General features: G+C 42.1%; 1 protein-coding gene across 1 annotated transcript; it reads right to left on the bottom strand.

The window, feature by feature from the left end:
- Positions 1–23,264: 23,264 nt before the first annotated feature.
- NR1D2 (nuclear receptor subfamily 1 group D member 2) lies at positions 23,265–58,632 on the bottom strand. Its single transcript, XM_004033727.5, has 8 exons — positions 58,293–58,632; positions 49,099–49,365; positions 47,796–47,884; positions 44,104–44,248; positions 41,312–41,940; positions 38,764–38,949; positions 35,911–36,121; positions 23,265–26,664 (listed from the first exon to the last, which is right to left on the bottom strand). The coding sequence occupies exons 1-8, from the start codon at positions 58,306–58,308 to the stop codon at positions 26,468–26,470; spliced, it is 1,740 nt and encodes a 579-aa protein (XP_004033775.1). The 5' UTR covers positions 58,309–58,632; the 3' UTR covers positions 23,265–26,467.
- Between the last annotated feature and the right edge of the window lie 13,457 nt (positions 58,633–72,089).

Below are 72,089 nucleotides of genomic sequence, written 5' to 3'. Positions count from 1 at the left end.
GTTTTAATATAAGAATGTCCCCCATATTGTATTTGAAGTTCAAATTTCACTGGGTATCTTGTTTTTCAAGTTTGTTTGCTAAATCTGGCAACCCTATCCCAGGGACAATCCTATCTATGGCAGGGGGTCACATATTTTGATGGATAGTTAGTCATGTCTGCCGCATGATACAAATAACTTAGAGAAAATGTGGTACAAATGCATCATGGAATACTATGCAGTCATAAAAAAGGAATGATATCATGTCCTTTGCAGCAACATGGATGTAGCTGGAGGCCATAATCCTAAATGAACTAACCCAGGAACAGAAAACCAATACCGCATGTTCTCACTTATAAGTGGGAGCTAAACACTGGGTACTCATAGACATAAAGATGGCAACAATAGAAACTAGAGGCTGCTAGAGTGGGCAGGGAGACAGGCAAGGGTTCAAAAACTAACTACTGGATACTATGTTCAGTACTTGGGTGATAGGATAATTCATATCCCAAACCTCAGCATCACACAATACAGCCAGGTAACAAGTACCTGCACATGTAGCCCCTGAATCTAAAATAAGAGTTTTTTTAAACATGACTTAGAGCAAGCAGACTTCCTCCATATTTCCTGTACAAGCCACGGGTAGGGTTGTAGGGAGGGTATGCAGTAACTTTTTCTTATGTTTGAGAGACCAGGAAAGAGGACTTGTAAGTAGAGGATGAATGAGGAGCACCCCTGATAGATCTTAAAGTCAAAAAATTAGAATCTGGCACCATTCCACGTACTTTATCCATTTAGTCAATGAGCATTTACTGAGCACCTACTATGCTCTAAGTGCCACACTAGAGGCTGAAGATACTGAGAAACTACAATCTATATCCTCAAGAAGCTTACAGTTCTGTGGAGTCAGGGGGAAAAGGAAGAAGCATAACTCAGCAGATGAAGGAGCCCTTAAGTCAAACTGGTGGAAACCCAGAAAGTGTCCCAAGGGAGATGGTGGCTGAATTGCACCTTAAAAGTCAGGCAAGTAGGAATTAACCAAATGAAGGTATACAGATTGCTACATTCACTCATGGAGTAGTAACTGGTACAGGACATACCCTCCCACTATAAACATCTAGAAAACTGGGCAAAATATATGACATAGTTGGCCCCAGGCAGAGCGGGACTGTGATACCTGAGAGAAGAGAGACAAACAAGGGGAACCCTCTCTACAATTGCCCTAGGTTTCTGCTTGGAGGCCATTCATGGACCTTGGCAGAGGGAAAGGAACCCAGATAGAACCTGGAAGACTCACTGAGTTGAGTAGACAAAGATAGGCATTTGGGGAGTTTGATGGTTAAGTGTTTATGTGTCAACTTTACTGAATTAAGGGATACCCGGGGAGCTGGTAAAAACATTTCTGGCTGTTCCTGTGAGGATGATTCCAGAAGAGACAAGCATTAGAATCAGTAGAATGAGTAAAGAAGAGCCACTGAGGTGGGCATCATCCAATCCATTGAGAACCCTGATAGAACAAAAAGATGAAAGAAAGGGCAATTCTCTCTCTCTCTCTGTGTGTGTGTGTGTGTGTGTGTGTGTCTCTTTCTCTCTCTCTCTCCTCTCTGTGTGTGTGTGTGTGTGTGTGTGTGTGTGTGTGTGTCTCCTTCTCTCTCTCTCACTGGAACATTCTCCTTCTCCTGCCCTTGGACGTTAGAGCTCCCGGTTCTTGAGCCTTCAGACTCTGGGACTGATACCAATGCCCCCCTCACTCCCAGACTTGGGCTGGGAGTTACCCAGTTGCCTTCTCTGATTCTCAGGCCTTTGGATTCAGACTGAACTATGCTGCTGGCTTTCCTGGTTCTCCAGCTTTCAGGCAGCATATCACGGGACTTCTTGGCCTCCAAAATTGTGTGACCCAATTCCCATAATAAATATACTTTTACATATCTCTGTATATCCTATTGGTTTGGTTTCTCTGGTGAGCCCTGACTAACACAGGGAGGCTAAGGTAGCTGGAATTTGTCGGCCAGCGTACCAGAAAGGAGGGAGCTATACAGAGAAAACTTTACAGAAATCTGCGCAAGGTTCTCCTCAAGTGTTTGACTGAATACTAAGCCATACACAGTTAGGGCAAAGCTCCACGAAGCCAAAAAAAAAAAACAAAAAAAAAGACAATTTGACAACTTTCAGGTAGCTCTGAGATGAACATTCTCAGAGCCCATTTAGGGTTGAGAGATGTTTTGATCTCCTCTCGGCCAAAGTAGAGAGGACTCACTGAATACAAGGGCATTCAGAGTGACCCCAGAGTGTCACGCCTTAGTGGTAGAGTAAAAGCTACTCTAGACCAGACCTAACAAGCTGAAAATCAAGCCTAGAGAAAAATCAAGCTGATCTGCAAGTAAGTTTACTGCCCACCGAAACAAACTTCAACACTACTTAGACAACAAAATCCAAACCCTCAACGAAATATCATTCATAATGTCGACATCTAATTTAAAAATTACTAGACATGCAAAGAAGTATGAAAATCTGATTCAAACCAGGAGAAAAGTTAGTCACTAGAAACAGAATCAGAAATAACAGAGATAATGGAATTACCAAGTGAAGGTGTGTGGGAAGGCAATAGAATTCCAAGCCAAGAGAATATTGAAATACACAAGGCTTCTGGAGTATGTCCAGTTTCTTTTGGTTGCACTGGTGAGAACAGGTTGTACAGGACAGGCACCCACTACCATCAGATGGGCTGGGTGACATGGGACAAAGGTAGAAGTAGGCTCTTCTGGAGAAACTTGGAAGACTAATGTAGGTCCCGTTAACTGACAAACAGAATGGCTGCCTTCCTCCCACTAAGGTGGTTCAAAGTCCCTGGGACAAGCCAGAATTTGAGTGTTTCTGCCCTAATCATAGTTTTCTCATTTATTTCTAAGATGAACTTGAATTAAATACTTGCATTTCTAAAGAAAGGAAAGGGAGCTCAGCTTTAATGAGCACTCACTATGCGCCAGCAACTATACCTAAGCACCCTCAAATTCATTACTTAATCCTTAGACCAGTTCTGAAAGACAGGTACATATCTCTTTAGAAATGGAAACTGGACAAGAAATTAAGGAACTTGCTTGTGTCAGTCAAGTAAAGTCAATTTGAACTGAAATCTGTGAAATTCAATGAATCAAACTGTGGTGAACATTTTGAAGTCCTCTTGTGTAGTGCCACCTTTGCAGTCAACATACTTGGGTTTAATTTTCAGCTTAGCCACTAGCTAGCTGTTTGCCTTTCAAAAAAGTTCCCAACCTCTTCAAGACTCAGTTTCTACATCTGTTGAGTGGGAGAACAAATCATACTTTGTACAGTCATAGGGAAGATTAAGTGAGAAGATTAAGAATGTAAAGAGCCATAGAAGCAAGTATATACCAGGTGTTCAACAAATATCTGCCCACTTGGTCCTCCTCTTCCTCCTCCTCCATTCATTAAATATCTGATTCTGACCATATATAACTGCAGGAGGATGGAAACCAAAGCCATAACCATAACCAAATCAAATAGAAAACTTTTTCTGCAAAAGTATGTCAGTGGTTCTCAAAATCAGATCCCTGGACCAAGAGCATTAGCATCACCCAGAATTTGTTAAAAATGTACATTACCTCACCCCAGACCTACTAAATCAGAAATTCTGAGAGTGGGACCCAGCAATCTATGTTTTGAGAAAGTTTGGCACCATTGATACACACCAATGTTTCTGAACCACTTGTATGATAGTTCTTTTATTGCATCAATTTAATTCATATATTACATAGACTGTGGCTAGGTCTTAACAATCAATCTAACAATTGCTCATTCTCTTTTGTTTTATAGAGTGCCTTCAGATTAACTTATTCTGATTAAATCTCTCTCCAGGAAAGAGTAAACCAAGTAAAATGGTGTTACATTAAAAACGTTACAGAAAAAAGACTAGCTAAGCTATTTATATGATACAGAAAGATAAATGTAGAGAAGTTCTTCTTGAGAAAAACTATTTTAATGGCCAAGTAGAGAGACTGAAGCCTAAATTGGAAGCATTATCCCTAATCCCAATAGCAGGTTAGCACAAGTGACCCTTCAAAAATCCAACCATTTTCACAATAAATACTTTTTTCTTTTAATTTAGCTGTTTCTATTCCAATCCCTTTAACTAAAGTTTAATTACTAATTCAGCTGTCCTGTATTCCTGACCTGAAATTTTTGGAAACTATAAGGCAATTTTGATTTAGAAACCAGGCACTTGCCATTAGGTGCAAACGTTTACGTGCTGAAGACCTCAAACTATTGAAAGTTACAAAACAAGAACTGGGTGTGGGTTGGGCAGCTGAAACCAATTATGCAGATTTGGCATCTAAAGAAAATGGTACATCTGAATACTTAGAATGAGTCCCAATTATATTCCAGTTGTTTTCATTTTTTCCAATTGCTGCAACACTCCTCCACATCCCTCTCCCAGGGCGGTACTCCTCCATCCTTGCTTGCAGATGATTTCAATTGTTTTCCATTTTTTTAATCTTCTCTTTTATCTCAGATGCTTTTCCTTCCTTCCTCATTTCATCATTTTTTTAACAAGATAGTCACGCATCTGATGATTCTACAGATGCAGGGATTTTTCTTCCTGTCCTTGAAGCGACAGCTTGTCTTTCCCCTCAAGTGTCTTTGTCGCAATGCCTGATAAACTGTTTATTTTTCCTAACGGCTTTCCTTTTTAGCCTGAAAAACAAACATTAACCAAAAACCTCCTAGTTTCACTAAATTGTCACTTTCAATGCAATCCCTGGTGCTGGAGCGCCGCCTGCTGAGTAAATGAGAATTAGCAGGTCATAGTGCCTTTGGTTTAGCAGCAGAAAAAATAATGGGCCATTTTATCATCAACAGATTCTTCAGAAATGACTGGTGTAACATTCTGGATATTGTTCCTTCCCCAACAATGCTGCTGAAGTCATTGTACATTATCTATAAGAACTAATCCAAAGTATTTTTAAAACTGCATATTTTAGGCTGGGCGCGGTGGCTCACGCCTATAATCCCAGCACTTTGGGAGGCCGAGGCGGGTGGATCATGAGGTCAGGAGATCGAGACCATCCTGGCTAACACGGTGAAACCCCGTCTCTACTAAAAATACAAAAATATTAGCCGGGCGTGGTGGCGGGCGCCTGTGGTCCCAACTACTCAGGAGGCTGAGGCAGGAGAATGGCGTGAACCCGGGAGGCAGATTTTGCAGTGAGTGGAGATCGGGCCACTGCACTCCAGCCTGGGCGACAGAGCGAGACTCCATCTCAAAAAAAAAAAAAAACCTGCATACTTTAGCACCATCTACTAAAAACTCAGCAAAATGTCCTCCATAGAACAGGTGCTCAATAAAAACTTGTAGATAGCAGTTTATTAATATCATGTGAAAACATCTATCAAACTATATTTCAGTTGTCTACTTCTCTTTCTAAAAAACTGTAGGGCTCCTTGAAGGGGAAAAAAACATACACTTTTTTTTAAAAAAACCTATATATTGGCCGAGTGCGGTGGCTCACACCTGTAATCTCAGTACTTTGGGATGCCAAGGCGGGCAGATCACTTGAGGTCAGGAGTTTGAAACCAGCCTGGCCAATATGGTGAAATCCTATCTCTACTAAAAATACAAAAATTAGCCGGGCGTTCTTGCAGTAGCCTGTAATCCCAGCTATTCAGGAGGCTGAAGCAGGAGAATCGCTTGAACCTGGGAGGCAGAGGTTGCAGTGAGCCAAGACTGCACCATAGAACCCCAGCCTGGGCTACAGAGAGAGACTCAGTCTTTAAAACAAAACAAAACAACAACAACAAAAAAGATATATTTCACCATAGGTATTCAAAATACATTTGAAGAATACTGATTAAATAATTCTAAATATTTAATCGTCATCATCTCTAGCACCCATTATGTGCTAAGAACTGTTCTAGCTATTCAACAAACATTTTCTCTAATCCTTAAAACCTGCCCAACAATTTTTGGAAAAAGCTCATCAGCTGGAACTTGACGTCCCAGCTGAATGCAAAACCCTCATTTCCAGGGCTTCTCTGTTACTCTAACACATTCTTTGCACCTGGTTTTTCAGAAGCTTACATTTTATTTCTTTTTTTGTTTTTGTTTTTGTTTTTGTTTGTTTGTTTGGTTTTTTTGTTTGTTTTTTTGAGACAGAGTCTCACTCTGTTGCACAGGCTGGAGTGCAGTGACGCAATCTCGGCTCATTGCAAGCTCCGCATCCCGGGTTCACAACATTCTCCTTCCTCAGCCTCCCGAGTAGCTGGGACTACAGGTGCCTGCCACCATGCTTGGGTAATTTTCTTGTATTTTTAGTAGAGAAGGGTTTCACCATGTTGTCCAGGCTGGTCTCGAACTCCTAACCTCAGGTTATCTGCCCGCCTCGGCCTCCTAAAGTTCTGGGATTACAGGCCTGAGCCAGCGCACCCAGCCCAGAAGCTTACATTTTCAACAGTAGCTTGGGACATTTTCCTGTTAGTGGCCCTTACACAAGGTGAGAAATCATGCACTGACAAAAATTACAAACCCAGGTGTAGTAGATGAAAGAAATGGCCGCCAATTCTTTCCCTCCTTGTACCTACACCCTAGTAATGTGACACTGTAACTCCTTCCATCAAGGAGTAAAATGTTTTTCTCCCCTTCTTGAATCTGGACTGGCCTTGAGATTTTCTTGGGCGTACACCTCAAAAAACCTTGCGTGCGTCTGTTCTCACGCATGGAACCCCGAGCTGCCATGAGAATGAGCTAGCATGGGAAAGAGTGAGTGATCACATGGAGAAAGACTGGTCATCCCAGCCGAACCCACGGTCACTCAACCCAGCCAAACTATCAGCTGACTAGAGACACATGAGCAAGTGCATCCAAGACCATCCAAACTCAACCTGGACCAGAAGCTCTTCCCAGCTTATCCCAGCCCAAATTAAAGACCAACCTTCAGAATCGTTAGCTAAATAAATAGCTATAATGCCATATAAACCAGAAACATCACCTATTGTATATTATAGCCTTAAACGGTTAACTTGAATCTAATCAAGACTCAGATCTAATTTCCATTTCACAGGAAATGTAAGATAAAGGAACAGGCTAACTGATGTTTTGAGGTGAGGCAGGTATACATAAATACACACATAGACACACGCCACACACACACCAATTTACACTCTTACTTTAATGGGTTAAGTTAGCCAAAAGTAGTCTCAAAAAATTTTTAAAAGGATCAAATTCATGTCCCAGAATTGCCCAGAATGTTTACAGTGTTCTGTCAACAGAAGATGTGAAGTTGTATTTTGTGGATCCCATAGAATGTTGAAGTCTAGCCACTTGAGAATCTGTGAAGATTTATCTATATGCAGCCTCTGGATTGATCACTTCCAAGTTAAATCTTTTTTAGGATCATTTTAACAGTCAGTTTCTGAAGCCAGCTGTACAGTCTCTATGATTCACTCAGATCCAGGGAAAATCATCAGACTGACCATTTTTCATCTCAAAATTTTTATTCTCATTGGCATAAGAAAGGATTTATTATCAACTTATGCAAGATGCAGATAATAAATCAGCCTTAGGAGTTTGTAGTAGAAATGATTAAATATGGCAGGAGTTTGAGCTCATCTGGTGTCTGGAATGGTTTGGGGTTTTGAAATTCTTTTTAACTACTATTATACAGTTTTAAAACCCAAAACATATTTTCTTAAGGCTTCTTTCCTTCATTTCTAAACCCAAGCGTATGATCAAGGAAAATGGAATCCTTGTGCTATTGAATGTATTTACACTCCATTCAGTTCAGTGCATTACAATGTATGACACTGACATTCTCTTTTGTAGGAGTTATTTCAAGGCCTAAATGATTCTGAAGCTAAAATTTTAGGGAATTTTCTTTCCCAGCCCCTGAAAGAGTCCCAAAATTTGCAAGCCATACTCTTGACTCCTCACCTGGAATATCAGGTTCTTAAAAGTTTTAATATTCATATGATGGAAAGATTAGTGAAACAAGTTCTTCCCCTCTCTCTTTTGTCCTTGACTCTAACTGCTCTAGATAAATAGAACGAAATGGTGTCTTTATGAAGAAACAATCAATACTATGTTGCAAGTCTCTCAGCAACTGAGTGGAATGGGATGACAGTGGAGAATTCCACAGTAAAGAAATAAAGGGCACAGTATGAATACAAGGTGCTACCAGACTCTTCCCAAAGCCCTTTGCAAAATAGTATCTCCTATTATTGCAGCATCCCCAAGGGGCAGGTGGAGAATTGTTAATGGTACAACTGGAAAAGCTTGTTAATGCAAGCTCAGGAGAGTGCCTTTACCTCCTGAGCTTCTTGGGCTTCCTCTGGAAAGTGACAGGCTACCCTTATCCCAAAAGATGTTATGTGAGTGTTTCTCCTGCACGTCCATCACAGTGCTGGCAGCTGAAGCTCCATGCTTGGGCAAATGAGCTAGTGACACTAGAAAGGAACAGTTTTGAAGACTGACAGTGTCTCAGAGAACTGGCTGTGCAAAAAGGGAAGTGCTTACATTTAAAGATTTAAAAAAAAAAGATTTTGTGCATTAGCATTAAGTAAAAATAAATTTAAAAGGATAGGTGTGGATAGATTGCATTGTCCGTCATTTGTGAAAAGTATCACATCAGATGTTGCTAATATGCAAGTATAAAGGCTTTTCAATCACTTATTTTTCAAATATGAATTAAAGTAGATTAGAAGTTATCCCTATAAAAATGCCACTCTTACCAGCATTTCCTAGATTAGGGAGGAAAGATACTATTACCACCAGGGTCCTGGAAATTGTATATTAAGTGTTCCAGTTACTGTTATTGCATAACAAAATACTTCAAATGTAGAACTGTAAAACAACAATCACTTTACTTTGCTCACAAATTCCGTGGGTCAGGAATTCAGACAGAGCTGGATTGGGCAGTTCTCACTTGGGGTCACTCAAGAGGTTGCAGTCAGATGTTAGCTGAGGCTGCAGATAAGTGAAGGTTCCGACATCCAAGATAGTTCCCCCACACAGCTAGCAGTGGATGCTAGCCATTGACTGGGAGCTCCGCTGGGGCTGACCAGGGAGCCTACTTATGACCGCACCAGCATGGCCGTCTCAAGGTAGTTGACTTCTGACATAGCAGATCAAAGCTCTAAATGCAAGTGTCCCAGCAACCAAAAAAGCTGCATAACTTTTTATGACTTGACCTTGAAGTCACATAGATCACTTCTGTCATATTCTATTGGCCAAAGCGGTCACAAACCTGCCTAGATTCAAGGGAAGAAGCTCCTCTTAAGGGGAAGTGTGTCAAGAATTTACAGATAAGACTTTAAAACCATCACTATCACTATAAATACTATCACTTAAGTGCGTTATGTCATTGGAAGTTAACCACAAAGGCAGACACTATTGCTGCCCTGTCCTATATCCCCCTGGTCCATGTCTGAGTTCAATGGCAACTACGGTGGACAGTTCCTGTGACTGCTGACAGCTTCCTACCTCAGGTCCCCAAGTGTAGAATCCCCTGTTCCTTCCAGTTTTTCCTTTGTCCTGGCCAAGAAATACAAAGTGCCTTAACTGCTGTGTGACCAGCCAGCTGCGTATTTTTTCCTGCAGGCTTCAACCGAAGCCAGGCCTTGAATATTCCCAGACACTGATAAACTAATCTAGGTTGTTGCCTGAACCACGAAAAGAACAAACATGTTGCTAAACATGTAGAAAGTAGCCCCCATCCCTAAACAGACTTCCTTAGACCCACATATAAACTCCATACCTGGATCTGCATGTTATGGACATACCTAGACAGATCTTGTTTCACTGTCTGTCAAGCGGACACGCTGCAGCCCCCTCCATACATAAGTTCCCCTAATAAGTGTTTGCACTGATCACCCTGGCATTTAGTGTTTCTTTCTTTGGAATCCCATCCAGCCCCATCTCAGGATAGTTTGGGGCAGTTGCCTGCAGGAATTCCCCTGCTGCCACTTTTGGGCTGATTCCAGGCTCCAGTTCAGCCACACAGAACACCAGGTCTCTCTGTTTCTCAGCCTGAGGGTTTCTCTGGTAAGTGGGAACTGGCTCAGCATACAGAGGTAAGCTTTAGCCAATAAGAAACAGAGTCAGTGGACAAATACCCCGACTCCCTTGTCCCTTAGTGGGACAATTCTGAGGCACATGACTGAGTTCAGATGCCCTTAGTGGCACCCAGCTCATTAGGCCCAGCACAGGCTCTCCTCTCCCCCTCTGGATTTCTCCCTCCCTCATTTCTGCTTCCTGGCATCACTTCCCAGCAGCCAACTGCTTGTCTCTGAATTGGCTTTGGGAGCACTCAAACTAAACACCCATTATATGTGTCTGGGTCTGAGTATAAATGACCTCTAAGGTCCCTCCCTAGTCTGAATTCCTGTTATCGTTATCATTTCATCCTTTCATCCTTTTTTTTTTTCTTTTAAGACAGGGTTTCCTCTGTTGCCCAGGCTGGAGTGCAGTTATGTGATCATAGGTCACTGCAGCCTCGAACTCCTGGATTCAAACAATCCTCCCATCTCAGCCTCCAGAGTAGCTAGGACTACAGGTGCACACCACCATGCCCAACTAGTTTGTTTAATTTTTTGGAGAGATTGCAGTGGGGGTGGAGGGGGCGGTGCTCTTGCTATATTGCCCAGGCTGGTCTTGAACTCCTAGTGATCCTCCTGCCTTGGCCTCCCTAAGTGCGGAAATGGATGATTTTATACACATGGTTACCCGAGAAGCTCTAGGACTGTCCTGAGTTCTCAAAGAAGTCACAGGGTAAAGCCAAAATCACCCCAATGCCAGGGTGGATAACAATGTTTCATTAGTTGATCCCACCTTCCGAATAAAATAAAGCATTTCTTACTCCAAAAAAGAAAGTCCTCGCTCCCATAAAGTAGCCACAAAAATCAGCACTAAACAATGGTCTAAAGTCTGAAAAATTAAGTGAGACTGCAAATAGAAATATCCCAGTAAAACCTAAACTTTCATAGACAGCAAACTTAGTGTAATTGCAATGTCTATAGCTAAGGGTACATTTTGTTTTATTCTTTAACTTCTCATGCCTCCAAGAAGTACAGTCATGTACCACATAATGATGTTTCAATCAATGAAAAGCCACATATATGACAGTGGTCCCATTAGATTATGCCATATTTTTACTGTACCTTTTCTATATTTAGTTATGTTTAGACACACATACTTATCACTGTGTCAGAACTGCCTACTGTATTTAGTACAGTAACATGCTATGCAGCTTTGCAGCCTAGAAGCAATAGACTATACCATACAGCATAGGTGTGTAGTAGGTTATCCCATCTAGGTTTGGGTAAGTACACTCTGGTGTTTACAGGATGAAATCGCCTAATGACACATTTTTCAACAAGTATTCCTGTTGTTAAGCAACGCATGCATCCAGGCTCAAGTTATGCTCTGAAATTAGCTTATCAAATGAATCAGCCTTCCCTTGGCTCTTAAATCTTATATAATTAGCTTTGTAACATAATGCGTTCAGTGGCTGTGGGCAAAGCTCAAAGGAGTGAGAAAATCCATTTAGGGCAGTTGCCAGAATTTCCGGTGTTTCCTCAAGCTGAGCTGCTAATTCATTTTCTTGGCATAGCCTAGGATGGATCCCAGATCTGCCAGGCCCTTCTGGTTTCCCCTCCATTGGAAATGTCTTGAGATTCAGTCTTCTGTTATTTTGAGGCCTTCTTTTGATGTCCCACCTGAATGAAAGAAGTGTGGTCACAGAAATGACAGAAGTTTATCATTTGTCAAACCTCAGATTTGAGCGGGAATTGATTAACTGCGTATGTGCCAACCATCCCCAGAGTTTCTCAACTCCCACAGTGTGTCAGCAACAAAAGTCACAAAACTGCATAGGAGACAGATACGCAGTTGTTTTCTTGAAAGAACTCCAGAAACCAAATTATACAATTTCTAACACTGGGCTAATTCAGGGGCCTGGTAAACACAGAAACCACAGAGGGGAGGGAAGAGGAAACAGGGGAAAGCAGGATGTCTGGTCTAATTCACCATTCACTTTACTCTGCTCTGTTTTATAACAATGTCAGCTCTATGGAATAAAACAAAACGTGGCTTCTGTGTCTTTAAGGCCCAGGCAGCACTGGCAACGGATAGGTTTCCATAGCAACTTGTAATTCCACTGTCTATTAAGTGGAAAAGCAACAATAGAAAATCCCTAGCAAATAAAGTGTGATACCTCTCAATGACAATTATCTGCTTATTACAGTCTCGCTTTGAGTGCTTAAAAATACAAACACCTAGAATCTTTTACTATGTTTGAATGAAGCAGGGCTATTTCTTTTCTTCTTTTTCTTTTGAAAAACTCTTAGACACAAAAGAAGAAACAAGTTTCTGAGGGTGTTGAGACGTCAAGCCTCTTTGGTGGCCCCAGATGAATTCTCCCACTCTACATGCACACTGCACAAAAGCAGAAAGGAGGATTAAGCAATTCAGAAATCTACAGCAACATGAGGTAGATTCCTACCACAGGACCTCATCCAATCAGTGTCCATCAGACTTGCTTGTAAAAGGCCTGGGCCCACATGAAGTCTAGGGCAGTGTACTTTGCACACACAAAAAAATTTTTAAGATTATAACCTCATTAAACATCGATAAGCGTCCATCCATAGTCAATCAATTTAAATAACACTTATTGAAAGACTGTTAGGCAATTTGTGAGACACTAGAAAAACAAGAAAGACCTCTAGAAGCTCACAAACGGGGAATGGAGAGAAAAACAGAAATCTTTATGTGACCCAGTTTCTCAAGTGTTATGAGCTGAATTGTGCCTCCCAAAAATTCATATGTTGAAATTCTAACACCCAGTACCTCGGAACATAAACTTATTTAGAGAGAGTCTTCAAAGAGGTCATTAAAATGAGAGAATTAAGGTGGGCCCAATACAATCCCACTGGTGTCCCTAGAGGGAAGACAATGTGAAGACACAGGCCCCTCCGCAAGCCAAGGAGAGAGGCCTGGAACAGCTCCTTCCCTCACAGCCCTCAGAAGGAACCAACCCTGCCCACATGTTGATCTCAGACTTCCAGCCTCCAGAACTGTCAAGAAATTAACTTCTGTTGTTTAAGCCACCGAGTCCGTGGTCCTTTGTTACAGCAGCCCCAGCACATGAATAAACCAAGCTATATCCTTTTTTTTTTTTTTTTTTTTAAGACGGAGTTTCGCTCTTGTCCCCCAGGCTAGAGTGCAATGGTGCAATCTCGGCTCACTGCAACCTCCACCTCCCAGTTCAAGCGACTCTCCTGCCTCACCCTCCCCAGTAGCTGAGATTACAGGCACCTGCCACCACACCCAGCTAATTTTTTTTTTGGTTTCTTTTGTTTGCTTTTTGTATTTTTAATAGAGATGGGGTTTCACCGTGTTGGCCAGGCTGGTCTCGAACTACTGACCTCAGGTGATCCAACCCTCTCGGCGAAGGTGCTGGGATTACAGGTGTGAGCCACTGCACCTGGCCTATTCTTTTTTTTTTTTTTTTTTTCTTTTTTTTTTGAGACAGAGTCTCACTCAGTCACCCAGGCTGGAGTGCAGTGGTGAGATCTCGGCTCACTGGAACCTCCGCCTCCCAGGTTCAAGCAATTCTTGTGCCTCAGCCTCCCAAGTAACTAGGATTACAGGCATGCACCACCACGCCTGGCTAATTTTTTGTATTTGTAGTATAGATGAGGTTTTGCTATGTTGGCCATGCTGGTCTCGAACTCCTGGCCCCAAGTGATCCTCCCACCTCAGCCTCCCAAAGTGCTGGGATTATAGGCATGAGCCACCGTGCCCAGCCCCAAGCTATATTCTTCTAGAGCAGTGGTTCTCAGTCTTTCAGCTGGAACAGAATCACCTGGAAAACTTGTTAAAACACAGACTGCTGGGCCCTACCCCCCAGCCTCTGATCCAGGTGGTCTGTCGTATGACCCCAGAATCTGCATTCTAGCTAGGGATGATGATGATGGTTGGAGGGCTACCCTTTGAGAACCACTGTACTAGGAGGTATTCAAGATACAGGCTGTATCTAATCCTAGCCAACTCAAGTCAGGAGGCGTCATGCTCTCTCCTCCCTGAATCTAAAGTGGATATGATTCCAACCTGAGTTTCACACCCAGGTGCAGTCACAGGCGGTATGCTGCCCAGGTGTGCTTGCCCCACAGGAGAACACAATCACCAAAGCTGTATCTTACAGAGACCCTAAGCTTTAAGGCACAGTAAGCTTGTCCACTACTAAAACATGGCCCATGAATAAGTGTCCTGGGTTCTGAAATATTAGACCAGCAATTCTCCATTCATGGGGAAATGAGGCAGATGGATGAGGGTGGAGGTTTTCTCTCCTATCCAGGCAGAGGCACAGGGCTGGGGAGAGGGGACAGAAGGATTCTCCCTCTTTTCTCCTCCCTGTAACACAGGCTACGGGGGCCACAGAAGGCCCAACTCTGGCCCTCAACTGACTGTGCCCCTGCCCTAAGCCAAGAAGACACACCTGCCCAGAGCCCAGAACCCCTTCTAGACCAAGCTCCAATTAATGTAATTCCCTGCCCAGAGGGCCCTGGGCCTTCCAGGCAGGCCCTGAGACTCTTTCCTTGGTCCTCCTGCAGGCAGACCTCACTGCCCATGGTGCGCAGACCTAGGCCCAAAGGGGTGGCTCAGGAGGTGACTGTGTGAAAGATAAGGTAGACAGCTTGGACCCAGGAGCTGGGATGTCCACCGTTATGCATGAGAGGCTTAGCTGCAGGCGGGTACTAGGGGTGGAAGGAGCCCTATCTGTAGCATTTACTGATTTCCATAAAATCAATACTACTCCCACCATGGCCAATCTCAAGCTACCAATGTGAAGTCAACTGGCTCACAAAATTCCTGAAACATTGGCTTTCATGAGCTGGTAAGAACTGGCCCCAGCACACCACTGGAGAGGTCCTTCATGCTAGGGGACAACGGCAGGAGTGGAAAAAGGACAAAGGCAGACTGAGGACCTTCATCTATTTTTGCTCTGGCCCTTCATGTATCTGGCCCTGCATTCCTATCAACCAGGATGTTCTGGTCACCGATGATGATGGCCATCAGTACTGAGCTCACAAAGAAGGACCCTTTCTTCCTTACTATTCGATGTAGAAGATATGAATGACTCTTGGTGTCCATATTCGTCCATTGTCACACTGCTATAAAGAACTACCTGAGGCTGGGTGTGGTGGCTCAGGCCTGTAATCCCAGCACTTTGGGAGGCCAAGGCGGGTGGATCACTTGAGCTCAGAAATTCGAGACCAGCCTAGGCAACATGGAGAACCCCGTCTCTACTAAAAATACAAAAGTTAGCTGGGCATGGTGGTGCACACCTGTAGTCCCAGCTACTCGGGAGGCTTAGGCACGAGAATCGCTTGAACCTGGGAGGCAAAGACTGCAGTGAGCGGAGATACCACCATTGCACTCCAGCCCGGGTGACAGAGCAAGACTCGGTCTCAAAAAAAAAAAAAAGAACTACCTGAGGCCGAATATGGTGGCTCACACCTGTAATCCTAGCATTTTGGGAGACCAAGGTGGGTGGATCACTTGAGCTCAGCAATTCGAGACCAGCCTGGGCAACATGGTGAAACCCCATCTCTATAAAAATTACCAAAAAGTTAGCGGAGCGTGGTGGTGTGTGCCTGTAGTCCCAGCTACTTGGGGTGCTGAGGCAGAAGAATCATTTCAACCCAGGAGGTCGACGCTGCAGTAAGCCAAGATCACACCACTGCACTCCAGCCTGGGTGACAAAGTGAGACCCTGTCTCAAAAAAAAAAAAGAAAGAAAGAAAGAGAGAGAGAGAAGGAAGGAAGGAAGGAAGGAAGGAAGGAAGGAAGGAAGGAAGGAAGGAAGGAAGGAGAAAGAAAGGAAGGGGAAAAAACAAATTAAAAACAAAAAGAACTGGCCGGGTGTGGTGGCTCACGCCTGTAATCCCAGCGCTTTGGGAGGCCAAGGCAGGCTGATCACCTGAGGTCAGGTGTTTGAGACCAGCCTGGCCAACATGGTGAAACCCTGTCTCTACTAAAAATACAAAAATTAGCCAGGCGTGGTGGCAGGCGCCTGTAATCCCAGCTACTTGGGAGGCTAAGGCAGGAGAATTGCTTCAACCCAGGAGGCAGAGGTTGCAGTGAGCCGAGATCACGCCACTGCACTCCAGTCTGGGCGACAGAGCGAGACTCTGTCTAAAAAAAAAAAAAAAAGAACTACTTGAGACCAGACGATTTATGGTGAAAGGAGGTTTAATTGACTCACAGTTCTGCAGGCTATCTATACAGGAAGCATGGCTGGAAGGCCTCAGGAAACTTACACAATCGTGACAGAAGACAAAGGAGAAGCAAGCACGTCTTACCATGGAGGACCAGGAGAGGGGGAGAGTGAAGGGGGAGGCACTTTTAAACATCCAGATCTCATGAGAACTCACTCTCACAAGAACAGCCAGGGGAAATTCCGCCCCCATGATCCAATCACCTCCCATCAGGTCCCTACCCCAACACTGGGAATTACAATTCGACACAAGATCTGGTTGGGGACACAAAGCCAAACCACATCAGTGGCCTACCCGATAGCCTTTCCCCAACAGCTTCTTTCTGGAAGAGCCCGCTGCTCTCTACAGAGGCTGAAAAATGTTAGATACTTGCTTTCCCAGGCTCCCTTGAAGCAGGAGACCCAGTCTGGCCAACAGGAACTGAAGGGTGAAGCCTGCTAGAGCCTTCTGGAAAAGATTCCCCCCTAACATACAAGAGGAAGGTCTCTGCCCTTCTTATCTGGACATGGTACCTCTGCTGTGATGCCTGAACTGTGGCAGCCATCTTGCAACCATGAGAGAAAACATTAGAAACAGGCACAGGATGACAAAGAAGGATCAGAACTCCTAGGTTCCTTTTTTCTTTTAATTAATTGTGGTAAAATGTACATAACATAAAATTTACCATCTTAACTTTTTTTTTTTTTTTGAGACAGAGTCTCACTCTGTCACCCAGGCTGGAGTGCAATGGCGTGATCTCAACTCACTGCAAGCTCCGCCTCTCAGGTTCACACCATTCTCCTGCCTCAGCCTCCCAAGTAGCTGGGACTACAGGTGCCCACCGCTATGCCCACCTAATTTTTTGTATTTTTAGTACAGATGGGGTTTCACCGTGTTAGCCAGGATGGTCTCCATCTCCTGACCTCATGATCCACCCGCCTCAGCCTCCCAAAGTGCTGGGATTACAAGCACGAGCCACCGCGCCTGGCCCATCTTAACCATTTTTAAGTGTTCACTTCAATAGTATTAAATACAATCACTTTGTTGTACAACCCATCTCAAGAATTCTTAAAAATTATTATGGGTGCATAACAGTTGTATGTATTTATGGGGTACATGTGTCATTTTGATGCAGGCATATAATGTATAATGATCAAATCAGGGTAATTGGGGTACCCATCACCTCAAGCATATCATTTCTTTGTGTCAGGGACATGCCAGTTCCACTCTTAGTTTAGAATTCTTTTCATCTTGCAGAACTGAGATTCTGAAATAATTCCCCCTTTTCCCCTCCCCCCAAACCCTGGTAACTATTTTTCTACTTTCTGTTTCTATGAATTTGACTACTCAAAGTACTTCACATAAGTAGAATCTTACAGTATTTGTGACTGGCTTATTTCATTTAGCACAATGTCTTCAAGGTGCATCCATGTTGTAGTATGTGTCAGAATATCCTTCCTTTTTGAGGCTCAATAATAGCACATTTTGTTTATTCATTCATCCTTCTATGGAAATCTGGGGTTTTCCCACATTTTGGCTATTATGAATAATGCTGCTATAAATGTGAGTACAAATATCTCTTCGAGACCCTGCTGTCAATTCTTTGGGGTATATACCCAGAAGTGGAATTGCTGGATCATATGGTAGTTCTATTTTTAATTTTTTGAGGAACTGCCATACTGTCCTCCATAGCGGCTGCACTGACTTACATCCCCAACAGTGCACAGTGGTTCCAACTTCTCCACATCCTCACCAGCACTTATTTTCTGGTGTTTTTTTTTTTTTCTTCCTGATAGTTGCCATCCTAATGGGTGTAAGGTAGGTGCCTGTGTTTTTTATGGCATTTGTGAAGCCACTGAACCAGCCTGAAATTGTCCTGCCTCTAGAAGTCTTGTGTAGGAAAAAAAATTAATAAGCATCCTTATTACAGAACTCCATGTTTTTTAATTTTTTTTTTTAAAGATAGGGTCTTGCTCTGTTGCCCAGGCCGGAGTGCAGTGGTTACAGTGAGTGCACAGCTCATTGTACAGCCTCAAACCACCAAACCCAGCTAATTCTGAAATATTTTAATAGAGATGAGGGCTCACTATGTTGCACAGGCTGGTCTTGAACTCCTGGCCTCAAGCAATCCTCCCACCTTAGCCTCCCAAAGAGCTGGGATTACAGGGATGAGACACTATGCTCTGCCTGAACTCCCTTTTAGACAGAGCTTAAGCACCTTCTAATTGATGCACTGCTCCTTCAGTAATACAGAAAGTATTAATTCTTTTCATGATTTACTTTCGTTTATCATGCTTTCCATTATATACTGCTTCTTGAACTCTTAGAACTTAGCACAGATTATATACCAGGGTTAAGTCACAAAACAGTGCAAATGCAAATACAAAGGAGTGTTCCTAACAGCTTTATACATAATAACCAAACTGGAAACAATCCAGATGTCCACTCAATAGGCGTATGGATAAACCATGATACATCTATACAATGGAACATGACTTGCAATAAAAAGGAACAAACTGCCAATACACAAATGACATGAACGAACCTCAAAAACATTATGCTGGGTGAAGAAGCCTGACACAGAAGAGAACTGTTAGTCCAACTCCTGCTGCTATAACAAAATAGCGTAAACTGGGTAATTTATTAAAAAAAAGAGGTTTATTGAGCTTATGTTCTGGAGGCTACAAAGTCCAAGACTGAGGGGCCATATCTGGTGAGGGCCTTCTTGCTGCATCATAACAGAAGGGTGAGCAAGCACATAAAACAGAGAGGAAGTCAGGCCAAACTCACCCTTTATAGGAACCCAATCCCGCTATAATCCATTCAAAGAGGCAGAGCCTTCATGGCCTAATCACCTATTTTTTTATTTTATTTATTTTTATTTTTTTTAGATGGAGTCTCGTTCTGTCACCCAGGCTGGAGTGCAGTGGCGCAATCTCGGTTCACCGCAACATCTGCTTCCCGAGTTCAAGTGATTCTCCTGCCTCAGCCTCCCCAGTAGCTGGGATTACAGGCGCCCACCACCACGCCTCACTAATTTTTGTATTTTTAGTAGAGACAGTGTTTCACTATGTTGGCCAGGGTGGTCTCAAACTCCTGACGTCAGGTGATCTGCCTGCCTCAGCCTCCCAAAGTGCTGGCATTACAGGTGTGAGCCATCGCGCCTGGCCTAGTCACTTATTAATTGCACACAGTTATTGAATATCTATGTGTCAGGATTAAAAAAAAATCCAATGCAAAATGAGGTTCCATGAAGGGCTGGGCAACTAATACAGACAGTGTTAGGGGAATTGTATGCACGTGGAGCACAATGGCTACCAATCCTAGCATTTTGAAGGATAATTGCCAGGCACTGCTGTTGTAGACCTTGTATGCTGGAGCTGGCTTGTATTCTTGGCTCAGACCAAGAATCCTGAGGTCTGATTCTTGTTTCCAGGAATTCAGGGCGCAGTGGCGTGCGCCTGTAATCCCAGCTACTCAGGAGGCTGAGGCAGGAGGATTGCTTGAACTTGGGAGGCGGAGGTTTCAGTGAGCCGAGATTGAGCCACTGCACTCCAGCCTAAGCAACAGAGCGAGACTCCATCTCAAAAAATAACAATAATAATAAGTGACTAAACCATTAGTCCATTCATTGAAAATCTGATCAGATAAAACAGCCTAGGAAAACAGCAGCCATAGTAGAGAATAAAAAGTTGATCAAGAGAATGAAAGTAGGTACTTTCCACTTTGGAAACGACCCTAACTGCATTTAACTGCAGAATTGAGACAGGAAATTAAACAGCTACTGCAGGGGGAGAAAACAGATGAGCATTTATAAGCAAAGCAATAAAATAATAAGGGGAAAACTGCTGGAGTTAAGGTGTTCAGAGCTATATGAGATAATAGAAAAGAAAAAAAAATACAGAACTGACTTCAGAGACTTTAAGAAGATCATATTTGACTCTGCAGACTCCAGTAGAAAAAATAGGGGGAAAAATTTTAGAACACCATATTCACCTGCGGATTTTGTTTTTGAGTCATTTTAAAAACACTGATCCCACCCGTCATTAACTTGCATTAAAAAGTATGGGAAATGCTAACTTTGAGAGCATGTTTACATTCTGGGGAATGTGCCCCATATTAAAGCAACTGGAGAGATTCTGAGCTTCCTCCAAGACTTCCCCTTAGGGCTCCTATACTCACTGCATTCAGTGTTGTTCTAAGTGGATTTTGTACTCTGGTGTCAAAAATTACCCCACAGCAACCAACTCTTACACAGCGAAGAGCAACACTGATGTGGCTACTAACACACATGCCACAGCTGTTTCTAAGCTTTTACATAGACAGAGAATAAAAAAAAATCAAACATAACAAATTTTAACACAGGCCCAATCTAGAGTAAAAACTAAAACCAGATCTGTGAAGTGATTATCTTTATTCCTGTATTCACAGACAGCATTCCTCAATCTCAGAAGGAATTTAATCCATTTTGTTTTCCATCAACCACACATTTACCTGGAGCTTGCTTATTAAACTGTGCAAAGAAGGGGACAAAATAAAATTAAATTTGTGCAGTAATGCACTGAATTCGATCAACATCCTGATCAACACCCAAAATGGGTATAAGGTTAACAAGCCTTTTTCTCCTAAAAGCTGTCTTTCTTAAGAGTCCCAACAAGTGCTCAGCACAGGAAAAAAAAAAAAAAAAAAAAAAAAAAAAAAGGCAAAGGGGTTATTTAGGGAAGACAGTTTGATGAAAATGGCATCCCATTAAACCCTTCCTTAAAGGATTCACAATGCACACTGCCTCACTGCAGAACAGGACTGACATGGAGACATCTCAGTAACCTTGTTTAACCCAGCATTTCCAAACCTACTTGATCAAGGAGCCCATTTTTCCCACCCAACATCAATTAATATCCACAGAAACAGTGGATATTTATGGCAGAAGCTGCTCCAGACGGCCCATGGCTGCATCACACCAGCTGCAGCAAGGAGGTGCCTCCAGGGCTGCATGCTCCATAAAGCCGGTGGGAGGCCCACCCATCTGGGTGCAGTTGCAGCTGCCCAAACATCCCTGCACTGTTTTTGTTGTTGATGTTTTTTGAGACGGAGTCTCCCTCTGTTGCCCAGGCCAGAGTGTGGTGGTGCAATCTCGGCTCACTGAAGCCTCCTCCACCGGGGTTCAAGCACCCTGCACTCTTGGGGGCACGAGGAAGGCCCCCTCACTGCCCCTGCCCTCACAGGCTCAGAAGTGCCTGTTCCCACTGCCTGGCTTCCCCCTGCTATTGGCACTCACTCCGACCTTGGAGCAAAGTTGGGGCCAAGTCCTGGGGTCATGAACAGCAGCAAGAGACAGACGGGTTCCTGGGCAGAAGGAGGCGGGTCCCCAGTGAGGCCCCACCTTCAGGCTACGGAGGGCCTGAATGCTGGCAACTGAGCCGCCAGCCCTGCAGACCAGAGTGGAAACTTGTGGTGCCTTTTCCAGGCCCACCCATGGCTGCCCGTGGACCAATCAGCATGCACTTCCTCCTCTCCGAGGCCCATAAAATCCCTAGGCTGAGTCAGAGCTGGGGAAGAGGTAGGGATGACCAGCTGCAGAGGATCTACCCACTCCAGGGCCTCCTCTCTGCTGAGAGGATGGGGAGACCAAGGGATGGCCAGCTGTAGAGAGGAACTACCTTCTCTGCTGAGAGCTGCAGAGATGACAAGATGACCTGCCTGCAGAGAGCAGCCACCCACTCTAGGGTCTCCCCTCTGTTGAGAGCTCCAGAGAGTGGGATGACAACCTGCCCACAGCAAGGTGCTTCCCACTCCAGGGTCTCCTCTCTGCTAGGCCTAAACACTCATTGGGATACCCCTGGCTGCAGAAAGGAGCTGCCCACTGCAGGTCCCCTCTGAGCTATTCTATCGCTCAACAAAGCTCCTCTTCATCTTACCCTCCACTCGTCTGTGTACCTCATTCTTCCTGGTTGCAGGACAAGAACTTGGGACCCACTGAATGGCAAAGCTAAAAGTTGTAACACAAATAGGATTGAAACATGCCCCTTGCTCACCACGCTGTGGGTGAAGGAGAGAAAAGCTGCAGCCAGCCCTTCAGGGACGTCACACCTGGGAACGCCCCAAGCCAAGGCTGTGATTCCCTCTTTGGGGCCCTGTGGTTCCTGGCATCTTCAGCCTTCCAGCCACCACTGCATTCCCAGGTGCCAGCTGGGAAAGCTGCTCATGGTGCGCCTGGTCCAGCTGCAGCCTCGCAGAGAGCCTGCACCTGGAGATGTCCATCCCGTGGCAGCAGCTGACGTGTCTGCGCAGTAGCTGGACCCCACGCTCGCTCACACACCCCTTGCTGCTCCATGCCTGACTCACAGTCTCCTTTGGAGGCGTGGGATCCAGGCCAGGAGCGTGAGCTGAGTACAGCCTGCCAGGCCAAGTGGGTGGAACAAGCCCAGTGGGCCCGAGCAAATCTCAGGCAAAGGTGCCACCAGTCACAGGTTTCCAGCTAGAAAAGCAACACCCCCAAGATTGCCTAACAATATTACTGCAGACAATGCAGATTTAAGTAGCTATCTTAATTTTGCCAACATGGGAACAACTGATAGGAAAAGAAAAAGAGGCTAGTAGTCTTGCTGAGGTGCACTCCATTCATGGCCAAGGGTGATTTCTGGTTATATCAAGTACCCCATTCCTGTCTCACATTTCCTTCCTAGAAAGACTACCTTATTAGACACAACGAACCATTACTCAGTTGGCATTATAGAAAATAGCAACAGTCCTTGCCAGAATCTCTAAACTCTAAAATCTTTTTTTAAGCCCTGTGTGTGTGTATATATATATATATACACACATACATATATATACATATACATATATATGTGTATATACACACACACATATATACATATACACACATTTCCCCATGCTGAATCAGAGATTTACATAAAAGATCCTGCTATGCTCAGGGGAAAGATACTTGTAGTGAGTTAAATTATAAGTAGTTTTACAAAAAAGGCAAGGTAGATTAGACACCAAACACCACAGTTGGTTAGAAATATTTATTATCCCCTCCCCCCACATACAGATTACTTCTCAGAAACATGAAGATATTATCCATGTCCTCATCAATTACAGTTTGTAGAAAATAAACTTAACTCATATCCCATCAACAATGTATTTCTATCCTTTTTTTAAACAATAGCCATTTCATTTTTCCATGTTAGTTCCAGAATAGCTTCAAGTTTTATCTTTTGGATCGAATCCAGTCAATCTTTGTTTATAGGTAACAGTTTCCTAACAGATCCCCTCCCCCCAACCCCTAAAAAAATTCTATATCCTAAGTGATAAACTCTTCTTGTACATTCAGCAAACTTTATATTGGAAAAGAAAAAGAATAATTGAGATAGGTACTTACTTTCGTGCACAGTAATAAATCTAGCTGAGCTGCTACACCTTGCTTTGCAAAGATGTTTACATAAAATAAATCATCTCTTATCAAGTTACAGTGGTAATTTCTTGAAATGTAGATATGAAAGCTATACACTTAATCCACTGAAATTTCCTTCTAATTTTTTAATCTGTAATTAAACCATCACCATAAGGACAAGCTTCATCCCAAGATGTTCCCCCTTTTCCCCTCAGCTATTTCTATCAACTTGAATCCTCTCTCAGATCATGTAAAGAGATACATTAAAAGCACAGAAAAAAAAATGTTTTAGCTTGCTGACATAATGCCCTTAAGTTTGCTGACATAATGCCCACATTTTAACTTTAAAATGTAAAATCAAAGTTAAAGCATCACTTAATTCATACAGTACATTATTAATCAACAGTGTCCCACCAACTCAGAAGTTTCCTAAATTGGCTGCTTTCTCTGCATTTAGTAAGTTTATAACCAATGACTCAATCAAAGAATGTGCTTGTAATAGGCTGCTGGTTTAATTTTAGAATCAAAAGTTTTATATTGGGCTACTTTCAAATATAGAAATGCTATGAGTGACATATGAACTATTAATTTTGTTTCCCACTACCTACAGGAAGAATTTATTCAAATAAAATTTTACAAGACAAAATGCAAATCTATATACCTATATAGAGATGTATATATGTATATATTGAACCTAACTAAAGTTTTATAAGCAATCCTAACATAGTTCTGGTTACACATTCCTAAAGACTTAATTGTTTTAAAGATACATGTTATAAAGAGGCTGATGCAAAAGGCAAAAATTAAGAATCAACATGATCTTTTGAGGTGTTCATTACTTCAAAAAGCTGTTTCTATCACCCATAGAAGAAAACTATGCATTTCTTTATCTTAGGAAAAAAAATTATAAAAAGATAATGCTATCATGTAAAGATTCACAAAAACTATACTGTATATCCCATAAGAGTTATACCTACTTAAGGTAAATCACAATTATGGTTTATATTGTATTACAGACATCACCATCGCCTTTCCTCTTTAATAATGAGAGGGTTTAACTTTTTTTAACTTACTTAACTAGTGCCACAGTAAATCAAGTCCCAGTAGCAACAAGTTAAACAAGATTACAAAATAAGGCATTCTGCTCACACGTCATGAAAGTAACAGGCTTAGTACAATAAAGCGGGCTCTTATCATTTTTGCAATTTTATATAATCCAAACATTATACAGAAGGCAATCTTTACCAAAAAATCCAATTAATTGCTATTTTCCAGGGAAACAGGAAAACATACATAAAATCCTCAGCTTTGGCTATTTCTCCTACTACCATAAACATATGCTGATCTTATCTATTTAATCAAGTCCACTATTAGAAATGTGGATAAAATGTCTTTGACTATACCATTTCTAAGCCTGTAGGTCACACACTAGATGATTTTTCAAATTATAAATTAAATCTAATATGACAAAATCCCTGTAGTGTTATTTAGGAAAAAAGAAGTGGACTCAGAACATACACACACGCACGCACACACACACATGCCATCATATTAAACAGTTGCTTTAAACATTAATTAGTTCTTCAGAAAGAATAAAAATTCTTTAACATCAAGCTGCAGCATGTGTATAAGGGGCAGCAATGCAACCTTTTTCAGCACAAGGTAAGAATATGAATCAACTTTTAAACAACTAGTACCCTGAACCAAAGATTTTGCCAAAGATGAACTCTAAAATACATGTTTTTTTTTTGTCGTTGAAATTTGGATTCAATTGCCTGTTGCACTTTTACATTAAGTGTTGCTTAAATAAACAAAAATAGAGCATAAATTCAATATTCTACTGTCTAAACATTTTAAAGCAATGGTTATGCCATCATAAACAAGTAAAATGCACCTAATTTGGGTCTTTTGACACCTCTTGTTTTAAGTTTCCTGTAAGATAAAGTTCTTCACAGTTTAAAATATTGTGAAGAAATATATTTATGTTTAACTATATTCACATACATATTATGTACATGTACTATGTCTTTGTTGTACCCATAAACTTTGAATACGTGTGTATCAGTAGGATACCCCACACATATGGCAGGAACCCTGAATAATATGGTTGGTGTGGACTGAAATGATTTCCCAGAAAGGCTTAGAAATAAGAAAAGAATATTATTATGAATAATTATAATAACAAAAATTTTACCTTATTTACATAGTGCCTATCTCCCAAGAGGTAAATATGCTTTACAGACATTTTTTAGTAACTCTGTGAGGTGGGGCATTGGGGACGCTATCAATTCTCATTTTCCACAAGCAAGTAAACTACCCAGGACCACACACTTTAGCAGTGGTAGAGTAAATACAGACATGGAGATCTCCTAAATCCCGAAGTCTCCAATTACCAGATCAAATAGTCTTGTGGTAGTAATAAGATTTCCATCATTCAACAGAACTCCTACCACAAAGGATTAATTTCTAAGTCCTCATACACTTGTGATTGTGCGTTATATTGATACCACAGGGAGATCAAAATGGTTTTTGGTTTTGGCAGATGAAAAAGTCTAACATTCAGTGTGATTATACTTCAGTGTAACTTCTCCAGTTTAAGTGCGACACAGCCGATTGGTCTATCAGGGAGATGCGGTCAACGTCTAATCATGGCTGAAGAGTTCTCAATCCGAACAGCTATTGCATGACTACAGAGATAGCCTACAATCTTCTATTGTCTTAAAGGTCTTTTCTATCTCCACATATGGTATACACATATAAATATGCATTTTAGCACAAAATGTACAGTTACCATCAGTTCATGTTTAAATAAACAAAGGCCTTAAGGGTGAACTTTAAAGGCCAAGAGCTCCTCAGAGTGCATGTTGTTTAAAGATCGAAGATCTGGCAACTTTAGAAGCAGTTTTGTAAAAATAGAGGCCTCATTTGGATGGTTTTTCATTATTAAGGTCCTTAGTGCACGAATGAGAGTTTCCTGCAAAGCCTCCACAGAGTTGACGTTTTCTATTCCAGATCGATCTAAGAGAGATCAGGAATAGGGAAATATGAAAAACAGGATAAATTATTAACATTAAATATAAATAAAATTCTTATCAGTGTCACTAATGAATAGAAAGCAAGGTTTTATACATCTGAATAAAGGCAAAAGTTGACAAATTTCTCAAAATCTCAGTAACAAATCGTTAGCTAGTTACTATATTATAAAGCATATATATCACATAAAACATTTGATAAATCAAAATTCTCTACTGTTAAGAATTTTTATTCACAAGAACATAGAGGTTCTGACTTTTTACAATTAGATGTCATCTGATTTCAACTGCTTCTAATTAGCAAAATAAGATAATGTAGTATATAAACATATTTTCAATACATATGGAATACACTCCCATTTGTATGTCACCATGTGTGGTAGGCAGCCCCTAAAATGGCCTCCAATGATCCCTTCATCCTGGTATTTGCACCCTTGCGCAATCTCCTCCTACTAAGTGGACCTAGACTTACTAACTTCTAATGAAAAAAAATATGGCAGAATTGATAGGATGTCCGTTCTGAGATTAGCTTACAAGAAACTGTGGCCTCCATCTTAGGTACGCTCTTGCTCACTTACTCTGAGAAAAGCTGCTGCCATGCTGTGGAGAGGCCCACATGGCAAGGAACTAAGAGTGGGCTCTAGCCAACAGTCAGCAAGCAACTGAGGTGCTCAGTCCAACAGCTTGCAAGGAACTGAATCTTGCCTATAACTACATATAACTGAAAGCAGATCCTTCCCTACTCAAGCCTTCATATGAGACCACAGCCCTGTCCACAGCTTAACTATAACCTCCTAAGAAACCCTGAGTCAGAGGCACATATCATATCCTATCTCTCATATCATATCTTAACCCTCAAAAACTGTGAGATTAAATAAATGTTTGCATTTGTAAGCCCCTGAATTTTGGGACAATTTGTTATGCAGTAATAGGTAACTAATACACTATGCAACTTTATTGCTATGTAACCGTACATTCACTTTCATTTAGCATATTGTGTTTATTAAATTTGTCATACAATATGTTAATAAACCAGTCATTTGGCATAAGCCTGCAATAAAGTATCTTAAAATTAGGCAAACCTATGTAGATCACCCATAGATGTTTTCATCAGCAAGAGTATTTTTTTCCCTTTACAACAGGAGGCAGGAGTATACAAAAATATTCAATGGTCCCCCACATGGGAGGTTGTAATTAACAAGAAAAAGATTTCTAACTTCTATAAGGAAGCAAAACTTCTGGCCATTCATGCCCTTTCGTTTTTTTACAAGGATATTGAGGAGGTCTTCCATTATAAGTGATAGCTGAAAAAGGTCATTTGCAATGCAAGCACTTAAAACAAGGACTAAAATTTAATAGTAAAGGGCAAAAAAAGAAAAGCTTGATTAACTCTAAATGCAGAAAAATGATAAAAATAAGTTTATCTTTTTTTTTAGATGGAGTTTCACTCTGTCACCCAGGCTGGAATGCAGTGGTGCGATCTCAGCTCACTACAACCTCTGCCTCCCGAGTTCAAGCAATTATCTGCCTCAGCCTCCTGAGTAGCTGGGATTACAGGCGCCCACCACCACACCTGGCTCATTTTTATATTTTTAGTTTCACCATCTTGGCCAGGCTGGCCTTGAACTCCTGACCTTGTGATCCACCTGCCTCGGCCTCCCAAAGTGCTGGGATTACAGGCATAAGCCACTGCACCTGGCCAGTTTATCTCATATTTAACAAAATTTGAACATTACAACTATATGCTAATTCTTTTTTGGAAAAAAAGGCCAGGCATGGTGGCTCACACCTGGAATTCCAGCACTTTGGAAGGCCGAGGCAGGAGGATTGCTTGAGCTTAGGACTTTGAGACCAGCCTGAGCAACATAGTGAGACTTTGTCTTTACAAAAAAAAAAAAAAATTTAATTGAATGGGCATGGTGACACGTGCCAGTAGTCCCAGCTATTTGGGTGGCTAAGGTGGGAGGATCACTTAAACCCAGGTCAAGGCTGTAGTGATCCACGATCATTCCACTGCACTCCAGTCTTGGCGACAGAGCGAGATGCTGTCTCCAAAAATAAAAAGAATGTTGGGCAGCACGTGCTGGCTCATTCCTGTAATCTCAGCACTTTGGGAGGCCAAGGCAGGTAGATCACCTGAGATCAGGAGTTTGAAACCAGCCTGGCCAACATGGTGAAACCTCGTCTCTACTAAAAATACAAAATTTAGCCAGGCATGGTGATTGCCATCTGTAATCCCAGCTACTTGGAAGGCTGAGGCACGAGAATCACTTGAACCCAGGGGATGGAGGTTGCAGTGAGTTGAGATCATGCCCCTGTACTCCAGCCTGGGTGACAGAGTAGGAGCCTGTCTCAAAAAAAAAAAAAAAAAAAAAAAAAAAAAAAAAAAAAAAATTGGATATTGGTTTGTGGGGGGAGGGGGAGGGTCACAATTTTTCAGACAAAACTACTGGCAGAGACCTCTTTCTCTTGACATTTAACTTTGGTCAATCATAAATTATCTTCATAAAAATAAAGCCTTCAGTAATGATTTGAAGAGTCCCTCTTGCCTTTGATATTCAAGTAATGGTTTTTTTAAAAAAACATTATGTCACTTGATGAAATCGTTTGCCAAACATTTATTAAACATATGTACTGGTTACTGTTCTAAGGTGCTTGGAAATCAGCGGTGAACAAAACAAGAATGCCTTTAAGGAGCTTACATTCTGACAGAGGAAAATAGTCATGTGCCACATAACAATGTTTCAGTTAATGGCAGACCACATATAAAAGGGTGGTCACATAAAATTATAATGTTGCTGAAAAATTCCTATCGCCCAGTGACGTTGCAGCTTTTGTTGTCGTTAACATCACAGCACAACACATAACTAACACGTTTATAGTGATGCTGGGGTAAGCAAACCTATTACACTTAATAATAGTAAACAACTATATTACTGATTTAAGTATTTACTATACTATACTTTTTATCATTATTTTACAGTATAGTCCTTCTACTTCATTTTTTGAGAACTCCTGACCTCAAATGATCCACCAGCCTGGGCCTCACCAACTGCTGGGATTACAGGCATGAGCCACCTCGCCCGTCCCTTCTACTTAAAAAAAAAAAAAAAAAAAAAAAAGAAAACTGTAAAGCAGCCTCAGGCAGGTCCTTCAGGAGATACTCCTGAAGAATGCATTGTTATCATAGAAATATAGAAGGTGATAGATGATGACAGCTCATGCATATTACTGCTCCTGAAGACCTTCCAGTAGAACAAAATGTGGAGGTGGAAGACAGTGATATTGATGATGATGAGCCTGTGTAGGCCTAAGCTAATGTATGTGTCTGTCACAGTTTTTAACAATAAAGTTTAAGAAGTAAATAAATAAATTATAAATAGAAAAAAGCTTATAGAATAAGGATATAAAGAAAATATTTTTGTATAGCTGTACAATGTGTTGTTTTAAGCTAAGTGTTACTACAAGACTCAAAAAGCTTTTAAAAATTTAAGTTTATAAAGTAAAACAGAGCAAGCTAAGGTTAATTTATTATGGAAGAAAAAAATTTTTAATAAATTTAGTGTACCGTAGGTGTTCAGTGATTAAGTCTACAGTCATATACAGTAATATCCTAGGCCTTCACATGCCCTCACGATGCACTCACTCAATCACCCACAGCAACTTCCAGTCCTGTAAGCTGCATTCATGGTAAATGCCCTACACAAGTATACCAGCTTTTATCTTTCATATCTATTGTTACTGTACCTTTTCTGTTTAGATATGTTTAGATACACAAATACTTATTGTGTTACAAACTGCCTACAGTACTCAGCACAGTAACATGGTGCACAGGTTTGTACCCTAGTAACAATAGGCTATACCATAAAACCTAGGTGTGTAGTAGGATATACCATCTAGGTTTACGTAAGTACACTCTATGATGTTCACACAACGACAAAATTGCCTAACAATGCATTTCTCCGAATATATTTACGTCATTAAGCGACGCATGACTCTGGTTTCAATCATATGATTAGTAATTTATAATACTGAAAACTGAGAAAGAATGACAGTAATCCCCACAAACAAAATAATCTAGGTGGGCAAAGAAAGAAACAACTGATAAGTGGGGAAGATACCTGAGTGTGAACTAGTATTAGTAGTAGTTGGTTGGACAGGTGTAGGAAGTCACACAAAAAATTTAAAAATGTTTGAAGTTGTTGGTCTTTCAGTGGCTATTTTGTGTTTAGATGACCTATGCTTCGTTACACAACTCAGAACTTCAGGGAAATGGATGCCTATATCTAAAACCATAGATTGTATTAAATTTTTCTAAAGTCTCCATTTCTAAAACCATGGTTTTTAAGATTTCAAGGCCAAAGAACCTAAGGTACAAACCTGGTTGGATGGTAAACAATCTTCTGGAGACTATAATGTTAAGAGTACACATGTTGAAGTGGAAATTCATCTTCTAAATGGTGTACTAAATGCTACACTAGTACTGCAGAGTTTAATTTATGACACTTCTACCTTCTCTCTCCTTAGCTGGTTCTTCATTGCACTCCCAAGCTTGTACTCTTCACCAAATATTCTATTTATTTTCACTTCCTACAGGATGAAAATCAAACCTTCAACAAAAATCTCTATGAAGACAACTAAAGTCTGTATGTAAATGAGCCTTCACCTCACACCTACATGCCAGTCCTTAATCTTCAACTGGAAGTGACTGCTGTTACTTTAAACAACCCGAAAAGAAACTTACCTTCCAGGTATAATTCCCCTTCCATGATACTAGGATTCTTCCAATCTTACAGGCAAACATCATGTTTGAGATTTTTCTCCCCTTTAGCAGCTAGAGCTATTCTGTTAACAAGCAGTATAATGGAAAGGCTTTGAAGCCAGACTAATGGGAGTTCAAATACTTGCTTAGCCAGTAATTAAAAATGGACATTGGGTAAATTACTTAACCCCTCTGTTCCTCAAATCCCTTGTCTGTATAACTGTGAATAACATGTCCCAGCTCACAGGGATCTACTGTGAGGATAAAATAATATAATGAGATATAGAAATTAACTACCATTTCTTCTGACAACCCAAAAACAACAAAAGAAGACCACTATACATTTCCAAAAAGAAAAAGCTATTTTAAAGATAGAGCAAACTATGTTACTTAATTCTAAACAATTAATAGAGAACTGAAATAAACTATCCATTTGTTCCCTGATACAAGGAACATCACCCTTCAAGGTGCAGAGGTTTGGAGAAGAGGTTTCCATTATTCTTTACCATTTCAACCTCACTGTGTGAACACTGTAAGTACTATTTACATAATCATAATACCATAAATGCTGACTTTCAACTTTTCAACTCTGGGAATCAACTGATCAAATCATGACAAACAGTGATAGAACAAGATATAAATGTTTTAATTGACTACATAAAAGGAATGTCACAGCAAAGTCAGAGTACAAAGAAAAAACTGTGTCTTTGAACAATTAAGAGATTCTATCTAAACTATCCAAAAGACATTATGTATAAGTAAAGGTCAAAAAATGTGAGTATATTAAAATTACAAACAAAACCATTAAAGTAAATTAAAAAATAAAACATAAAAAAATTGAGAGGGAAAAGTAAGGATACCTTTATTTATAAGTTATACTCACTAAATAAAAAGAGGTATAGGCTGGGCCCGGTGGCTCACGCCTATAATCCCAACACTTTGGGAGGCCGAGGAGGGTGGATCACCTAAGGTCAGGAGTTCAAGACCAGCCCGGCCAACATGACGAAACCCCGTCTCTACTAAAAATACAAAAATTAGCTGAGGATGGTATTGGGCACCTGTAATCCCAGCTACTTGGGAGGCAGAGGTTGCAGTGAGCTAAGATCACTGCACTCCAGCCTGGGTGACAGAGTAAGACTCTGTCTCCAAAAAAAAAAAAAAATAGGTATAGAGATACAAGCATTATATTCAGAGTTGGGTGGTCAACAACCAGAAAATTAAAAAGAAGGGTGTTAAGAAATCCAGTTTTCTGAGGAATAAGGCTGGGGTGGAGGAAAGAGGAAAAAAGCAGAGACTTTTCATTTTAAACTCTTCTGTAGCGTTTAAATTTTATTTTCCTGCCCAGATACTGCTTTAAAAACAGCTAGTAATTTATGCTGCTGTTTGGCCGGGCGCGGTGGCTCATGCCTGTAATCCCAGCACTTTGGGAGGCCGAGGCGGGCGGATCACCTGAGGTTGGGAGTTCAAGACCAGCCTGACCAACATGGAGAAACCCCGTGTCTACTGAAAATACAAAATTAGTCAGGTGTGGTGGTGCATGCCTGTAACCCCAGCTACACAGGAGGCTGAGGCAAGAGAATTGCTTGAACCTAGGAGAGGGAGGTTGCGGTGAGCAGAGATCATGCCATTGCACTCCAGCCTGGGCAGCAAGAGCGAAACTCCATCTCCAAAAATAAAAATAAAAAAACAAACAACAACAACAACAAAAAACAGCTAGTAATTTTTAAGTGGTAAGGATTAAAATTTGACATGAAACTTCATATATGTGTACTTGTATATGTTCATACAGTGACATAACAAAAATTAGAATGCACTGTATTCTTTTACAATCAGTCTTTCACACTTAATTTTCCATTTTTAAAATATATCCTACATAAACAAACAGGTAAATGGATAGATGGATAGGCGAATGGATAGATGGATAGGTAAATGGATAAAGATCCCCAATATTAATAGTGATCTTTTCTGGTAGTGATATTATAACCTTTTTTTTCCATTTTAATATTTTCTACATTTTCAAAGAACCCATATTAAATTTATAATCAGAAAAAAGGCTTTTTCAAAAACAGATTAAATCAAACTAAAAATCATGTTCCTATCCTGAAATACCAAGGTTCGTTCCTGGCATACAGAGTTTCCCTCTACCGCTTTGCCATCATTTCTTCCTCTGAACTACCTCTGGGAAGTTGGCCCTTCTACTTCATCTCACCTGCCTTAATTTATTTTAGAAGAGTTCACCCCACTGCCTCATACCTGATGTCATTTCAAAAGCTTCTCAACCTAACTCTCTAGCACTAATGACTTACCTATCTAATCCGCCCACCACAATAAAAATGCAGAATTAATGTTAAACATCACTTTGTTCAACCAGATCACTCTCCTACTTAAGAAGGTACACAGACTTTCTTCTGCCCCATATTTTGATTAAAACCTCTCTGCTTAGTTCTCATAGCTGTTAGTCCATAACCTGGTGCTCCCCTAACTCTGAAGGCTTTTGTCCCCCTTCCTCCTTGATGTACACTCCAGGCTTTGGCCACCTGACCCTTCCCCGGCCCTATCTCGTACTCTCCCATGCCTTTCCATCTCTTCTTCATTGGGAAATAATTCAACCTTCAAATTCCAGCTCCACTTCTATCTTTCCCCACAGAGCCTTCCAAGATGATTTCACCTTCCTTTCTACAACTTCCTTTCTACACCTTCCTTTCTACAACTCCAGCTTACCTCAGTCAGAGAACTACACGGTTTAGTAGCATAAAGCTCTTTGTGTAGTTTCATCTCTCCAAAAAGAATGAAAACACTTAGCAAGCTTGTGCCTTAAAGCTTTTTGTCTCCCCCTGAGCACCTAATAGGTAAGGCATATTCATCAGATAAATAATTTAACAAGTATTGATTATCTGTGGTTTCAAAATAATCGATTAATCTGATGTCAACTCAAACCAATACTAATTACTTATCAAGAGATTCTGCAAATGATAGGTAAAATGGAAGAGGCATTATAAGTTAGCTATAAAACAGATATCCCTTATTGACAGATTCCTTTCATACTACTCCCACGTCATATACACATTTTTAGTTATCCAGGTAGAGCTGGTCAGAAAAGGTAGCCAAATTATGTTACCAAATGGCATGTCTTTATTCCACTGAGGTACAGGTCCTTAAAATTATACAAATAACTTGTTCTCTTTTTTTTTTTTTTTTTTTTTTTTTAACACGGAGTCTCACTCTGTCACCCAAGCTGGAATGCAAGCTGGTGTGATCTCGGCTCACGGCCACCTCCGCCTCCCAGGTTCCAGCGATTCTCCTGCTTCAGCCTCCTGAGTAGCTGGGACTACAGGCACATGCCACCATGCCCGGCTAATTTTTGTATTTTTAGTAGAGAAGGGGGTTTCACCATGTTGGCCAGGCTGGTCTCAAATTCCTGACCTCAGGTGATCCACCCGCCTTAGCCTCCCAAAGTGCTGGGATTACAGGCGTGCACCCCCAGTGCCTGGCCAAGAACTTGTTCTCTTTCAAGAGCTACTAATTTATGGTCTAGCTACATAATCAGAGGCCGTAACTTATAACTCTCACAATGTCTAGCACAGTCCCTTTACACAGTAGGAAGCAAATGGGAAACAAAGTCATAACCAAATACTAAAAAATTCCCAAATGTTATAAAATAAAATGATGCCTAAAAATAGCTGGCACTTACTTAGACATACCCAGGAAAGTACCTCAATTTCCATTTGTTATTGGGAGTAACAATCTCTGCCTTAATGGGTACTGTCAGAAATAACTGTAATATTAATGCAAGATGGCAGGGGCATTGGGAAACATCATAAATTACTCATACAAATAAACATTAAAAACTCAAAAATCTTGCTCACTCATTCAAACAGTGACTGAGTAGCTCTTCTATGCCAGACACCACACTAGGCTCACATGGTACAACCCCTTCCTTTGACAGGATGAGGAAGGAATCCAAGACCCAAAAGAGTAAAGTTACTTACCCAAGTTACCCACATAATTCAATGGCAGAACTGGACTAAAGCCTACAACTAATTCACATTTCTCTGCAACAAACCATACTAATACCTCTTGATACTTTTAATGTTTTCAAGTAATCCACATTGTATTTGAATGGAAACTGAAATTCATATTACAACTACCTACCTGGAGATACATAATGTTCTAACAAATTCATGAAATAAAGATTTAGACTCATAGAAAAATTATGAACAAAAAGCTAAAGACTAACAGTGGTAAACACAAGGCCTAGATGTAAGTATTACTTTATTCCTATAGTACTTTGACATATATTGTTATAACGAAAAAATTAGTTACACAAAAATAACAGGGTCATACAAGTTAGCATCTTCCTTAAGGCCTTATTCCCTCTATATAACTTTCTGGAACCCTGTTAACTGCCATCTTCTCCCCAGTTGGTCACTATATGCTAGGTGTGGCACAATTTTGAACCAGCTTGCTTACCTGCAGATACCAGGACAACAGCTGTAAACAAACTCATCTCTTCATCACTAAGTTGGAGGGCATTTAGCTTCTCACTAAATTCAAACATAGAGTTTAGCAGATCCCCTGCTCCCATTGAGTGTAAATCATCCACACTATATTTCTTTCCACTTAAAAAGGTGACAGTACGTTCCTTTGCATCAAATAATGATGCAAACCGTACCATTAAAACCTGGAAAAAGAAAAAGAAATGTATTTGGAGAAGTCTAACAGCAATAATAAAAAAAAACTTAGTATTCAAGTCAGTTATGAATCATCCCACATATAAAAGAAAGTTATAAAAGAAAAACAGGGTATACTTTTACTCAAAACCACTCTATTCTATTCTATTCTATATTCTATATTCTATTCTATTTTTGAGACGGAGTTTCGTTCTTGTGGCCTGAGCTGGAGTGCAATGGCATGATCTTGGCTCACTGCAACCTCCGCCTCCCGGGTTCAAGCAATTCTCCTGCCTCGGCCTCCCAAGTAGCTGGGATTACAGGTGCACGCCACCACGCCCAACTGATTTTTGCTATTTTTAGTAGAAGCAGGGTTTCACCATGTTAGCAAGGCTGGTCTCAAACTCCTGACCTCAGGTGATCCACCCGCCTCAGCCTCCCAAAGTGCTGGGATTACAGGTGTGAGCCACCATGCCAGGTGATTTTATTTTTTGAGATGGAGTTTTCTTCTTGTCACCCAGGCTGGAGTGCAGTGGCACGATCTCAGCTCACTGCAACCTCTGCCTCCTGGGTTCAAGCGATTCTCCTGCCTCAGCCTCCCAACTAGCTGGGATTACAGGCACACACCACCACGCCCAGCTAATTTTGTTTTTAGTAGAGATGGGGTTTCACCATGTTGACCAGGCTGGTCTCAAACTAGTGACCTTAGGTGATCCACCCATCTCAGCCTCCCAAAGTGCTGGAATTACAGGCATGAGCCACAGCGCCCGGCCTATTTATGTATTTATTTATTTATTTACTGAGACAGGGTCTTGCTCTGTTGCCCAGGCCAGAGGTGCAATCACAGCTCACTGCAACCTGAACCTCCCCGGCTCAAGTGATCCTTTCCACCTCAGCCTCCTGAATAGCTGAGAATACAAATACATACCACCACACCCAGCTAATTTTCGTATTTTTTGTAGAGACAGGGTTTCACCATGTTGCCTAGGCTGGTCTCGAACTCCTGGACTCAAGTGATCGGCCTGCCTCGGCCTCCCAAAGTGCTGTGATTACAAGCATGAGCCACTGCACCCGGTCCCAAAACCACTTTCTTAAGACAGATTCTCTACCAAAGCAATAAATACTCCAAGAAGAACATCAAAAGAAATTCTAGCCACTGATGGCAAAGATACTCTGCCACTCTATTAACAAAGATTCTGAGATGCAATATAAAATTAGAGCAAGAAATAGTGCCAGTAAATTTAAAACTGGGCCCTGGCCAAAGGCATTAAAGAAACTCTTTAGGCTGCCAAGTATAACACATGGCCTCTATGCCTTAAGTAAAAAGAGCAAAATTCCAATGCAGCAACACTTCGAAACATCAACACATCAAATGCAGCCAAGGCAAAGGAAGCAGATGAAGTCTAACTGAACTGCTTCAAGAAACCAACACCCAAAGAGACTATCCACAAAGAAAGCTATCACAGTAAGTGTTCTAAGCACCATGTTATAATTGACATCCAAGTTAAATCGGTTAACAATTATATTACTTAGTTATCTCACTCCCTCCGTTATAATAAATCCAGGGAGAAGTGAAAATATAGCCCTGGCTCACTTCTTCCATCCATAAAAGGTTCAAAGATTTGGCCCACCAAACATCAACTTCCTCTCACCACCCCAATCTCAGAGTTGTCCTTAATTAGGTCCCAAGGCATCTAACACCTTGGCAGCAAAGGGATGCCCTGGGGCAGACAGAAGGTGAAAGACACCTAACTTAAGGACCAGGAGAGGCACATCTGTTAAGTTATACAGTAGAGACTACCCCAAGCCCAAGCAGGATACAGTGTTGCAAGAGAAGCGAGACAGAAAAGTAGCCAAGGATCCTGAAGCAAGGTGAAACCAGGAAGAGCCAAGGTGGCACATAAGAAATGTCTGATATATCCCCAAAATATTCTACAGTCTCTCAAAAAACAAAATCACATTCTATTTGCCCTTCTTATTCTGTACCGAATACAGTAAATGCTAGGCTAGGCTTTCAGGAGGTGTCTAACACTGCAGAAAATTGTTAAGTCCACATCTAAAAGCAATATTAGAACTTAGGAGTTCATATGCTGTAGATACAGAATACCTATATTTCAAATCCTAAATAGTAAGTAAAAAATATATATAAAATCCTAAACAATTCTGGATTTACCAAGTCTCCCAAGTCTGTTCCCAAAATCCTGAGATGATGATTACTTTGTTGATAGTTTCAGACTCTGGACTATAAATACTGACTTAGAAAAGAACGAAAACATCTGCCGGGCACAGTGGCTCAGACCTGTAATCCCAGCACTTTAGGAGGCCAAAGTGGGCAGATCGCTTTGAGCTCAGGAGTTTGAGACCAGCCTGGGCCACAAGGCAAAACCCTGTTTCTACTAAAAAAAAAACAAAAAAAATTAGCCGGGCGTGGTGGCTCACACCTGTAGTCCCAGCTACTCAGGAGGCTGAAGCTGGAGAATGCTTGAACCCAGGAAGCAGAGGTTGCAGTGAGCTATGATTGCGCTGCTGCACTCCAGCCTGGGTGACAGAGCAAGATTCTGTCTCAAAAAAAAAAAAAAAGAATTAAAACGTCCATGAAAATAAAATACTACATGCCCTGCCTGCATCAATATTCAGGATAAATAAAACCTACCTCAAAAGTCCCAGCCTTTAAAAGGTTGACCTGGTCATGCTGAGAGAGATCTCTGAACCCAGGAATACGCTTTGCAAATTCCACCACTTCTTTCACTGCTGGAGTGAAGCTCATCGAAAATTCTTCCCAGATTTCATGTCCTGATTTATGAGGATCCACATATGGAGACTTACTCATTGGACAAACCTAGTATACATAAAACGGAAAAACTCTTAAATACTAAGAGGTGGTAAAGAAATGTCAAAAGCAGCATCTCAATTATCAGAAACCCCAACATGAATTTAACCCCCAAAACACAAGTAAAATCTACTGAGATATAAGCACTTCATCCATTTGCTGCCCACCATACTGTAGAAAGCCTCTTGGCAACCTAACATAAATAGCAATTAACTTATCATAAAAAAAAAAGCCTAAGCAAAAATATCATCTATAACAAGCTATTTCAAACACCTGTTGCACAGGTTTAAGAGTTTATTTTGTAACACTGCTGCCACCTTATGCTAGTATATGGTGTTTTATAATTTTGCAAACAAATTCAATTGTTTGATTCTCAATCTATTATTCATGACAGATTATAATTTCCATTTCTTAGGTGGAGAAATGAGACTCTGAGAGGTTTAGTGATTTGTCCAACACAGCCAGAAGTCACAAGTCTAGGCCCAAATTCACATTTAGTTAATATTTCAAAACTCCTTTATTTCTAAATAGGTAGAATTACAATGTTGTAATTTCCAAGAGGAAAAAACAGCAAGGTGCCTCATTTTGTTGAAAAGGTCACTCACTGCCTGGCCGGGTGCAGTGGCTCACACCTGTAATCCCAGCACTTTGGGAGGCCGAGGCAGGCGGATCACGAGGTCAGGAGTTCGAGACTAGCCTGGCCAACATGGTGAAACCCCGTCTCTACCAACAATTTAAAAAATTAGCCAGACGTGGTGGCTCGCGCCTGTAGTCCCAGCTACTCAGGAGGCTGAGGCAGAAGAATCACTTGAACCGAGAGGCGGAGGTTGCAGTGAGCTGAGATCATACCACTGCACTCCAGCCTGGGTGACAGAGTGAGACTCCGTCTCAAAAAAAAAAAAAAAAAGAAAAAAAAAGTCACTGCCCATTTATTTCAAAAACAGTGCTGTGATCACTGACTTCTACTTGTTCAATCAGGAAACAAGGACTGCAGATACAGGTGCGTCTTCTAAATGAGGACTGCGTGAGAGAAAATAGGAAGCCAAGAAGTTACAAAAAAAACCAAAAAGATGATGAAACACACCTGTATATTCTATTAGTAAAATCAGCCTTTAAATTTTCACTAAATCCATACAAAATCTAGGAATGGGATGATTACAAAACCATAGAGAATATCATGAAATCAGAACCAAAATGCCTACAGATTTTTCCTTCATTAAGGCAGCCACTTGGCCAGGCGTGGTGACTCATGCCTGTAATCCCAGCACTTTGGGAGGCCGAGGTGGGTGAATCACTTGAGGCCAGGAATTCAAGACCAGCCCGGCCAACATGGTGAAACCTGTCTCTACTGAAAATACAAAAATTAACCAGGCATGGTGACACACGCCTGTAATCCCAACTACTTGGGAGGCTGAGGCATGAGAATTGCTTGAACCCAAGAGATGGAGGTTGCAATGAGCTGAGGTTGCGCCACTGCACTCCATCCTGGGCAACAGAGCAAGAATGTCTCAAAAAAAAAACAAAAAAGCAACGACTTAGCCTAACATAAGGTCCACAGAATCAAATAACTCCAAGTGACAACAAAAATTTTAATGAAGATTGAGGTAGAGTCAACTATTTTGAAAATGAAAAAGACAACTTGAATTACCTGTCAGTAGAAAATACCAAGCACTATCAAAGGACCTCATGGTTTAAACTGGAAATGGTGTGGTACTGCTGTTTTTGGTGAAATTTTGGCTGAATATGAACACTGTACTTTGATGTAGAATGTCGTATTTGATGGAAAAATAGAAAAGCTTGAATGATATGACCAACATTAAATCATCTCATAAGACGAAGTCTGAGAAAATCCTTAGAAATTAGCCTATGAAATTAAAATACTCCTAAATTTATCAAACAATAAAACATCTATGTTCTATATCCAAAGACCTTCTTGCATAATAATGGTTAAAAAAAAAAACCTCTTTCTATAGAAATCAAAGAATTTCTAACTATGGCAAGCGAAAAGTTCAGCCCTTTGAGAAAATCCCAAAGCTAGTAAGGTACTAATTAACCAGAAAGCTTAAATTTTCAAAGGGATTTCCAAGAATTAAAGGACCAATTCTGCATGAATCATATTTTACATAAAATCCTAATCCCAATCTCAGATCAATCAAATCACATGCTTGTACCTAGCTGGGTGTGAAATTAGGTCATTCATCAGATGATGTTTATTAAAATTATTTGACCTAAAATACTGTACAAAATTAAGTCTGTAAATTTCTTAGGTTTCCTGACACCATCCCCCCAAGTTGGCATATCTCCCGAATAAAAGAAAATTTTCAAAGCTTTCCCTGATACAATGTAAGCAAAAAAATCAATTTCACTATACCAGATGCATTCTTCCTCCAGTGTTGCACAGGTAACTATTCTTGTTCTCATTCTGAGAAAATCCATCTATCGGAACTCTATCACATACTCTTTGAGTATAAGCATTGGAAAAGTTCATACAATGTCCATTTGCAATACAAATGGCATGACCATTTGGGTAATGCATTATGTTCCTCCCTTTGAACTGTCCATTGAGATGCTGCTGGCTCTCACTACAGGGAAAATGGCTGCTAAGCCCATTGCCGCAATGATCATGATTTAAATTATATTGCTCCATGTTCTTGGGAATCCGTTCTCCTCTCTGGGGCTGCATGCTCTCAGCTGAGTTTTCTTGCTGCTCTTGATTATACATAAAGGTATCCTTGTGAGCTCTGGTCACCATGCCAATCACTTCTTCCTTTGCAAAATCAGAAGATGGAGGAGAAGAGCTTTTGATGTTTTCTTGCTCCAGTTGGGGCTTGGGTCGCAGCTGTTCCTGGGCTGGCAAGGCTGTCTGTTCATGATGTTCTACTAATGTGTCATTTTGCAAGTGACCACTGAACTGGCTGTTCATCATGGTCTTCATTGCACTTTGCATTTCAATTAGCATCCTCTGTTTTTCACGCTTAGGAATACGACCAAACCGAACAGCTATCGAAGAAAAAGATATTTAACGTCTATATTCTAAATAAGACCTGTTTTGTATAAAAGAATAACACAAAATTATCCAATAGTTATGACCTCTAGTCATACATATAAAGAATGAGTCTACATGTCTCTGGTCCACATTTTCCTAAACTTGCTGGTCTTGATGCACCAAAGGAAGCAGGAGAGGGAGAGAAAATTTTCTATTTTCCCCCAAAACAAAGTTAAGGACATCTACCTCCTAGGTATTTTATAAGCAAAGTCTAAGAAAAGAAATAGGAAATTCGGATGGGTGCAGTAGCTCATGCCTGTAATCACAGCACTTTGGGAGGCTGAGGCGGGTGGACCACCTGAGGTCAGGAATTCGAAACCAGACTAGCCAATATGGTGAAACCCCGTCTCTACTAAAAATACAAAAACTAGCCAGGTGTGATGGCGGGCGCCTGTAGTCCCAGCTATTCTGGAGACTGAGGCAGGAGAATCGCTTGAACCCAGGAGGCAGAGGTTGCAGTGCGTCATGATGGTGCCAATGCACTCCAGCCTAGGTGACAGAGCAATACTCCATCTTAAAAAAAAAAAAAAAGAAAAGAAAGAAAGAAAGAAAAAGAAAAAAGAAATATGAAATTAGCTAATGAAAACCAGTTTGAAGCAGACCAGTATTACTACACGGCTCCTTACTAACAAAGCTGAGGACTGTTCCGAGCAAGGCATGTGTGATTCAGCTACACACATCCATTACCATTAATGGAATCTGGTAGGTAAAATCATTCCCTGAACACCTGGCCCTTGTCAATTCATTTTTGTAACTTTGCTCTCAAGATCTAACTATGAAATTATCTGCTGTCTTCTTTTCCAGCCTCTTTAAAAAAAAAATCCTTAAAAAAAATTCCACAATCAGTAGAAATGCACTTACTGAAAAATAAACTTGGTAGATTTTAATTAAAACCAGTGAAATAAGTAAAAATGAGATAAGTCATCCTCTATTCTTTTAGAAGCTAGTCTTAGAAGGTGTCTTGTCTCCAATAATCCTATCCATGAGAGAAAGAAAAGCTTCTTTCACAGTCTAGTATTTACACAGAGATAATAAAAATTCAGTATACTTGCCCAGAAAGCCTCGTTAATCTAATTGTAGCCTCTAACATTATTGCTACCAAAAACAAACAACTTAATCATGTTTGATACTTTATCTCTACTCCTCCCTTCACAAATGATTGTCAGTTTTATTATTTCAGGGCAATCACAATATCCATCGACTATTTTTATAGCATTAGTACTTTTAGCACTATAAAAAAAATTTCAGGGAATTGAAAAAACAAAACATCAATTGCTGAAATCTGTTACTCAAAAAACTCCTGGCCACACCTGATGGCTCACACCTGTAATCCCAGCACTTTGGGAGGCCGAGGCAGGTGGATCACTTGAGGTCAGGAGTTCGAGACCAGCCTGGTCAACATGGTGAACCCCCGTCTCTACTAAAAACACAAAAATTAGCCAGGTGTGGTGGCGGGCACCTGTAATCCCAGCTACTCAGGAAGCTGAGGCAGGAGAATCACTTGAACCTGGGAGATAGAGGCTACATTGAGACAGAGTGTCACAGTGTCACCCAGGTTAGAGTGCAGTGGCACGATCTCAACTCAGTGCAACCTCCACCTCCTGGGTTCACGCTATTCTCCTGCCTTAGCCTCCCGAGTAACTGGGATTACAGGTGCATGCCACCACATTCCGCTAATTTTTTTTTTGCATTTTTAGTAGATACGGGGTTTCACCATGGCTGGTCTGGAACTCCTGACCTAAAGTGACCCACACACCTCAGCCTCCCAAAGTGTTGGGATTACAGGCGTGAGCCACCATGCCCAGCCATATAAAAAATGTTTTTAAACTCCATTGGTTTTAGGAAAAAATAAAAAGTAATCAAATTGCACAGAAAAAAATGGCTCTTTTTAAAAGAAGCAACAACAACAGAAGTTTAGCCAAAAACTGTTTCTGGGATGATAATGCTAAAATACGACTTTAATCAATTTGGTATCCTGTAAAGCATGAAAATATGTTTTCTGCTTCACCTTAAATACAACAGGGTCCTTGGTAACCGGTTTATAGCTCTGGTTCATGATGAGGAATAAAAGCCAAGCTCCATACACTTTAGGAACACTCTTTAAACTGGGAACATACCATCTCTTGACATTCCAACAGACAGACACTTTTTGAAGCGACATTGCTGACATCTGTTCCTATTCATTCTCATTATAGAACAGTTTTCATTCTTCAGGCACTTCTTGTACTGGATGTTTTGTTGAATACTTCTCCGAAAGAAACCCTAAGAACAAAGGAAGATTTACTTACCCATTTAAAAACACCCAAATGAACTTCTTATAAACACTGCTCCCATACCTATCTAGTATATATGATGAACTATAGTCCCAGTATATGACTCACTATCTGGGAAACACTATGTCTTAGGACAGAGGGAAATACAATGTTGACACACAGAATTTAATTTTGATTCTTATTGGTATGAGTAAGCACCTAACACCTACTAACCAAACAAAATTCTTCTTCCCTTCAGAGATTCTTTGTCCTTACCCAAAACACCCCTTGCAACAACCACACTACCCTGTTACCAGACCCTGCCTGCAGTCACATTTTCCATCTCATACTTTTATTCACTACAAATTCCAAAACTCTTGAAGTATGAATGACTGATTTTTTTTTTTTTTTTTTTTTTTGAGATAGGATCTCGTTCTGTTGCCCAGGCTAGAGTGCAGTGGCATGATCACAGCTCACTGCAGCCCTGACCTCCCTGGCTCAATCAATTCTCCAACCACAGCCTCACAAACAGCTGGGACTACAGGCATGCGCCACCACACCCAGCTAATTTTTGTATTTTTTGTAGAAATGAGGTTTTGCCATGTTGCCTAGGCTGGTCTTGAACTCCAGGGCTCAAGTGATCTGCCAGCCTTGGCCTCCCGAAGTGTTAGACTTACAGGGCTTAAGCCACCACCACTCCGGACCTGATTTTTTGTTTGTTTGTTTGTTTGCTTTCTTGAGACAGACTCTTGCTCTGTAGCCCAGGCTGGAGTGCAGTGGTGCGATCTCAGCTCACTGCAACCTCCACCTCCCAGATTCAAGGGATTCTCCTGCCTCAGCCTCCCCAGTAGCTGGGATTACAGGCACGTGCCACCATGCCCGGCTAATTTTTTGTATTTTTAGTAGAGACAGGGTTTCACCATGTTGGCCAGGCTGGTTTTGAACTCCTGACCTCAACTGATCCGCCCACCTTGGCCTCCCAAAGTGCTAGGATTACAGGCACGAGCCACCGTGCCCAGGCTTTTTTTTTTTTTTTTTTTTTAAAGAGACAGGGTCTTGCTCTGTCACCCAGGCTGGAGTACAATGACGTAATAATAGCTCACTGCAACTTCGAACTCCCGGGCTCAAGCAATCCTTCTGCCTCAGCCTCCCAAGAGCTGGGACTACAGACATGTGCTACCACATCCAGCTTTTTTATTTTTTGTAGAGGTGGGGTCTCCCTGTGTTGCCCAGGTGGGTCTCACACTCCACCTCAAGCAATCCTACAGCTTCGGCCTCCCAAAGAGCTAGAATTACAGGCCTGAGCCACTGCACCCAGCCTAAATGACTACTTCTTAAAAAGTTGACTGAGAAATATGTTTGATAGCTATAATCCCCTCACTAGATTGTGGATTACATTAACAGAAGTTGGTCTTTCCAGGATCATTACCTGCTGACAATGGCAAGGCCTACTTATACATGACAGAAGTCACTGACTATGTGCCAGCAACAGGTAAGTGTTACACCACACACCAACAGAGTAGCTAACTATCCAAGGAAAGACAGTTCCCAACTAGATGGCTACAAACAGCTGCCTTTACTCCACACACAAACAATTCCAGTACATGTTCTGTGATAGGTCTCCAAAGATCTCCAGCTTCATGGTACCAGGGAGGACAGAAAACTCAAGAATGCAATTACCGAAATTATTTTAAACTGCATTTTCCTTTTATATGACAACTAAACACATTTCCCGAATCTATACTAAGTAGTCATGGGACACAACATTTTTATATTTTATTATTGTGATACTATACACTTGACTTAGATGCTACAAGAGCTGAACTAGACATTTTAAGAGTACTGCACAGATGTGTATTTATCAAGAATATGCAATCAGCTCATTCAGTTTGTGCTTTTATTTTCTAGCTATAAAGTAAGAATAATGCCTGCCCCAATATTATTTCACTTTTTTTTTTTTTTTTTTTTGAGACGGAATCTGGCTCTGTCGCCCAGGCTGGAGTGCAGTGGTGCAATCTCGGCTCACTGCAAGCTCCGCCTCCCGGGTGCACGCCATTCTCCTGCCTCAGCCTCCCGAGTAGCTGGGACTACAGGCGCCCACCACTACGCCAGGCTAATTTTTTTTTTTTGTATTTTTAGTAGAGACAAGGTTTCACTATGTTAGCCAGGATGGTCTCGATCTCCTGACCTCATGATCCACCCGCCTCGGCCTCCCAAAGTGCTGGGATTGCAGGCGTGAACCACCGCGCCCAGCCTATTACTTCACATTTTTGTAAAAAAAAAAAAAAAAAAGATATATAGAGAAGGAGAATCTTTTTTAAACAATGAAAAAAATGCTACATCTATAAAAAATACTGACTTGTCTTACAAAGTTACCCAGCCATTAAAAGTTAGCAAACTTGGCAGGGCGCGTGGCTCACGCCTGTAATCCCAGCACTTTGGGAAGCCGAGGCGGGCAGATCACCTGAGGTTAGGAGTTCAAGACCAGCCTGGCCAATGTGATGAAACCCCGAATCTACTAAAAATACAAAAATTAGCCTGGAGTGGTGGCGTGTGCCTGTAATCCCAGCTACTCGGGAGGCTGAGACAGGAGAATCGTTTGAACCCAGGAGGCAGACGTTGCAGTGAACCAAGATCACACCACTGCACTTCAGCCTGGGAAATAAGAGCAAAACTCCATCTCAAAAAAAAAAAACTGGCAAACTTACAATTCATTCAGTGCCACATTTGAAAATATTTCCTCTCCCATCATGTATATTCATTATCTTGTTTACCCATCATATCTCGCCAAACTAGATTCTTGCTTGTGGCCTCAAGTCAGAGAACAGCAAGAACATGTGTCTTCATCACGTTAATTTTTGATACTCAGGAGAAAAGATTGTGCCAAGTTTTTTAAAAAGAGAGAAATATTCCCTGTATATAGGTAGGGAGGTAGAGACCATCTCACTTGGAATTATTTGACCAATACTCTAATAGCAATAACTAGAAAATAGTCAACTAAACTTACAAATAAACTAGCTTTCCCAAGGGCTCAACTTATATTCAGGATTATTTTACTCACTTGGCATTATTTCTTAAGATACCACATTTTTTTCAAGTATGTAGCAATCATTCCCAGCTCCCAGTACCTGATGTGTCATTAATTCAAAGTATATGATGAGATCCTAATTCAAAGTTTGGTTTAAACTAAGTTCCAACAAGGCAGAAGTAGTGCCTTGTCTGTTTAGTTCCTTGTTATTTCACTACCACCTAGAACTGTGCTTGACACATTAATGAATGAGCATTTGGTGCACTTGGTTTAACACAATAAGTATGTTTAATTGAGATAGCAAATTTACTTTTTTCAAAATCTTAAAGAAAAAAGAAATACTTTCACTGAATTAAGAGTATTATTCAAAACAAGTTATGCTTATACACTACATAAAATGCTTAAAACTTAAAAAGAGCAGCTGACTTCTCACTGTCTCTCAGACTATCAATTGCACAAATGGGTAAATCTAAACCCAACTTCTTAAATCCCAGAACCAGTAGCTTAAAGAAACAAAAGCATGCTTTACCTTACAGCCTTCGCAAGCATGAACTCCATAGTGGAATCCTGATGCCACATCCCCACAGACTTTACACAGTAGAACCATGCCACTAAATTCTAGGACACAAAAGGACATGAAGTAAAAAGTAGGAGGAAACACTGAGTCTGTTTTCTTTCCAATTAGACATTTTATTTCATTCAACTTGTAAGAGCTTTTAAAAGATACGCATCTACTTTCATAATGTAAAAGAAAAATATTTTCAAATCAAAAGTAATCACAATCATAATTCTCTTACGGTTTTTTTTTTTTTAAAGATAGAGTCTCCCTCTGTGGCCCAGACTGGAACGCAGTGGCGTGATCTCGGCTCATTGCAACCTCCACACTTCCCAGGTTCAAGTGATTCTCATGCCTCAGGCTCCCAAGTAGCTGGGACTACTACAGGCATGCACCACCACACCCAGCTAATTTTTGTATTTTTAGTAGAGATGGGGTTTTGCCATGTTGCCCAGGCTGGTCTTGAACTCCTGGACTCCACCCCACTCAGCCTCCAAAAATGTTGGGATTACAGGTGTGAGCCACCACACCCAGCCATAATTTTCTTTTAAATACAACTTATGGCACTGACAAAAATACCTCACTGACCCAGATTTTTCCTTTCCTGATTTTAGAATTACACTGAAATTTTGTAAATTTATTTTTTTTCCAGACCTGTCAGCAGGAAATAAGAAATTTTGTAAATTTAGAGTTACTTTATACCAGATATGCAATCAGAACTAAGAAAACAATTCTCTGGATAACAATTAAGAATTCAGACAGAGAAGTCAATCAATAAAAGGTGGAAACGGATGTCTCTCCACAGGCAGCTGTGTCAATTTACTTCACCTACAGAGGCCAGATAGGTCCAAATCCCCCTACTCATTTGGTTATCCCAATCCAACATTTCCTAATCCCAAATATACCCAAATCCAGTTTCACTAACGTAACCCCTTCCCACAATGAGCAAGTACTCTGTTCTAGAAACAAGACTTAGTTCTAGTAGTTCAGAAGAAAAGTAACTGTGAAATGTATTAAAAGAGGGTACCCTAGAGGGACCAGGGTCAGGCAGAGTACATAATCACATGTCTTGCTCTGAGGCAAGAATTAATGACAGCCCCTAGGTTATAACTTCTATCATCATCACTGATTTCTTCCCTAACTACTGATGTATGATTACCCAGCAAGGAGTGAAAACTGTACCCAGAAACATAATGGCCCCCTAAATGAAAAGCTGATAAAATAAGCCCCATTTGCAATTAATGGCAGCAATCTTTAGAAAACTAAAGTAACTTACTTGTCACACCACTATGACTTTTTGTCATCCCAGGTGCACTCGATTTGCTTGTTTTCATAGAACAATCTATTCGATCATTCTTCAAGATGCCTTCAATATTGGAGAGATCACCATTCTTGGGATTACCATTGGTATCAGAATTAGAGCTATTTGGAGAAGATGGAACAGAAGAGGAGGAGGACTGGAAACTATTCTCAGAACCCTCACTGTGACAAGAGGCAGGGCTTGAGGCTGAGCTGGAAGAACTGATATAGGCAATCACACCTCCTGGAAAATAGGAGGAAAATCACATAATTAGATACAAGATAATACGTATTTTTTATTTTTGCAAATCTCAACAGTAAAGCCATTAACTTTAGAAACAGGATACTGATATGAAATGTTTGCTTACACCAAAAGCAAAAAGTAAAGTATTTCCTTATTTCCCATTATTCGTCCTGCTTCCGCAAAGTTCAAAGCACATGTAACTCCCACTGATTTAAAAAGGGAGATAGGCCCGGCACACTGGCTCATGCCTGTAATCATAGTACTTTGGGGGCTGAGGTGGGAGGATTGTCGCTTGAGCCTAGGAATTTGAGACCAGCCTGGGCAACATAAGGTAATGCTGTTTCTACAAAAAAATTTAAAAACTTGCTGCATGTGGTTTGCACCCAGCACCTCTAGTAGTGCCAGCTATTCAGAAGGCTAAAGCGAGAGGATCACTTGAGCCCAGGAGTTCAAGGCTGTAGTGAGCCATGATCATGCTACTGCACTCTAGCCTGGAGACAGAGCAGGACCCCATCTCAAAGAAAGAAAAAATTAAGTGAGAAGGATTTCACTGGCTTGGATATTCTGAGCACATGGAGACCCTCACACCTACAGCTTTTCATTTTCCAGTATTTTCCTAAAAGGACTAAAAAATGCTCCTAAGTAACTTTATTGCTTAAACAAACTGTCCATGAAGAAATCTGGTTCTGGTCTCTTCTTTGCCTCCTGTTATACTGTTATCTGACACAATCCTAGAAACAATGAATTTATCATTTGCCTCCCCCAAAACTTGGCTAAAAGCACAGGTTAATCCAGAACAGATGTAACATTTAGAATGGTAGATAAAGTAAATTATCTCAAAACAGGGATCCTTTCATAGCCCTTGCTCCCACACCTTTCTGTTTTGGTGTTCCCAGAAGACGTATGTGGCTATCCACTAACCAATCCCCAGTTCAATACTCTCCCTTCTCTACCCCATTCTGCCATTCATCTCTAAGCAGCTCTTAAGAAATCCAGACTCACTACTTGTTCTTCTGACTCGCTCTTTATAGGTGTTAAAGATGCTAGAAGAATGCATGCTATACCAGAATAACAGTAAGGCTGAAGCTAATTCCCTCTACACAGAGCTATTTTCAAAATGTGATTCGCAATTTTATATAACCACCACAACCCTTCTGAAAACTGGCCTTGAGTTTTTTTTTTTTTTTTTTTTGAGACGGAGTCTCACTCTGTCATCCAGGCTGGAGTGCAGTGTCACAATCTCGACTTACAGCAACCTCCACCTCCTGGGTCCAAGCAATTTTCCTGCCTCAGCCTCCTGAATAGCTGGGACTACAGTCACATGCCACCACCCCCAGCCAATTTTTGTATTTTTTTTTTAGTAGAGATGGGGTTTCACCATGTTGGTCAGACTGGTCTCGAACTCCTGACCTCAGGTGATCCACCCACCTTGGCCTCCCAGTACTGGGATTACAGGCGTGAGCCACCGCGCCCGGCCTATCAATCATTTTTAAACAAAAATCCACACAGCAAAATGCTGAGGCCAAAACAATCCCAAAAAGACAGACACTTCCGTCTTTAGGCAAGAAAAAAAAAACAGGCAGAGAAATTTAGAGTCACTTTTAGTCTGTCATGTAGTAGATATCAGATGTGTTTTTAAGCACCAATTATATATATTGAGGCTAAGAAACAAACCCTCTGAGGAGGAAAGCACAACCACAACTCTCAAGGGGTTTGAGTGCAACCCAGAAGGGAAGATAAAACAGGTGCCTACTATGCCATGAAACACACAATGTTTTTCATCAGACACGATTTCTTTTTTTTTTGAGATGGAGTCTCGCTCTGTTGTCCAGGCTGGAGTGCAGTGGCACAACCTCAGCTCACTGCAACCTCCGCCTCCCGGGTTCACGCGATTCTCCTCCTTCAGCCTCCTGAATAGCTGGGACTACAGGCGCCCGCCACCACGCCTGGTTAATTTTTGTTTTTGGTTTTTGTTTTTTTTTTTTAGTAGAGACAGGGTTTCACCATGTTGCCCAGGCTGGTCACGAACTTCCGACCTCAGATAATCCACCCGCCTCCACCTCCCAAAGTGCTGAGATTACAGGTGTGAGCCACCGTCCCCAGCCCAGACACAAATTTAACATACATAAATTCAACTATATGCACTTGATTTTTAAGACAAAAATATCACTAACGTAGACAATTCCATCCACTGTTTTATTCATGAAGCCTATGCCTGGAATCGATCATGAGGTGAGAGGTGCAAATCTGCTCTTCCCAGTTAAACCCACTGTCCATATGCTCTCTTGCTATGTGCATCTCACCTTAATTAATCCTGCAATTAATATTTTTCCTGCAACATGGTCCCTAACTACAAACCAACCCTCTCAAAGTGTGGGCCCTGGACTAGGGGCATCAGTATCACCCAGAATCTGTTAGAAATGCAAATTATCAGGCTCCGCTCCAGATCTACTGGATCAGAAACTTTAATAAGCCCTCTTGGTGATTCTGATGCACATCCAAGTTTGAAGAACACTGCCACAAGCCAACTACTTCATCTGTGCTCCCTGGAAGACAAAGCGACCAAGGTAGTTTTCATCTACCATTCATTCTAAAATCTAAAAACTCCAAAACTACAAACACAAGAAGAAAGATTCCCAACTTCGAGTTTATTTTCATCACCCAGAGAAATTATGTAAAATACATATCCTCAAAACTAGCTGGTGCTTTTTCAGAATACATGTTTCCAAGGCCCTGCCCAGACGAGAACACATCCTCAGGAACGTGCAATTTTAACAAGCTCTCCAAGCAATTATTTGCACATTGAAGTTTCAAAATGGCTACAATCAGTGAATTCAAACACAAATTGGCCCACAGTTTTAAACATTGATGTTTTCATCGATACAACCGCCAGAATATCATTAATACCCTGTGAATCCAAAGAGAAACCAACTTAACCTAGAAACCTAGCCAGTGTCATTTTACTGGATAAAACCATTGTGCTGTCTTTATATAACTTTAGAGATCTTAAGTCCACATTAAAAATTCCAGGTATTAGCACACTGCTACTTTTTCACAGATGTCTCCACTCACAATAGGACACTTTACAAAGACAAATATTCTTAGTCCTCAATGAAATTCCAAAGGAAGATCTCACAGCTATTTGTCTTCTCTAAAATAGTGTCTTAAGTACTAAATTCACATCTAACATCTCAGGAAAATAAAAGATAAGAAAGTGATGTTTTTCCTTGGAAGTAAGACTTTCCTAGGGCCCCCATTTTCAGTCATTTATGTTCACAAGATCTGCTGACTACCTTAGCTAAGAAATAAACTTTTAGAAATTAGAGCTGGCCGGGCACAGTGGCTCACGCCTGTAACCTCAGCACTTTGGGAGGCCGACGCAGGCGGATCACCTGAGGTCGGGAGTTAGAGACCAGCCTGACCAACATGGAGAAACCCCATCTCTACTAAAAATACAAAATTAGCCAGGTGTGGTGGCGCATGCCTGTAATCCCAGCTCCTCAGGAGGCTGAGACAGGAGAATCACTTGAACCCGGGAGGCGGAGGCTGCAGTGAGCCGAGATGGCACCATTGCACTCCAGCCTGGGCAACAAGAGTGAAAACTCCATCTCAAAAAAAAAATAAAAAGAAAGAAAAAGAAAAGAAAAGAAATTAGAGCTATGCAGATGGCTTAAAAATTGGTTGCAAGCACTGATGGGGCAATGGACTGTGTCATAATTAATTAACCAAAAAACAATTTCCTTTGCAAAAGCTTCAATATCCAACCTAAAAGAAACTACTGGGCTATTATCAATCCAGCAAAGATCCAATTCCTGTCTTCAGAAAACAAGCATCTGTGCCAGGCACCAGAAAATCAAAGAAGACCCATCTAGAAGTAGCTGCATTCTCCTAGCAAGACCTTCAATATTGATTTAGTTGTCTTGGCATCTATTCTTGCTACTAGACACCCATCTATGAACCTGACTGATAGCAACCCAAATGGGTTAAATTTTAATTTCTTAGAAGAAAAGGAGCACATCTAGTAGTTCCTCAACCTAATGAAGAAAGGAAAGTGAAACTACAAGTCACCAAGTACCTACTGGATGTCAGGAATAGAATGACACAATTTCATCCTCACAAGAAGAACTCTGTGAATTAACTTTCATCAAATCATTTTTGTAAACAAGGAGCTCAGAGAGGATAAGCCAGCCACTAAGTGGCAGGCCAGAGTTTAAAGTCAAGGTTGTCCAATTCCAGAGTACAAACTTTATTTGGTGAGAAGACCTGAGCAAGCAAGTCACTTTCAATCTTTCTAAACCTGAGTCGTCTTCTATAAAATTGGAATATCTGCCACTTATTACAAGACTGAAATGAAATGGCGTTCATAAGGATTATTAAAGTGCTTTTTTCATACACTGTTTTTGATGATAAAGTAAGAAGAGTAAAAATCCCCAAACCAGCAAGTCCCAACACCTCCAAGAAACAGGCAGTATGTACCTCTTTGAAACCCTGAGCTAAAATTAGCTGAAGCAGTCTTCTCTATTTTCAGTTGAAAGGGACCCTGGACCTGGGCCAGGTTCCCAGGCTAGGGCTTACCCAGTGGTCAACTTCAGACAAGCCTTAAGTCAATATCCAATTTTGTACTGCTAGGAAGCACTGATATTCCTGCATATATTGGGGTCTTCTTACCCATTTTCTACACTTGTCCATCATCAAAACCCTCACACTTCCTCTGTCCACCATCCTGGAGATTATGTTTGACTTCAAGTCATGACTGTACTTTTCTGCCTTGTGACTTAGAACAAAACATTTTGTCACCAAGAAGCTTTAGTTTCCTCATTTTAAAAGTGTTATAAATAATTTCTACTCAAAGGGTGGTAGAGTAGATCTAACTGAAGCACTAAAATTCCAATTGTGTCCTAGGTGTCAGGGCTCCAGAGAACAGCATGGTCCTTTCCCTAAAATGCCTTATAGGCCAACTGGGGAAACACCTATGTTATTAGGAGCAATGTTTCATACAAATGATTGTGACTGCTGAGGATCATACTAAAGAGGGCAGAGATCAATAGGGGCAAACACATCCAAGGTTGCAATATCTCAGTGGGGAATTAAAGACTGTTTAAATTATCAAAAGAGACATTTTTTAAATAGGGTGACACAAAAATAAATGGTATGTTTTTTGTGTTTTTTTTTTTTCCAGACGGAGTTTCGCTCTGTCACCCAGGATGGAGTGCAATGGTGTGATCTCGACTCACAGCCACCTCCGCCTCCTGGGTTCAAGCGATTCTCCTGCCTCAGTCTCCCAAGTAGCTGGGATTACAGGCACCCGCCACCACACCCGGCTAATTTTTGTATTTTTAGTAGAGACAGGGTTTCACATGTTGGCCAGGCTGGTCTCGAACTCCTGACCTCAGGTGATCTGCCCATCTCAGCCTCCCAGATTGCTAGGATTACAGGCATGAGCCACCATGCCCAGCCAAATCGGTCTTATTTTATAAAATAGACATTATTTTTATCTCCATGTAAATTACTGGAGAAGGGAGGTCGAGGTGTAATCTAATGTCTGGAAATAAGCCAGCATGACTAAAGAGAGGACTGATGAAACTGGGAGGCCCTGCAGATGACTATCCTTTTCCACCAGCTATAACCTACATGTATCACTGCAAATTGAGTGGGGATCCATACACATGCAGTATCTCCTTCACCCTCAAGAAGACAGGACCACCAAGTTGCGTATAAATCTTCAAATATTATGCAGGCTAAAGTACATTATAGCACAGTAGTTAACAGTTTGTGTTGCCAAGTAAATTTCGTGGATTCAAATTCTGGCTCTACTATTTGCCTGAGTAAGTTATTTAGCTTCAATTTACTTAGCCCCTCATCATTAAGATGGTGGCAACGGCACCTTCCTTCATGGAATTAACATGAGGAACACATGTAAAAGGCCTGGCACAGAGTAAGAAGCTGATGATTATTTTTTTGTCATCATTATACTAGAAGAGTTCCAACAGAATGGTTCAAACCAAAGTAACTAATCCTCCCTACCCATTATTCACCTCATTTTTTAATGTGTGTTAAGGATCCAGTGGTTTCTTTGTAGGTTATTTCCACACTACCTTTTGAATCTCTTAACCCTACTGACCAGTAGAGCAACTTTTCTTCAATTCTTGCTTTTCCTTGCTCCAAGGAAAGATTTCTTTGCTCCACCTCTCCAATTTTTTTCTAAGTCTTTCACTCCACTGTTTTCACTTGTTACTCATGGGGCGAGCAGACATAGAAATGTTATGAAGGACAGTAAGATTACAGGATCACCGGTTGAATGTTTGTCAACTGATACCAAACTAGAGGGAAGGGTAGAGGTGTGCCACACAGCACTGAATCTGGCCCCATCTTGGTCAATGTTTACAAAAATTCGAAAGTTAAAAGGCTTTTTTTTTTTTTTTTCAGATGGGAGTCTCGCTCTTGTCGCCCAGGCTGGAGTGCAGTAGCGCGATGTCGGCTCACTGCAACCTTCACCTCCCACGTTCAAGCTATTCTGCTGCTCAGCCTCATGAGTAGCTGGGATTACAGGAGCCCACCACCACGCCCGGCTAATTTTTGTCCTTTTAGTAGAGACGGGGTTTCACCATGTTGGCCAGGCTGGTCTCGAACTCCTTACCTCAGGGGATCCACCCGGCTCAGCCTCCCAAAGTGCTGGGATTACAGGCGTGAGCCACTGTGCCTAGCCAGTTAAAGGCAATTCTTATTAGACTTCCTGCTTACAGATAGATGGCAGAAACTGTAAACATGGTGGGTAACAGCTTGTAACAGCTTTGAACTTAAGGCCAAATGAATGAGAGAAATTTTAAGAATGGTCATTGCAAATTCCTACACTTCAAGTCATGCAATTATCTGCACAATGAATGAAATCTAACTTCATAATAGTTCACGTGAAAGGTCCTAGTTGACTGCAAGGTTACTGTGAGTCAGCAAAGCAACATGCCAAAAATACTAAGCCTGCCAGGGAACTCATTTGCAACAGGATTCAAGACAAAGAGAGCAACTTGGAACTTGATAATCATCCAACCACTTCCACAAGAGCCTGTTCACTTCTGGGTGCTCCATCCCAAAGGGCAACAAGGATGATGAGTGATCAGAAAAAACAATGCTGGGCAAGGACAAAGAGATGAGAACTGTAAATGGAAGAACTTAAGGGGGAAGGGGATGGTCAACATTCATCCGGAGGAATTTTTATAATGTGTAGCTCCACGAGGCAAGATTTCGATCAGCGAAGTATTGGAAAAGGGCTCAAACCAGAGAAAAACTTCGTAATTGAGCCAGCCCTTATGAGGTTACTAAAGCTATTAGAATTCATGCTAAAGGTGGGTTAGAAGAGGTTCACCCTGATCACCTCTGAATTCTAACATGTAGAAGTTTAATTCTATGATAAACTCAGAAAATTTTAAAAATACCCTCAAAGGCTAAGTAGGCCAATTAGGTAATCAAAACACAATTAGATCCAGATTTTTGTGAGGCAACAGGTTAAAAAAAATAAGTAAATTCTAAAAATACGTAAATAAAACACAATTAGAAAGTGACTTTATTTTTACTCTTGGTGAAAAGTTCACAATACACTTGTTATCGAGGCAAGATTCTTAGAGGCACATTACAACTCAAAAAATAAAACAAAAGCTGGCTGTTTCCATAACCTCACTCACTTCAGATCTACCTCATCATTTGGGGCAGACAAAAGGAGGGAAGAGCACCCTGTTGTTCCGTTGCAATGTAACAAAATGTGACAAGAAAAATATTTATAAAGCCAAATTCTCTTGATCAGATTCAGGAAAAGTCAGCGACCCACAGGTTAATTTTTTTTTTATTTAAATGAAGAATGGCCAGTCTTACATATGGTGTTGGAGTCACCTATGATCACCTGAGTCATCCTGACCATACGTGAGCTGCACGCTCAGCTGCAGGTGTGACCCGTTTACTGGAAAACTCCAGTCCGAAGGCATCTGGAAGCAGTTTTTAAGACTGTGGGTGTATGAGACAGGACGCGTCCTAGAGAAAACGATTTTTTTTGTAAACAGGCGGCATCCTAACAGGGGCGTCGCTCGGGATCGAAGCACCTCAGAGCTCCTTCGAGCGTATCCCTTCGGGAAAGCCCCAGGCCTTCCCCGAGGCGCCTCCTCCGGCCTGCAGCACGCCCTCGCCCAGCACTTCCTCCTCGGAATCTGCAAGGTATGCAGCTACCAGCCTCCCCAGGCGCCGGTTCGTTTGGTTTGCGCGGGGTCCGCGCCTTGGGGTCACGTCGCGAAAAGAGCGTGCGGCGTCCGGTGCACTGCGGTGTCAGCGCCCGCCTCGGGGACGCCCCGCCACGGGGGCTCGGCGAGCGCGCACGCGCGGCCTCCTCCGCAGTGTGCAACCCCGCGGGGGAGGAGGGAATCGCGGCGACGTCACTGCCCCGAGGCTTCCAAAGGGGCGGAGCCTCCCGGGAGGCTGCGGCGCTCCCAGCCAGCGCGCGCGCGCGCGCCCCCGCCCCCACGTGTCCCTGCGGCCCCGGGGAATGTGGGTCAGGGAGCCGAGCGGCCTCACGTGTCCCCGCCCGCCGCCGCCGCCTCAGCGCCCATTATGTAATGCCGCGTCACGCGCCCGCCCAGCCAACCGGCGCCCGCGCGCCGCCGAACGTAAACACAGCGCGCACGTGGCTCGCGCGGCCGGGCCATGTGAGGGGGGGGCCGGGCCGGGCGCCGCCAGGCCGCGCTGCGGCTTTGCAGGGAGACAAGAGGGCGGGCGCCGGGCGGCCCGGGGGGCGATGAGAACCGAGCCAGAGGCGGACACGCGGCGCGCAGCAGCCCACCCCGCCCCACCGGCCATGGGGACACCCCCTGCCGCCGCCCCCCAAAGTGCCCCGCGGGCTCCGAGCGCTCCCTCCGGCCATCCCCCACCCGCCGCAGTCCGGCTCTTACCCGCATTCACCTCCATGGTGCCCTCGCGGAGGCGGCCGGGGCCACCCGCTTCCCGCAGAGGGGGCAGCGCCGCCGCCGCCGCCTCAGCGCCGCGCCACCCCGGGCTGGAAGCAGCGGTGGTCGCGGGGCCCCCTCATGGGCAGAGCGGGCGGGGCACCCGGGCCCCAGGCCGTGCAGCGCACAGCAGGCTGCAGCGAGAGAGGGTGGCGGCGGCCGGCGAGCGGCGCTCCTCGCGGGGTCCCTGACAACAAAAGCAGCGGCGCGGCAGCTTCCTGCAGCCAGCGCACCGCGGCGGCGAGGGCGGCTGACGGGGAGGGCAGCCGCGACCATGTGACCCGCGCACACACCCCCTCCCTCCGCCCGCCCTCGGCCGGCCGCTGCGGCGACTCCGCCCCGCCGCTCCCCTCCCTCCCTCCCGCCCGCTTCCCGGCTCCCCGGCTCTCCTTTTCTCCTGCGCTTCCCCCTTCTCCCCTTCCTTCTCCTTGCCGAGCCCCTCCTCTTCCTTCGTTTTTGCTCTCCGTGCCGTAAACCTCTTCTCCGTTTCCCTCCGCCGCATATTCCTCCCCTCCTCCTCCTCTTTCCTCTCTTCCCGGCTGCCCTTCCCGCCTCTGGCCGGGAGTCCCCTCCACGCCCTGCTCCCCAGCCCTGCCCCCCAACCTGGTGGCTCTTAGGTCAAAGCGGTGGCTTGGCGCCGAGCAAGGGTGCTTCTCAGGACCCCGGCTGGGCCGGCTGGCTCGGGCTTGCTCAACCCCTGCGCCCCCCACCCCCCCGCTCCCACCCGACCGACCTCCAAACGCTGGTCTCTGAGGGCACAGACCCTTCCCTTTCCCTCTGCACCCTCTAGGTGATTTTATCCAATCTCATAGCTTAAGTAGACCTATGTTCTTGTGATTTCCAGATTTATATTTCAAGTCAAGACCTCTCTTCTAATCTGCAGATTCCTACATCCAGCAGCCAGTTTGATTATGCCGCTTTTTTGCATCTCAGATTTTAGACGGGTGTACGCGTGTGTCCGAACTCAGCTAATGTGCAGTCAAGATCTGGGCGTTTCACCTTGAATGTAAATTTTAGATCAAAAGAAAAAAGCTAGACATAAATTGTATGCGTGCTGAGGTGAATTCTGAGGAAAGTGCATTGATGCCCGCAATTTAAACGCATTGCTGAAGTAAGATGGGCTGATAGAGGCATGAATAGATGATATAGTAAGATGTTAAACTTAGGCGATGGGGATATGGGTGTTGCTTGTAAAACTCTTTCCAGTTTGCTCTGAAATTCTTCACTATAGAATGTGGGGAAAATGTCACGTGGAAGACATATTTACATGTGCAACACCCTATTTCCCCACCCCCAGGTTTCTTCACCATATCAATATTTACTATTTTGGTAAATCTGCAAGTTCCTGAAGCCAGCAAAATTATGTTTCTCTCCTAACACTCTCACTGCCTTTTATTCTCCATTCAATCCATTAGCAAGTCTGAGCTATTCTACCTTCAAAATATGTTCAATCCCTGTTTCTCACCGTTGGTATTGCTAGAGCAAACCATTATCTCTTGCCTCAGCTACTGCTCTGGTTCCCTAACTAGGAGAGTGCTTCTTGGGTCCTCCTACAGTCACTTCTCCCCAGCAGTCGAAGGATTATTTTTAAAATGTAAATAAGATCTGATTACTCTGCTGAAAACCCTCCAATGGCTTCGTGTTACACTTTGAAAAAATTCAACGACTTAACCTGACCTGCTTCGCCCTGCACAGATGTGGGTCCTGCTTCTCTTTCCAAGGCTGTCTTGATACCCAAACCCTTCTAAACACAGTTCCCTAATCACGGTAGCCCTCTATTCTTCCCTACTTCTGGAATTTATCACCCTCGTGTGATGCTGATGCAAGAGTTCCCCAGGCCACACTTTGTAGCTTGCTTGCTTTTTCATGTATCAACTACCATCTACTTCTACACAGGTAAAATGAGGTTAATATGAACAGTCTAGAAGGCAGAAAAGAAATCATAAAAGAGGATATACCACTCTAAAAAGGCTGTGTACTGTATGATTCCAACTATACGACATTCTAGAAAAGGCAGAACTGGGCTGGGCGCGGGGGCTGACGCCTGTAATCCCAGCACTTTGGGAGGCCAAGGCGGGTGGATCACCTGAGGTCGGGAGTTCAAGACCAGCCTGACCAACATGGAGAAACCCCATCTCTACTAAAAATACAAAATTAGCAGGGGTGGTGGCGCATGCCTGTAATCCCAGCTACTCTGGAGGCTGAGGCAGGAGAATCGCTTGAACCCGGAAGGCGGAAGTTGCGGTGAGCCGAGATCGCGCCATTGCACTCCAGCCTGGGCAAAAAGAGCGAAACTCTGTCTCAAAAAAAAAAGTAGAAAAGGCAAAACCTGAGACAGTAAAAAGATCAGTGGTTACTAAAGGCTAGAGGGGAAGGAGGGATGAATAGAGCACAGAGGATTTTTAGGGAAGGGAAAGTATTCTGTATGATGCTATAATGGTGAATATATGTTTTTACACATTTGTCAAAACTAGAACCTACAACTTCAAGAGTGAGCCCTGGCTGGGCGCAGTGGCTCACACCTGGAATCCCAGCACTTGGGGAGACTGATGTGGAAGGATCATTGAGCCCAGGTATTGGAGAATCGGAGACTAGCCTGGGCAATATGGCGAAACTCCATCTCTACAAAAAATACAAAAATTAGCCGGGTTTGGTGGTGTGCACCTGTAGTCCCAGCTACTCAAGAGGCTTGATGCAGGAGCATCTCTTGATCTGGGAGGTTGAGGCTGCAGTAAGTCATGATCTCCCCAGTGCATTCCAGTCTGGGTGACAGAGTGAGGAGATCCCATCTCGAAAAAAAAAGAAGTGTATCCTAATGTAAACTATGGCTTTGAGGCCGGGAGCGGTGGCTCACCCAGCACTTTGGGAGGCCGAGGAGGGCGGATCATCTGAGATCAGGAGTTTGAGACCAGCCTGACCAACGTGGAGAAACCCCGTCTCTACTAAAAATACAAAATTAGCCGGGCATGGTGGCACATGCCTGTAATCCCAGCTAATATGGAGGGTGGAGCAGGAGAATCGCTTGAACCTGGGAGGCGGAGGTTGCGGTGAGCCGAGATCGTGGCGTTGCACTCCAGCCTGGGCAACAAGAGCAAAACTCTGTCTCAAAAAAATAAAATAAACAAGTAAACTATGGCTTTGAATGATGTATCAGTGTAGGTTCGATAGTGGTGACAAATGTACCACTGTGTTGCCGGATGTTTGATAGTGGGAGAAGCTGTGCGTTTGTGGAGGCAGGAGGTGCTTGGGAACTCTGAAGTTCACAGTACTGCTCTAGGCCAGGCGTGGTGGCTCACGCTTGTAATCCCAGCACTTTGAGAGGTCAAGGCAGGCGGATCTCTTGAGGCCAGGAGTTCAAGACCAGCCTGGCCAACATGACAGAACCCTGTCTCTACTAAAAATACAAAAATTAGCCGGATGTGGTAGCACACACCTGTAATCCTAGCCACTAGGGAGGTTGAGTCACGAGAATCCCTTGAACCCGGGAGGCAGAGTTTATCGTAAGCTGAGATCATGCCACTGCACTCCAGCCTAGGCAACAGAGTGAGACTCTGTCTCAAAAAAAAAAATAAATAAATAAATAAATAAATAAATAAATAAATAAAGACTATTTAAAAATGTATAAGAGGTTACCACTATTTAAATTTGAAAAGAAGAATGTAAGTGAAAAATAGCCATTGCAAAGGATATCTTTAAGACCCTCTCTTCAATGATAATGTCTATAAAATAATATTAGTGTCTATGAGCCTCAGCGTTTTTTAGAGGCTGCCTTCTTCCTATGAGACTTTGCAAGTAACTAGTAGAGGCTATAGAACTATAACCCAAGTCAGTCACCAGCCACACCACTGGCCACTGGAAATTCGCTGGGCTCCTCAGTGCCAGAGGAGGATGCTCAGGAGCGTCCTCTGGTTGGGCAGTACCCAGCGTGCTGTAGCTGCAGTGGAAATTGCCTTTTGCTGCTGTCATTCCAAGGAGCCTCATTTATTAATCCTGTGGTGTCTATGGCTTAGTCTGTTGGGATTCTCAGAATATTCATAGTGGAATTCTACCTACTCCACCTTCCTCATTCTGACCAAAATAACTGTTGAATGAAGTGACTGTGTCTTCAAAAGTTATCTGTTAAAAATGCAAATTACTTTCTAGGAAAGCTACCTCATTAGCCCTTACATACAATTAACAGAGCCTGCAAAACAACACAAGATAGGTCCATCTAGATATGAATAAAGGAAAGAAGAGCCTAAATGTTAAGAGTCCTCTTATCCCAAACTCAAGTAAGATAGGCCAAGTGGCGCACTGCAGTATGAGGACCTAGATGAAGGAGGGGCATTAGGAAAAAAAGAGAAAGATGAAGTCTATTAAAGATAAGGCCAATTAAAAACATTTAAGGTCATTCCTCATTTTAAAATGTTCCAATAAGTCCTGCTAGCTCCTAATACCGAAATAACATGCCACTTAAATTGCCTTTTCTATGCCCTAGATCAGCAGTTCTCAAACTTTTGATCTCAGAACTCTGCACTCTTAAAATTGTTGAAGACCGCAAAGTACTTTTTTTGTGGACTATATCAAGATCTACTTATTAGAAATGAAAACAGAGACATTTAAAACACAAAAATTCCCAAGCATGTTTGTCTCAGAGCAGCGACATCATCACATAGCAACAAATAGCTCTGGCAGTTTGCTGTGACACAGCAAATTGCAGTTGCCGTTCATCATGACATTTGTGACGTACCTTCTTCCAGGCTATTTTTTTCTTTACCCTTCCATTCAGGTATTAGCTTCTATATTTCTCCACAATTCTGCCTCAATAATATGTCTTTATTTTAAATTTAAAACTTTGTCTGTACTTAATTTTTAACTAGAAAAATGATTTTGTTATAACAAAATAATAAAAATTTATATTACGATTTATGTATCACTATGTAAATTATGTCTTATTTGATGTCTTCATAAAATATTCAAATAAACACATTCCACTATTACATCTGTGCATAGAAAACACTAATTCAAACTGAATCAATCCATTGACACCAACAAGATCAGTGATGTTTGTGGGCAATGCTGAAAACAGTACACAACTCCAGCACACACACTACAATGCAATAATAATAGCTTATGAGATGTAGTGGTTAAAGTTAAATACAGCCCAACCAAAACTGTCAAGTTGTGTTTAATGAAAAAAAAAATTCACACTGTTGCAGTTTTTTTAATTTTTTTTTTAGAAACAGGTCTGGCTTTGTCGCCCCAGCTGCAGTACAGTGGTGCAATCATACAACTTATTACAGCTTCAAACTCATGGGCTCGAGATGCTCCCACCTCAGCCTCTCAATTAGCTAGGACCACAGGTGTGTACCACCACACCCCAGTAATTTTTTTTTTTTTTTTTTTTTTTGTATAGAGATGGGAGTCTTTCTGTGTTGCCAGGCTAGTCTTGAATTCATGGCCTCAAGGAGTCCTCCCACCTCAGCCTCCCAAAGTGCCAGGATTACAGGTGTGAGCCTACGCACCTGGTCAGTTTTTAAATTTAAATTTAAATTAGTTAAAATGAAATAAAATCCAAAATTTCATTCCTTAGTTGCTGTAGTCACATTTCAAGTGTCAATAGCCACATGTGGCAACCAAATTCATCATTACAGATTTAGAGGCTTTCTTTGTCTTCCTGAATCAGTTTGATAAATTATTATTCTAGGAGTTTGTCCATGTTGTATAAACTTTCACATTTAATGGAATACAGTTGTTTGTATCCTCTTATCTCTTTGATTGATATCAACTCTACAGTTTCCCTTTTTTGTTTTTTGTTTTTTTTTTTTTTTTTTTTTGAGACAGAGTCTCGCTCTGTCACCCAGACTGGAGTGCAGTGGCACGATCTCAGCTCACTGTAACCTCCACCTCCTCCTGGGTTCAAGCCATTCTCCTGCCTCAGCCTCCTGAGTAGCTGGGATTACAGGCACATGCCACCATGCCCAGCTAATTTTTGTATTTTAATAGAGACGGGGTTTTACCATGTTGGTCAGGCTGTTCTCGAACTCCTGGCCTCATGATCCGCCCAACTTGGCCTCCCAAAGTGCTGGGATTACAAGTCATGAGCCACCGTTCCTGGCCTGGTTTCCCATTCTTAATTTTATTTATTTGTGCTTTTTCTTTCTTGATCAGTCCTACAAAACTTTTATTTACTTTGTTAACTTTTTCAATGGCCTAATTTTTTGCTTTATTGATTCACTAAATTATTTTTGTTTCATTGATTTCTGCTCTTTATCTTGATCTACATCCTTCCATTTTATTTTTATCTTATTTTTCTCATTTCTTGATTTGGTCATTTATCGTATACATTTGTTCAATTAGCCAGAGTCAGTTTCTCCTGTTTGTAACTAAGGAAACCTCACTGATAGAATTGTTTTGAATCATTCTCACCAATTTTAGGGAACATTCCAGTCAACTATTGCATTATAACAAATCACCCCATAACTTAGTGACTTAAGATAACAGCATTATTTTGTTATCTATGATGAAGCCTGGAAGCTCTTGGCTGGGCATTTCTGGCTCAGGGTCTCTTGGCAATCAGACAGTGGGTGGAGCTGAAACAGCAGGGAGTTGGAGCTGCTAGGAGCTAGCTGGGCACTTCCCTCTTTAGGTAGTCACAGGGCTTCTCCACAGGATCTCTACATGGGGGCTACTTTGGACTTCCTCACAACATGGCAGCCTCAGGGCAGTCAGACTGCTTACAGAGCAGCTCAGGGCTCCAATGCAGGTGTTCCATGGGATAAGGGAGAAGTTGCATCACCTTTTCTGATCATGCCTCAGAAGACATGTGGCATGAATTTTGCTGCATTATTGGTTAAAAGGGAGTCACAAGCACACCCAGATCCAAGGATAGGGGACAGGGACCTCATCTCTTTATAACAGGAGCATCAAGGTCATATCTTGAATAGCATAAGAGATGGAATATATTCTTGCAACTATCATTTTCAAAAGGGAACAGTTTTAAAGAATCACACACATATACAGTGCACCCTGACTCAAGGACCACATTACTTTGTTAAAATTTTAACATGGCTGGGCATGGTGGCTCACACCTGTAATCATAACACTCTGGGAGGCTGAGGCAGGAGAATGGCCTAAGCCCAAGGGTTCAAGACCAGCCTGGGGAACACAGTGAGACCCCCCGTCTCTATAAAAAATTAAAAAATTTGTTGGGTGTGGTGGCTCCTGCCCAAGGTCCCAGCTACCCAGGCAGCTGAGATGGGAGGATCGTTTGAGCCTGGGAGATAGAGGCTGCAGTGAGTGGTGATCGTACTACTGCACTCCAGCTTGGGCAACAATATGAGACCCTGTCTCAAGAAAAAAAAAAAAAAAGATACTGTACTTCTCAATGAGAGGGTTTTATCCTCTCCACCCTGGAAGTATTTTTCTAAGTGTTAGGATAGGGAGAATGGATGCTCCAGAGAAAGAATGAAAGTCAGATAAGAAGTGGATACAGAAAAGCCCCCACTCCACATAATGGTTCCACTCTATTTTTGAGGAGCTTATTCTCTGTGGAGCTGAAGGTCAGTAAAATGATATTTCAGATATAGACCCAGTTTCTTGCCTATTCTGAGTCTCTTATTGTCCAATCTTAATAATATCTAATATCTTTTCGTTCATTTGGAGAAGAATCTAGTAGGTAAAAGGGTTATGTCTACATGTAATGAGTGCAGTCTACACAATAATGTATATATAAAAATCCAAAACAATCAACAACAGAAACCATCTGGCCAAGATACTTCATTGAATAGAGTGGAAAAAATATCTAATGTCACCTGGAAACCCTAGTTGAATTTTTTTAAGTGCTGCATTGATTTAATAACATACTAAACAGATATTTTTTAAAAAGTAAGAAAGAAAATAAGAAAAGTTGCATGACAGTTCAATAAATAAAAAATGCTATATGAAATGCCTCATTATTTTCAATACTCTCGGTCACAGTTAAAAAAAGAGATCCTACTTTTTCCCTGGGGTGAGGGGAAAAAAAACATCAAACACAAAACTTGCCCTAACAACAGGGCATGCTATCTAAAGGAACAATATACATTTCTGACAAACAAATTTTCCCATTCAATCTTCCTGTTTATTCTTTTGAAAATACTTCAGTGAGAATTCCTCCCAGCAGTGCAATCTCTCCTAGCATGAGTTCATTAACTGACCATTCTCTTAAGTTTTCTTTTCTTTTTCTTTTCTTTTCTTTTTTTCTTTTTCTTTTTCCAGACAGAGTCTATGGCCCTCCATCTCTCCTCCTCCCGGGTTCAGGTGATTCTCGTGCCTCAGCCTCCCGAGTAGCTGGGACTACAGGCACACGCCTGGCAAATTTTTGTATTTTTTGTAGAGACAGGGTTTCGCCACATTGGCCAGGCTGGTCTCGAACTCTAGCCTCAAGTGATCTGCCCACCTCAGCCTCCCAAAGTGCTGGGATTACACCACCCCAGGCCTCTCCTAAATTTTCTATCCTACCTTGTCGCCAATGCTTAGAGGAGACTTAGAGACCCAGGTGGGTCCCTTTTCAACAATCAACTCTTCACTCAGCTTCAGTTTATCAGGAGCTCTCCTCCACTGGTGAATTCTCCAAGTGCAGCGCATTCTTCCCTCACTGGGAAAGTCACCTAGACCAATAATTCTCAAAGTGTGGTCACTGGATCAGCAGCATCAGCATCACCTGAAAACTTCTTAGAAATGCAATTTTTCAGCCGGGCGCAGTAGCGCAGTGGCTCACGCCTGTAATCCCAGCACTTTGGGAGGCCGAGGCAGGTGGATCACAAGGTCAGGAGATTGAGACCATCCTGGTTAACACAGGGAACTCTCATCTCTAGTAAAAATACAGAAAATTAGCCAGGTGTGATGGCACGCGCCTGTGGTCCCAGCTACTCAGGAGGCTGAGGCAGGAGAATCACTTGAACCCAGGAGGTAGAGGTTGCAGTGAGGCGAGATCGCACCACTGCACTCCAGCCTGGGCGACAGAGGGAGACTCCGTCTCAAAAAAAAAATAAAAGAAAAAGAAAAAGCAGTTTTTCGGGCTCTACCTCAGATTTAATGAATCAGAAACTCTAAGGGCAGGGCCAGTAATTGGTATTTTAACAAGCCCTCCAGGTGATTCTGAGGCACTCTCAAGTTTGGGAGAGCATCAGCTTAGAAAGCCAGTAACCAGAAAATTGATCAGCCCTGTATTCCAGGGCTTACAGGCCAATGTGACTAAGTATATAAGGTTAGTGGCTGCTTCCCTTCAGAATTTCTGCGCCACACCTTCAAGCGACCAGTATTTCTGCCCTGTAATATGACAGGATAGAATTTTAAATGCAAAGAGCACATTGCTTGGGTTTATGATTCCAGATCTTCTTCCATGCCTGGATGGATTTCTGCCTATAGACTCTAGGACAAACCTGCTATTCTCATAATAAACACTCCTATTATGCTTATCACCAATGAGCTCCCCAACCCCGCTTTTTTTTTTTTTTTTTTTTTTTTGAGACAGGGTCCCTTTCTGTCGCCCAGGCTAGAGTGCAGTGGCGTGATCATAGCTCACTGCAGCCTCGAATTTCTGGGCTCAAGCAATTCTCCCACTTGAACCTCTCAAGAAGCTGGAACTACAGGTGTACACCACCATACCAGGCTAATTTTTAAAAAATTATTTTAAAAATGTAGAGACGAGGTTTTGCTGTGTTGCCTGGGCTGGTCTTGAACTCCTGAGCTCAAGCAATCCTCCTGCCTTGGCCTCCCAAAGTGCTGGGATTACAGGCGTGAGCCACTGTGCCTGACCATCAGCCTTTACTAATTATCTATCTATAGATGTATTTATCTACATTCTAGAAAACAAATTTACTTCTTGCTAGGTGCGATGGCTCACACCTGTAATCCCAGCACTTTGGGAAGCCAAGGTGGAAGAGGATCACTTGAGCCCAGAAGTTCCAGACCAGTCTGGGTAACATTAGCGAGACCTCGTCTCTGCAAATAATGTTTAAAAAATTAGCTGGGCACAGTGACACGTGCCTATAGTGCCAGTTCCTTAGGATGCTGAGGTTGGAGGATTACTTGAGCCTAAGTGTTAGTGGTAGAGGCTCCAGTGAGCCCTGATCACGCCACTGCACTCCAGCCTGGGAGACAGAACAAGACCCCATCTCAACAAAAAAAGAAAAAGAAAAAAGAGTTGATTCATTGATCAATTTTTTTTTTTTTTTTTTTTTGTCTAATCAGAACCTTGGCCATTAACACCTTTCTTTCATAAACTAATTTCTTCCATCTGCCTTATCAAATTTGGTAGATTTTCCCTTTGCTAAGATTTAATTTATTATTTTTGAGTTGGCAATAAATCTTACCATGTTTAGTTTTAGCCATTGTCAGGGTTTTTTTTTTTTAACAATAATATTCATTATAAATTTGATATTCTTTTAAAGCCTGATGGTTTCTGCTTCGTTTTTACCTAACTCGTGAGGCAGGAGGATCCATTTAGCCCAGGTGTTTGAGACCAGCCTGGGCAGCATAGCAAAGCCCTGTCTCAAAAATAAAAATAAAAAGAACTGAGAAAGCTTTAAGATCACCTTCAAGGTACAAAGGGAAATAGAGGGTGGATTGGATTGGAGCAGGTCCTGCTGAGCAATCCTCACAGCCTTATTTTGCCATTCTTTCAGGATTTAGAAATCATTTATTGCATGGATCTCTTAAGCAATCTTCTATAGATTAAAAACATTCAGAGATAATAAGTCTTCTGATATTCTCTGTAAGTTTTTTTTTCAAGAGAGCAAGAATGGATGCTTTCATTTAAAGGAGGGAAAAATACCTCTGAAAAAGGCTTTATTTTCTCAGAAGATGGGCAAGTTGTGAATAATCACCACTGTGGTTAGTGTTAATTCTTGCAGGGTTGGACCTTGCAGGTCAACCAGATCCCTTTCTTTTGCTTTATAAACTGAGTTGAAATAGTTCCTGCTGACCCGAGAGTGCTGCCAGCATGCCCAGAAGTGCCACCCCTGAAGGCACTGTATAATGAGACAATCCACAGGGCTGATCTCAGCATAAAGAAAAGTTCAAGCTGGGACTTAAATTTTTAACACATTTGCAGTACGAAAGCAGAATAGCCAGAGGAACTGCAACAGAATGACATCATTCAAATAACTGAATACTCAGTTTAATCATTCAAATTCCCAATATCACAAGAGACATATTATTATGACAGCATCGCCCACAGCTGCCTAAAATGTGTGCTTTCTTACTTTATACCCATGGCAGAGCATAAGGATACAATTATTTTTGGCTTTTGGTTTTGGTTTATTGGAGTGGTTTGTTTGGGGGTGAGGAAAGGTGAGATGACATTTAGTTTTTCTTTATGGAAAAAAGTTTCCGCATATATATGTGATGGAACAAAGGAAGGGAGGAATGAATGATAAACACATACAGACAAACCATCCCCCATTTCTTTTGAACTAATATAAAGTTCAGTTCATTACTTTGCCATTCTTTGAGCTAAATTTAGAAACCTCTTGCTATGGTCTGAATGTGTTCCTCCAAATTAATATATTGAAACTTAATCACTATGCGATAGTATTAAGAGGTGGGCCCTTAGGAGTTGATTAAGTCACGAGGGCAGAACCCTCATGAATGATATTAGCCACATTGTAAAAGATGTTGAAGCGTCCTGGCCCTTTTTGCTCTTCTGCCACATGAGAATGCAGCAGCCAAGGCGCCATCTTGGAAGCAGAGAGTGGGCCCTTTACCAGACACCCAACTTACTGGTGCCTTGATCTTGGACTTTCCAGCTCCAAAAGTGTGATAAATAAATGTTCTTTAAGCCACCCAGCCTACAGTAATTTGTTATCGCAGCACAAAGTGACTAAGACATCCCTCAAAAACCAATTTTTACCCCCTTAGGGGTGATATTACCCCCTTGAGAATGCACGTATAAAAAAGCAGGACCAAAAAAAAAGTGGGGAGTAGGAGTGGGGGAGATAGGCACAGGAATTCTTTGCATGTAGACACTTATCCCCAAACCCCATATGTGATATAAGCTGATATATATGTACAACAGTGTTTGATCAACAGTGGTGCTATTGACATTTTGGGCTGGACAATTCTTTGCTGTCTGTGCATTGTAGTATGTTTAGCAGCATCCCTGGCCTCTATCCACTGGATGCCAGTGGCAATACCACCCACTTCCCAGTTGTGACAACCAAAAATGTCTCTGGAGATTGTCAAATGTCCCTGGGGGACAAAATTGTTCCCCTACCCCATCGAGAACCACTGGGATAGAGTAATTTACAAGAAACCAGCAACAGTGAGGAAGAATTCTGGAGGCATGAGGCAGGAGAGAAAATAACTTCTGTGTGTGAGATTAAATGACAAATGCAGACAGCAGAACAATACTGTATTTGTTTTCTATTACTGCTCTAACAAATTACCACAAACTTAGCACTTAACACAATACACAGGTATGATCTTAACAGTTCTGTAGGTCAGAGTCTTAACAAACTAAAATCAAGCCATCGATCTCTGGCTCTCATGTTCTTCTGCCTCCCTCTTCCATATCTCAAGGAGCCTTGTGATTACATTAGGCCTGAAGTCTCCCCATCTCAAAGTCAGCTGATTTGCAACCTTAATTCCTCTTTGTTTTATAATGTAACATAGTCACAGATTTCCAGTATTAGGAGTGGACATCATTGGAGGGGCCATTATTCTGCCTCCCACAAATACATATGGAGTGATTCTATTAATGTTAACGTTGTTGACTCCCAGCATAGAGAAATCAAGCAGATTTTAGAGGAAGAGGAAGAAGTAAAAGTGGAACACACTGCTGGTTTTTGCTCTTTCCTATGAGAGGCACCAGCGATCTTCTCTGCCAGTTTTCTTCCTAAAACTATGGAAGTTACTTTTTTTTTTTTTTTTTTGAGACGGAATTTTGCTCTTGTTGCCCAGGCTGTAGTGCAATGGCGCCATCTCGGCTCACCACAACCTCCACCTCCTGGGTTCAAGCAATTCTCCTGCCTCAGCCTCTCTAGCAGCTGGGATTACAGGCATGCACCACCACGCCCGGCTAATTTTGTTTTTTTAGTAGAAATGGGGTTTCTCCATGTTGATCAGGCTGGTTTTGGACTCCCGACCTCAGGTGATCCGCCCGCCTCGGCCTCCAAAAGTGCTGGGATTACAGGCCTAGAAGTTATTTTGTAGCAAACAATAATAAACAGTCCTTATGCGAGATTAATTTATTAGAGAGGTACACTTCAGGTCATTAAATCACAGGTTAAGTAAGGAACTTCTGTATATCATTTAGTATAGAAATTTATGCAAATAACTGGGATTTCATTATGTAATTTATTTCTTTGTTGAGTCTCCTTTAATTGAGCCCTGTTTTCTAGGCACTCTCACAGATGTTTAAAGGTTGCCTCCTAGGACTGACTCTAAACACCCCTGGCAAACTCTGTCACTCTATGATCACTTCTGACTTCCATTTAGTTGTGAGTTTTCAGTTCCATAATTATATACATCTCATTGGAAAGAGAATCAAAAACTTCAAGCCACACTCCTTTCTAATCACTGGTAGTCAGTTGGTTTTGGGGTAGTATAGCTTACAGAAGTTCTCCCCCATCTCTCCCCTCAAAATTAAAAACCAGCAGCAGGCTCTGCTGACTAATAATAAGCATCATTGCTCCAGACAAAGACTAGATAAAACACCCTGTGTCTGCCCAGTGTCCATAGAAAGGGGACAGCCTTTGGGGCAAGGAGCTGACAGCCAAT

The sequence above is a fragment of the Gorilla gorilla genome, chromosome 2, assembly GCF_029281585.2.
Source record: "Gorilla gorilla gorilla isolate KB3781 chromosome 2, NHGRI_mGorGor1-v2.1_pri, whole genome shotgun sequence".
In the NCBI taxonomy this organism is placed as follows: domain Eukaryota; kingdom Metazoa; phylum Chordata; class Mammalia; order Primates; family Hominidae; genus Gorilla; species Gorilla gorilla.
Note: the sequence above shows the minus strand (reverse complement) of the source record. Positions and strands in the feature narration are given on the sequence as shown.

Coding starts and splice junctions, on each gene's coding strand:
- NR1D2 (XM_004033727.5), bottom strand. Junction 36,122..38,763: donor TAAAGGCTGGGACTTTTGAG/GTAGGTTTTATT, acceptor TTCTTTTTCCAG/GTTTTAATGGTACGGTTTGC. Junction 26,665..35,910: donor TGTTGTCCTGGTATCTGCAG/GTAAGCAAGCTG, acceptor GATCTCTCTTAG/ATCGATCTGGAATAGAAAAC.